At 43.9% G+C, this 60,948-nt stretch overlaps 1 protein-coding gene across 1 annotated transcript; it reads right to left on the reverse strand.

Moving 5' to 3' along the window:
- Nucleotides 1-6,994: 6,994 nt before the first annotated feature.
- On the reverse strand, nt 6,995-59,186 carry Sycp2l (synaptonemal complex protein 2 like). The gene is made up of 29 exons (XM_052156596.1): nt 59,112-59,186; nt 58,226-58,363; nt 58,025-58,144; nt 52,917-53,021; nt 52,456-52,480; nt 47,753-47,838; nt 47,562-47,650; nt 43,407-43,441; nt 42,158-42,300; nt 39,615-39,667; nt 38,826-38,871; nt 36,164-36,256; nt 36,004-36,064; nt 34,614-34,759; nt 32,278-32,371; nt 31,162-31,289; nt 28,495-28,552; nt 28,332-28,410; nt 25,073-25,118; nt 23,733-23,735; nt 22,500-22,644; nt 21,947-21,996; nt 19,884-20,010; nt 15,521-15,594; nt 15,297-15,366; nt 11,853-11,927; nt 10,590-10,693; nt 9,416-9,513; nt 6,995-7,178 (listed from the first exon to the last, which is right to left on the reverse strand). Exons 1-29 carry the CDS (start codon nt 59,184-59,186, stop codon nt 6,995-6,997), a joined length of 2,550 nt encoding a protein of 849 aa, XP_052012556.1.
- Between the last annotated feature and the right edge of the window lie 1,762 nt (nt 59,187-60,948).

Here is a 60,948-nt window from a genome sequence, read left to right on the forward strand (position 1 = left end):
GATCAAGGGGAGTATAAAATGGATGGGCTTAAAGATGGGGTGTGGGGTTGGGACATTCCAATAAGGATGGAGATTAATTGGGCAGGACTCGTAAGATGCATAATACTCTGTAATGACCACATCATGGGCATAAAAGAAAGGAAATTCCCATCCTAAGGAATAGCACATATTTTAAATGAAACCACAGCAGAAATTTAAGTTAGGAAAAAAAAAGAAGAGGGGGGAGGGGAAAAATGCCTATACAGATAGATACCAGAGGCATTTAGACCAAAAACAGACCAGGCCAGAAAAGGACTCCCCTCTTCATGTCATAATTAACTCACTAAATACTGAGAACAAAGAAAGTATAGTGACAGTGACCAGAAAGAAGCCACAACTGCAACTCATGTGACAGAAGCAGGCCTATCAGAATAATTGTGATTCCCAACAGAAAATAGAAAAGTTGCAGTGGGCTGGGAGGCACTTGAGATGATGCAGGAGTGGGGAGGCTATTGAGATGATGCTTTTCAAGCTATGACAGACAACAATTGCCAATACACACTATTATACCCAGCAAAACTATCCGTCACAATTGAAAGGAAAACATTTTACACACACACACACACACACACACACACACACACACACACACACACGACTGAAGGAATGTATGGCTACTAAGCCAGCTCTACTTAAGATACTTAAAGGAATTTTTAGTGGAAAGACAAATACATCCACAGGGTCACAGGGAAGAATGAACCACTCCTAAATAACAGGCAAAAGAGGGATAGAAAGTCACCAAGTAATACAAAGCCAAGGAAGCAATAAGAAATTGTACACACTTTCCATAACCCTAAATATTAATGGTTTCAAATTTCCAGCCCAAAACAGGAGTCTGGTCCTGGGAAGATGGCTCTGGGTAAAGCTGAACAAGCACAGAGAGCTGAGTTCAGATCCCCAGAACCCTTTTAAAGTCATACATAGTAAGTAACTATATAACCCTAGCACTGGGGATGGAGACAGACAGACCTCAGGGGCTCACTGGCCAATTCACTCCGTTGACTGTTAACTTTGCTGTTTAGAAGCATCTTAATTTCATAATGTGCTATTAGTAACAGATACTCTCTCAAACAAGGACGCATAGAAACGGCAGAGGAAAGTTGTCTCCACATCAGCTGGTGGCCTGCTTTGTGTCGGGATTCAGTCTTACTTTCCTTACACAAGGGACTAGGAAAGCTAAACCCACCATCCACCCCTGACTCGACCGGCAATTCTATGCCACTGTTCACATTGTGTCTGAACAGTGGGCATGTGCAAGGTACAGGTAAGGACCAGGTGAGTTAGAGAAGAGGAAACAAAGTACAAAGAGAGGTCCAAGGAGCTTTGCCTCCTGTTACCCCAGAAAATAAACTCAAAACATACTTCCCCGTATAATTACTCTGGTCATTTATAGTCTCTAATCTCATGCACAGAGAACCCGCAAGAGCCCTGAGCTCCAGGAAGGGCCGTCTTCATTCTCTCCTAGCCATGAAAAGTCTCCATTCCTCTTATGGGTTTAAGTCTCATATGTTCCCACAGACTCATGTTTTGAATACCTGTCTTCTGTCTGGTGGCACTATTTTAGGACAGTGTTTCTCAACCTGTGGGTCATGATCCCTTCATTCTCTCCTAGCCATGGTGCAGGATCTGGGAGCAGGAGGGTCCCCAAGAGGATAGAGTCCTCCATGCTGAACTGCTGGGCTTACATTTAGATGCTCAAAAGCCACGTGCTATATGCCAGCAGCGAGCAGAGTCGCTAGGACAGAGCTAATACTTAGAAATCGAGGGAGGGTCAGACACTGCACTTGACAAGTTGTTTTTCCTGTTTATTTGTATAAGTGTTTAATTCAATTGATCCCATCAGAAGGGCATTCCCTTATGGGCAGGGCAAATTAACATTGCACCTTCCATCAAGCTCCAAGAAGACTCGGTAGGCTTTTTCAAAGATATATCCTCAAGTGCTCAAGCTTAGTTTTTGTGTTTTTGTCATCTTTCATCTATGCAGCTTCTAAATCTGCCTTTAATTTTCTCACCTGCCATTGTCTTGTTTCCCCACCTCCATCTACTCTTGTGTTTAAGTCTCATATGTTCCCTCAGACTCATGATTTGAACACCTGTCTTCCGTCTGGTGGCACTATTTTAGGGCAGTGGTTCTCAACTGGTGGGTCATGATCCCTTGGGAGCTGAATGCTTTCACAGGGGTCGCCTAAGACCATTGGAAAACACAGGCACATTATGATTCATAAAAGTAGCAAAACTGCAATTATAAAATAGCAATGAAGTAATTTTATGGTTGAAGTCACCACAATATGAGGAACTGTATTTAAAAGGCCACAGCATCAGGGAGGTTGAGAAACGCTGCTTTAGGGGATTGTGGTACCCTTAGGAGATGGAAGTTATCTGATAGAAGCCACTAGACCCCGGCCTTTGAAAGACTATGATCTAGATGTTTATGATCTAGATGTTTATTACTCTCTTGTATGCAATAAGAAGAACAGATCTGCCACTGAACTCCGCCATGCTCTTCCCACCAGGCTGGACTGAATTCCATAAAACAATACTGAAGTCAACCTTCCTGTTTCTGTCATGCCCTTTGCTCACAGCAATGCAAACAAAGCTAACACACTCAGAAAGCTCTCCGTAGTCAAAGCCTTCATCCTGGCAATAGCCTCTCCCAATATACTGGATTCCACTGCATACATTCTCAACTTCCTAAGCCACTGAGTTAACTCAGCCATTCCCTACTGAATGTTCTCACCTACGGCATCAGTCCTCCCAATCATGTGAAGGAAGGAAGGTTAGTGTGGACCCAGACAAACTTCCCTTCCCCAGAATATTCTGTAAGCTTAAGGCCTTGAGCAAATTAATTTTTCTCCTGTCGTTCCTATACTGCATTTCTCTCTCTCCTGCAGCCTAAGAAAGCCATCTTTATCCTAAAAGATCTGTTTCAAATAGTACCTCTGACAGTGTGTGGCACATGTAGGGTCATCTTGATGGTCTTGTGTCCTCCTCAGATAAGTCCTTAGCTTCTATACTCATGTCTCACTACATATTCTGACTTCTTCCATATATGCTAAACTCAAGGCTTCTCTAGAGATCCGTGCTCAAATATGTGCTCCCTAGTTCCAGGAAGTCACATGTGCCCCTCAGTTATTCATCAGAACAGCAGTGAAAGCCACAGAATATTGTGTCATCAGAAGGGATGAGTCTTGAACTGATTGTGTCTAACTGAAGTGAGATCAATGAACCTCATTAACTGATCCATTTTGAGAGATTTTATTTTTAATCATGTGTGTGCTCTTATAAGCAAAACCTCACAGCAATGTACTAAAGCATATTTCATTAAATGTTATTTTAAAGAAAAAGCCCTCAAGAATTCAATTACGGTTATACATGTTTGTATTAGGGGGAAAAACTACAAACTAATATGCTATCTCTAACACAGCCCACTGTGTTATAACGAGAACATACTGCTCAATGCACTGTATCTACTGTTCCAACCACACATCGACTGACTTTGTAAGTGCACTTAAATTATATGGGCTTTAATTTCTCTACAATAAATTCAAATGCCCCAGTATACACACAGCCCCCTGCAGACAAAGACTGCAGTGATCTCAGGAAGAATACTTCTCAGCTGAGCATGTGCTTTGGGGTAGAGGGCTGGAGGCGTCTGAAGAGCAAAGGCGCTTCCCCGAGTATAACTTCATGCCCAATGGCTTTTCATCTATTCTGTTTTCAAATTACTTTTCCTTTAAGAGGGTTTACGAAATAATCTCTATGACGGTGCTGTTGAATTTCTGCTTTCTACAAAACTTGAAAGCATTCTTCAAATAAAATAAAGCTTACTTTAAAAACTGTGTGAAAGTAAGCCACTTGGAACTGCTGAGCATCTTGGATCTATTACTGGACCAAGTTTGGAAAGAAAGGTTAGTCTCTGTGAACAGTTGGATAGAACAGAACAAGCTGCGAACCTGCTCTATCCCGCCCTACCCACCCTAGCCCTGCAGCTGCTGAGCATAGCTCTGAAGGACAGCTCTCAGGCCAAGGCACCCCAGACTCCATCTCCATCTTCCTCCTCAGGCTGTTGTACCTGGCAGGAAAGGAAATGGAGAACAGCATGAGTCAAGCCAAAACCGCCACACATCTTGGGCCCTTGGAACTCACAGCCAACAAGAGCGTCACTCTTTTTGAGAGCTACGCCCATGACTCTGATATCCTGGGGGATCACAGTCTTAACACAGCCCTTCTGTTCTATGCTAAGCCATTAGTAAGAAAACAGAGAGACTGGAAACCCATCAGCATGCTTAGGCAAGCTAAGCTATAAATAAAATATGTTCCATATGCTGTAACTTACCAAATGTAATGTGCTTATCCAAACATGAAGTTATTTTGTAGATGGCCCCTTAATTACATAGATATTTTTATGTATGGGTGTTTTGCTTGACTGTATGTCTGCACACCAAATGTGTGCAGTGCCCAAGGAGTCCAGAAGGAGGAATTGGATCCTGAAGCTAGAGGTATGGATGGGTTGTGAGTCTCGTTGTGGGTGCTGGGAATTGAACTCGAGTCCACTAGAGGAGTTCTTAACCATTGAGCCATCTCTCTAGTCCTGCCTCATCCCGTGTTTTTATTGTCTTAAATTTCATGTGTGTATAAGTGTGTATTATGTATATGCATGTGTGTATCTGTATGTGTATGTATATCTGTATATGTATGTGTCTATGAGTGTGTATGTGTATGTGTGTGTGTGTGTGTGTGTTTAGGTGAGAGAACAATTTTTAGAATTCTCTCCCTCCACCACGTGGGTTCCAAGTATTAAACTCAGGTCCTCAGGCTCAGTAAACTTAGAACTTCTATTTTGATATGGTAGGAATATGCCCACACGCTGATCAGCCATTGTATCTCCATGTTTAATGCAAGCACTCAATTATTAAAAACTGAATAGCTGAACCCAGGGCCGGTTGCAGGATGCTCTCAGCAGAAAGGTGACACAGACATCAGGGTTTTTCAGTGCTTACCTCCTCCCGCCTCCGTTCTCAAGGACTGAACAATGTCAACTTCTGTGCCTACCTGAGGGTGCAACCACAAAGCCAAGCTTTGGCTGTCCTTGTTAAGGATGAGCTGAGTCAAACCTGGAAGAAGTAGGCTCATCACTTATTACCTTCCTATTAGGCATGTTAAAAACAAGAATGGACATTTACATATCACAGAGTTATTCTGTAGATTGTCTCATGATAATGCCCAGGGATGGTTTGTGGCAACCCAGATTATCACCATAAAAGCTTCACGTATATTTCCAATCAAGTCTGTTCTAGGAATTGTATCTATCAATACCACAAGCCCACACATATGGGATATTTCACAAGCACCTCTCAAAACCTGGAATCCTTCACTCTTTGAAGCTGTAAGCTAGAGGTGGAAATAATCTCCTTTAAGGGTATCCTAGGAAGAGAGAGATGATGCTATCGTTGAGATGAATACCTGACAGAGGGGCAGCCGCTAGATACCTGTGTGATCTTGATTGAGCTAACTCACCCCTAACAGGGAAACTGAACACTGAACACTCAGTCTAGTGCAGGGAGTCCAGTCATCACTTAGTGCGAGCTAAAAGCAGTGTCCTTCTCTGCCATTTGCAAGCTGGGAAAGGGCGGGGGTCGGGGGAGCAAGTTTTCTTGTGCCTCAGAAAGAAACGAGAATAAAAGCAAAAGCTTAATGCAGGAAAAAAAAATATCAGCATCACCTGTCAATAAAAAAGCCGATGGCCAATGAGCTGAGGCAGGAAATAGGGGGTGGGACACTGGCAGGAAGAGAGAGGATTCTGGGTAATAGTGAGCGAATAGAAGGGGGAAATGCCCAGGCACTCAAGGAAGAGGGATATAAACAAACAGGTGGCTGAACTCCGGATAGAATAAAGAAATTCGCCCCAGACTCGGAAGCATAAAACTGAAGAAGGAGGAACTGACCAACTGGAAGACATAGGATGGTTTGAATGGGTTAAATACGTAACGGGCTAGTCAGGGAGTGAGCCAGAGCTTATGGCCTCAGTATTTAATAAGTAATTAGTCTCAGAGTTGTTGCTGTTGGCAACTAAGTGGCCTGGAGGAAAAATGGATTTATATTTTTACAGCTTAAGGAAGTGCATTGGAAGGGAGACCTTCTAAATTCACCAAGTTGCTGAATCAGAGGGAGATAAAGGTAAAGAGTGCTTTGTTGCCATCTTCAGCTACTTGGTGGGTTCCTGTATACACACACACACACACACACACGCGCGCGCGCGCGCACACGCGCGTGTATGTGTATATGTGTGTGTGTGTGTATGTACAAGAAGTGGGGAGACTGCCAGGAGCCACTAACCAGGGAGGTGTCTGTGCTACTGTGAACAAACTCCTCACCTGCGTTCCTGTCAGAACGCAGAAGGGAGAAAAGTCCCTGAGAGGGAGGGGTCAGCAGGAATGAGAGGAAGATAAGAGGCGGCAACTTCCATGAAAATATCGTAACAGGGGCATGAGATGGTCCGGCACATAAGGATGCTTGCTATGTAACCCTGACAGCCTGAGTTTGGTTCCTGGAAGCCATTTCAAGGTGGGAGAACTGTCCTCACAAAATTATCCGTAACTGTGTGGTAGCACACAAACATACCCCCTTATCATACATTCACATAGAATAAATAAAAATTTTACATTTTTGAAAAGTCAAAATGAGCCAGATACAGTGGCAACACACTTGAAAACCCCAGCACACAGGAGGCAGGGGTGGCAGGTCTGTGTGACTTTGAGGCCAGCTTGGAATACATGGTGAGTTCCAGGGCAGCCAGGGCTCCAAATAGAAACCTGTCTCAGACAGCAAAACAATAACAAAGGGCCTTTCTTGAAAGAATAGTTTTATAGTACCTCCACACTTGCTGATCGCAGAATGATTTCAAGTCGGCCGACTGTCTCTCCCAAAGCTCCTAAAATGAAACAGAAGTTTTTGATTAAACACTCCGCTTATTTTTGTTGTTGTTTTTGCCTAGAAAGGTTCTCTTTTGTCCCAGAGGCAGCACAAGCAATGAACTTGCCAGAGCACCCTTCTCGAGGCATTCCAGTGTCTGAAGATCCCTCTCCAAGCTGCTCAGCTCCTGAAGGATGGAGCTGTGAAACCTCTCCAGCTTGTCCAGTCTGTCAAACAGGAAAGTGGCCAACTTCAGTGGGACCGACTGTGTGTGACAGAACGGTCCCCAAGAGAACCAGACAGCCTTGCCTTATGAACACGTTGGCGCCTTCCTTCTCTTCCCACCTTTTCGTGTTGCCTGATCTCTGATCCTAAAAACTCGGTGACCTCTCGCGGAGCCCCTGGCAGCAGCCCAGAGGCAACCACTAGGTCATCAATAGCTTCAGGACACAGTTCAGCAGGCTCCAGAAAAGGAGAGTGGGCGCCCTCCTCTGTCAGGCCTCGCACTGCTTGTACGAGCTGGGGTGTGGTAGGTTCACAATCCCTTTTCCTACCTCTGGGTTTTAGTTTCAGATTTTCCAACAGTCACCATACTGTGTCAGGCGTCATCCTGTGTCATATAAATGGCTTATCTGTTGACATACTGCTTCTCTTTTCCTTTGGGTTCAGTGTTCGTATAAACAAGAACAAGTGTGGCTTTCTGCTTCTTTGGATGTAGAATGTTAAAATCTTTGTTCCGGGGTAATAGTATTGGAACAGGAAGGGGCGGGGCCTACTGGGAGGTTTTTTTAGATCATCGATGCGCATGCGCTAAAGGGCCCTGTGCGCTCTGGGTCCCTTATTTTGATTTCCTGTCAGCTGAGCAGTTTTCTCTACTACCTGTTCTTGCCATGACACCTTCCTCTACCACAGAGCCCAGAGCAACAGGGCCAATTAATCACAGACTAAATACCCCCAAAACCATGAGTCAAACATGCGCGTGCACACATACATGAGTACCTAGTTTTATTGCAACGGAGTCTTGGTGTACAATCTCAAATCTGATGGAAAACTCATTTCGCATCCTAGACTGGCCCCAAATCATGGCAACTCTCCTGCCTCAGCCTTTGATTAGTGCTGGAATTACAGACAGGGGCCACCACACCTAGCTACCTCAGGTATCTGCTTACAATCAGAAGGCTACCTCACAGCTGGCGCCCCCCCCCCCCCCCCACACAGAGCACAGGGCAAGCACCTGGCATTATTGTTCAATGTGCTTTAGTTGAGTGGATTCGTGACTGAAGGTAAAGCCCTTCAATAACAGGAATCATCAAATCCAGAGCGCTCTGTGGCTTTGCCTGGCCATTGTGTATATACAAAAACTTTTTTAAAAAAAGTTATAACTTTTTACTCAATGCATTCTAACCCCAAGAACCTTTCTACTTTAGCTAAGCAAATATCCCCACCCCCACCTCCACTTCAAGCCATTCTCTCCAGTGTGGAGCAATCGCTACAGTCTTCCCATGGCGCTGGAATCTTTTGTTTCCAAGATCGCATTCAAAAAGCACCTCCATAGCAGTTGTTCTGAACTGACTTTAACTACGCAGAAAACCATCACTCACTTCTGCTTTCTTCTTCAGTCTCTGACATTGTACACACCTGATATTCCCTGGGACGCACTCCTAAGGGTGTTCTGTGTACTTATATCTTCTTGTCACAATATAACATACAAATTTCCCTTCTAACCATATTTAAGAGGGCAAGCAGTGGGCATGTTTATAGTACTCTGCCACCTCACCATTACATGCCTGCAAAGATTTCCCATCATGAGAAACACAAATTCTGTGCCCACTAAACAATTAGCAGTCAGCCCCCCACAGCCTCTGTGATGCTTTTTCGGTCCCTACAAATTTCTATTACTCCAGTAGGTACCTCATTTAAGTGGAATCATGCAGTATTTACCCTCTAAGAGCCTGGCTTAAGGTTTATCCATGTTTAGCGTGCATATAGTTGTGATCAAGTGCACAACAATGTGTGTGTGTGTAACAATAATCCAAGAGAAAGAGACTAGTGGTTTGAGAGAGGGCTGACATGGTAGGACTTTCAGGGACAGTATTTGAGAGGGGCTCAGAGCCAGATAGTGGGAAGAAGTGATGTAATTATATTTTAACTAAGAAACAAATGTCTTCCTGTGGCTGAATGTCGGTGGGCTGGATATATCACACTTCACCTCACCTGTTTCCACAGCCCCGTGGGCTTGCCCCATCTTTGTGAATGGGTTCAACACCTTTTAGCATCGTTCACTGGTAGCTCATGAAGAGGCTGGAGGAGAGAAGTGAGTTCCAGATCTCATCTTGTAGATGGAGAACCAGACTCCAAAGAGCTTCGGAGATACAGGAAGTCATGGCTCCACACACTATCTCCTTAATCACGGTGTTGCCCCCCCCCCACCCCCTCCCCACAGCTTTGCTTTTCAAGTAGTTACCTGCATATGTGTATCTGGTTCCAAAGTCTTATTAGGCAAGCTGGTACTTCCTTTGCCTTTTCTGAAGAGAATGGAATCTCTTTCTGCTTGAGTCTAAGCTATTGACAAGGGAGGGGGGGGGGGACAGAATGAGGGCAATTTGGGGTAAACATGATACAAAGTTGCATGTTTACTATATTCAAAAGACACCACCCACACACAGTGATGCTCACTGGAAGTGTTCTTGCTGAGAGACCAGTAAGGCATCATCCTGTGTACAATTCAGGGATTGTCTCTGGGATAGTGCTATAAAGAATAAGAAAAATCAGGAAAACATATATTCATGCTATTAATACAATGTATCAACTAGTGTGGACACAGGTCCGTTATAAATCCGCTTGTTGCTAAAAGAGTAACTCTGGAGCTCTCCTGACTTAGAGAAATGTGGGATGGGTATGATATTTTTCTTGAATGTGCTAATACAGAACAGAAACTCTTAGAGACTTTCCAGTAAGATGACAAAGTCGGAGAAATCTGAAATTGCCATGATGGGCAGCCCAGAGATCAGACCCATGACTTGCACACCCAATGTCTCAAAGATTTACTGGTATTAAACAGACACCCGCCACATCCCCTCCTGCTGTGGCTGTGGCTCTCTTGCACAGTTCCCTCTTTCCTCGTCTATTTGCCTTGGCACTGTGGTCAAACCATGGCTTTTCTGAGAATGCCACCAGTGGGTTCCAACCAAGAACATTTGATCCCACTGGAGAGAATGGACAGGGAGCAGTCTTATCCATTCAACATTGCCATCATAATGGCATTAAAGTCAGTGGCCAGAGCCAAGATGAATGCATTTGCCTCTCACAGGAGACCTTCATCCTTGACGGATACTGTACCTTTAGTGAATGAAAGGAACATGGCAAAGTCAGAATGAGCTGAGTTCTCTTTCTGGTGCTTTCTGCCCAACTCAGTTGAGCGATATAGTTGACAAATTAGAAATATGAGAACTAAAGAGATTGCTCAGTCCATTTGTGCTCTTTGACCAGTACCTGTCCATCCTCTGCCTTTCCCTGGCCTCCAGTAACCACACCCATGCTCTGCCTTGTACTGTAACTCTTGTAGATCTCACGTAAATTGGTGACATCATGTAGTCTATCTATCCTGCTCTACATTTTCTACTTTAGTGGACTGGTACCTCAAGTTTTCTTTTCAGATCCCTAGTGAAGTTTTCAAAGGCCGTTTTAAAAGCAGACCCATTTGCATTTTCTGGCACATCCTCTTGAGATGGAGTAGAAATGTCTAATAAACAAAAACAAAATATTAATAACTAAAAGAACATGCTCAAGTAGACATGGTTGATCTCTGCCTACCAGAGGATGCAACCATTTGTGAGAAGCACAAATATAAACCAGACTCTCCCAACTAGCTATCTGCATCTGATTCTGCAACATGTCTGGTCATGACCTCGCTAGCTACCTCCTACTGAATCAGTAAGATGGGCACCTTGTGCTACCTTCCACCAAACCCTGCCCTCTTTCAGGTGTTGTTTTTTTTTTTTTTTTTTTTATCCAAATCTTCTCAGCACCTTAAATCAGATCAATTGATAGTGTGTCTAAGGAGGAGGATTAGGAATTACAGGAAGTTGTAAGGAACACACAATCTGGAAGACAGTGTAATGGCTCAGTGGGTAAGGGTACTTGTAACCATGCTTGATGACCTGAGTTCAATCTGTGGGTCCTATATGAGGAGAGAACTGACACCAGAAAGTCATCTTCCAACCTTCATACTTGCATGGCATGCACATGTGTGTACATAGTAATTAATAAGGATATAACAGGGTATGCTGGTGAGAATAGTCTGACATAGAATCTCAGACTTACCTAGCTAGGCATATAAGGTCTGTGTTCTAAAGGATTTGCCTTCGTCAACTTGTTCATTCCTTACAAAATCCATTCACACGAAACATTGACACTATCTAACTTCTCTGCAAGTTCACACAAGCAACTCCAGGAATAGAACCCAGGTTATCTCAAACCATGATGATCTTGTGCCTCTAGGCTTCCCAATTTGTCTTTCTGGAGCTCTTTAAGAACTATGGTGCTGTCCATTCAGAAATCTACACAAGCTCACATAGACACGATCCATCACTTGATTCAATTATAAATTATGTGTGCACACAAATGTAGTAACTATCAGCTAAGTAGCAGCTCTAATTTCAGAACCTGCTGGTCTCGAGCTACAGAGCAGAAATCAAAGTCATACAGGAGGAGGGGGCTTGCTTTTATCCACAGTTTGTGCAACCCTTTTTGGTTCACCTCAGAAAGAACGAAGTGCTTAGCACATAGGCTGACTGCAGCCCGGGTGATCTTAGAATGTAGCTTTTGTAACTCACATTAGTCCCTTAAGAACAGACACATCCATCCCACCCCTCCCTCAGCTGCTAAGTACATGGAGTTACCTGTCACAATGGGGAATCCTGGAGCATCTTCTAATCTTGATTGCTTTACCGCAACAACACTCCCATCGGGTATCTCTAAACGAGAACAGCACTGTCATGAGCTGTTTATATACGCACTTCTTTTGTGTCCAATGTATCTTGTCCTCTTTTGTCTGTGCACTTCACATGTATGGCCACTGTATCTGCACCACCCTGTGTTGATGTAGGTCTCTCTACATCCCTCTCCCCAACCAGCTCTTCTTGCATTCCCCAGCCCACCCCTTCTTGCACTCATAACCTCCACAAACATACACAGAAAGACAGAAACACACCAAGACAGACACACACATGCACGCAAATACAGAGACAGACACACACACACACACTACTGAGTCCAGTTAATATTACATCTTCTTTCATGTCTTTGAGGCGGACTCCTTGGCTTTGGAGTTTCATCCCTGAAGGAAAGAACAAAGTGTTTCTCCCTTCCTCTGCAGCCGCTGACTGCCAGCAGTTCACCTGGGGTGGACCTTGTAAGGTTTTCCTGCACCTATGCTGGGGTGTCAGTTGATGTATCCTTTGCAGGTTTTGTGCAGACAGCCATGTTGTGAATGTTCATGGGAGCAACATCTCTATCCTGAAGAAACTGTTATGCAATGTCAGTCCCAGTGCTCAGGCTCTTAAAACCACTTCCGTCTCCACTTCTGTGATGTTGCCTTGGTCTCAGATGTAGGAGTCGTGTTGCAGTTGTCACATTAGGGGACAGGTACCCCACCCCTACAGCCATTTGCTTTATGCCCATCACTGGCCATGGGCCTCTTTCTGCCAGTTAATAACTTTGATACAACACAGGTGAACCTCATCTCCTTCTCATTACTAAATACTGTCTGTTGGCAGGTGGATGGAATACCGCCTAAGACTCAAAGCACTGCTGTCTACTGATGCCTGAAGATAATGTGGTCACAGACATCCGTTTGATATGCTCAGACACATTTAGGAATTCCCTGCTTCACAAGGTACAAACTCACTAGACACAATATTCTAAATAAAGCCAGAGCAGTGAACAGCAAAAAATATCCCCAGATGGCTGTAGCCATGGGTTTCTTTGGGATTCCTCTATTCCTTTGGCCTCCATGTTTTTGTTTGTTTGCTTGTGTGCTTGCTTGTTTTTATGTTTTATTGGTTGGTTGGTGAGGTTTTTGTATCAGTACCATGTTGTTTTTGTTACAGTGTGGAGTTATTTGAAGCCAGGCACTGTGACGCCTTCAGCCTTCCTCCTCCTCCTGCTTGGGTTTGCTTCTATGATTTAGGTCCTCTGTGCATCCTTACGACCTTTCCTCCATTTCTCTGGAGAGGGTCGCTGAAGTGTGATGGAGACTGCACTAAATCTGCACATCACCTTTTGGGACCTTCTTCAACAGTTGGTGCTGGGGGACAGGCACACAGAGAAGAGTGAAACCAGATCCTTAAATCTTACTCTCTACAAAAGTCAACATGAAATACATGCAAAGTGTCAGTCACTCTAGGATCTGAAACATTAAGACAGCTCAAGAAAAACATGGGGAAAGGAAACGCTTCAAGAAATAGATTTGGGCAAGAATTCTGTAAAGGACTCCAACTGCCTACAAAGTCATAGTGAGGACTGATAAATGAGATCCTAGAAAATGTAAAAGCTTCTGCACAGCAGAGGGAACCAGTACAAGAATGAAAAGACAGCCACATAATGAGGGAATGTCCTTTTCTGCCCTCTACCCAACAGAAGACAAGTATTTAGAAAAAAAAAATAAAGAACTCCAAAATATATGCAAATAATCCAGTATTCCAGTCAATAAATTAACAAATGAATTGGGCAAATGGTTTTCAAAAATTAAGCATAAGTGGTCAATATATGGGGAAAAACATGCGACAGCTTTAGACATAGAGGAAATGCAAATAAAAAACACACTGAAATTCTCTCATCTCAGTCACCAAGCAAACAACATATACTTCAAGGATGGGATAGTGTTGCTATACACTGTTGTTTGGAGTATAAATGAGTACAGACACTGTGGAAATCAGCATGAAGATCGTGCAAAACACTAAGACCAGAACTACCATATGACACAGCTGTAGGATTCCTGGGACTGTATCCGAAGGAACCTAAGTCTGTATACTAGAGTACACACCTGGATATCCATCTGAGGCACTGTTCAAAGCCACCAAGTCACAGAATGAGCCTGCATGTTCATTCACAAATGAATTAACTAAAGAAAACATTTTGGTCACGCATCATGGAACCCTGCCCAAGCCCATCAAGAAGAAGAAGTGTAAACCAGGTGGGTGACTTCTCCTGGCCACCTCTCCTCTCTGCTCAGGCCCACTCACAGTCTCACAGCTGTGCAAACGATCCAGGCAAGTTCCCCAGACCCCCACATAGGACTATGTGGAGTCACAGAGAGATGAGGCTACCAGATGAGTCTCTCAGATGCCTGCCCACAACCACCCGAACCCTCACAGGCTGGACAGCAGCAGCATCCACCTTTGCAACAGACAGGCGTGTCATCCAGCCTCACCAGGAAGAGCCTCTCACACCTGTCAGTGTGTGACAGTCAGCCCCGGACCTGGCACCCATACTACTTTTCTATGTTCAGACCCAGCTTAGAGCCACGTTCACTTGCTTTTTCGTTGCCAGTGAATTGAATCAACCCTGTCAAAATCAATGCCAAATATCCAAAGGATTGATTGATTTACAACCCTTCAGATCTGATCTGAAGTCAACCAGTCTTGGACAAGAACAAAAACTTGCCCTCAGCAGAGACTGGTCAGGTGCACAACCAGTAAAACAAATCCACACATGGCCAAGTCACATCCCCCATACCCCCCAAAAAACCCCACAAACCATGAAAAGCCAAGACATGACTCTGTCCCAGACCCCACAAATGATAGAAATTCTTACCAAGGAGAATTATCTAGATGAAACCAATGACATGGAACATTTTTAAAAAGAAATTATCAACATGATCAAAGAATTCAAGAAGTTTAAAGAGGATAAGAACAAACACAAATGAACTTAAAGAGGAAAAGAAGAAACTCCTACTTGAAACCCAAGAAAATACAAACACACGCTGAAAGAAATGACGAGGACAATTCAGAATTCATAGGTGACCTGGATAAAAAGATAGAAATACTGAAGAAAAAAAATCAAGCTGAAATGAAATTGTGAAAAACAAAACCAACTACCTAAAATCAGAAATCTCAGAGTAAATCCTGATTGGTAGGCAGGATGAAGCAGAAGAGAAAATGCTGGGTCCTGAAGATAAAGTAGAGGAGCTAGACCACGCCATCAAAGGATAGGATTACTTTTAAAACACACATGAAAGGAACACATGTGCATGGTGATATTTTATGTAGTATAATCTGAAAAAATGGACCAGATTGATTACATGTTCTTTTTTTTCTATTAAAGAAAAAAAATTAACCAACTACCTCTGTGTTCCAAGTTTCCTAGCTTGTGCTTGAAGCTACTGTTCCCCATGAATGGTTCTCGGTTCACAATCTAAAACACACAATACAGACCTATGTAATTGGTACATACACATAGCTATAAAACATGGCAGTGGTATTGTGCCACCTTCTTTACAGAATAAGCAATCATTTTATGCAAATATAGTTTTTAAGTCTGGAAAATTCGAACAAGCAACAGGTAGTACCTCAGGTACATCTTCCTCCACTTCTGGGTCCTCTAAGGAAGACAGTCTGCTGGGCAGAGGAGGACTTTGGAGTTCTGGATAGTAGAGAAAACAATTCCCAGTGAGCAAACAGATCGAGAGACAAATTCACATGGCACTCTGTGGTGGGTTTCTGTATCAGATCTCATGGTTAAAGGAGGGGGACAGTCCTCATCCAAAGCGTCCTCTCTCCCAGGGCGCGCGTGCTCACTGGGTTTCTATGTCCATAGACAAATGAGCAGCCAGTTGCCCAGCAGTGTCCGTAGATGTGCATCTGCTCTGTGCACCCTCGCTTCCCTCTCTGCAGACTCAAGTTGCTACCTTTATTTCATTTCTCTTTCCCGTGTGTAATGACTCGATACAGTCACGCATCATTTGGTGATTGTCACAAATTAATCTGATACCACCAATCATTCCTCACCGTACTTGTTCATCTAAAAATATAAGGTTTCCAGTCATTGGTTGACATCTTCATTTCCCCACCCACATGGTAAACATTTCATTTTCTCTCCTGTCATTTCGAAATTTGTAGTTTCCACGTGTTTAGGGTAAAGATCATACAGTGCCTCTCATCTGGTTCCTTTCACATGGTAAAATATCCTAGATGTTCCCCCTTTCCACAAAAGGCAATGGAACGGAGCCATATGCCCACCATGGTTTTTGTCAACTACCTAACTCATTAATAAACCCTTAAGTTGTTCCACCAACTCACTGTGGGTTAACAATGCACACCTTCTCATAGATTGGGCGGGCATTTGAGCATTTTGTCCATTTTTAATTCTTTTCCATGCTGAAACTGGGAGTTTCTTACAGGTTTTAAATATCAACACTTAGCCAGTTCTATGCAGCCATCTTCTCTGTCAGCTGTCAGGCATGCCCCTGCTGTACAGCAGCCTGTTGATGGGGTCTTTCTTACTTCTGCATCTTATCGAAAGGCCTTGACCAAGGTCAGTGTCAGACAGCTGTTTCCCTATGCTCCAAGATTGCCTGCCTGCCTCCTTTGTCCCCGTCTTTGCTTCTATTTTCATGTCATGTGTGTGTGTAATTTTATGTATCTATTAAGTCTAGGACCCACAAAGAAGGAAAAACACTCAGGGGCTGGAGAGATGGCCCAGTAATTAAGAGCACTGGCAGCTCTTGCAGAGATCCCCCCCACCCCACCGCCACCATGGCTGCTCACAACCATCTTTTACTTCACTTTCAGGGAGTCTGACACCCTCTTCTGGCCTCCATGGGGACCAGGCACACAGTGCACATACATGCATGCAGGTAAAACACATACTTAATCCAAAAATAAAACTGTGATATTTGTTACAGACACATTTAATCTGATTAGTTCCAATTGTACCCATTGTCCAAAAATGACAGGTCATTCTTCATCATTAAACACATTCCTTTGTGTACATATCACATTTAAAAGAAAACAACTTTACATCTCAGTTGCTGCCTCCGGGATTCCCCCTCACAGGGACCCTGTCCCCTCACTCCTCCTCTAAGAGGGTAGGGGCCTCCTGGGTATCGCCCCCACCCTGGCATTATCAAGTTTCTATAGATGTACCACATTTTTTAAAAAAAGATTCCCTTGATGTATGTGGGTGTTTGGTCGGCATACATGTCTACACACCAAAAGATGGCACCAGAGTCTATGGAACTATTGTCTTACACCTTGTGAGCCGCAATGTGAGTGCGGGGGGAATTGAACCCAGGATCTCTGGAAGAGCATTTGGTGATCTCAGCTGCTGAAATGTTTCTGTAACCCCTGCCATATTTTCTTCTGCCCTCCCTCTGTGGGACAGCTAGGTTAGCTAGCTCTGTAGCATGGCTACTGGGATTCATGCTGCAACAGTTTCTAATGCAACATTCATTCTGAGCTTTGCTCATGGTTTCAGACAAAGGTCTTACTCAATTCTGTTGCATGTGGATATCCACTTCCCCTTGCGACACTCATTAAGCACTATCCTTTCCCTATTATTTAGCATCCTCGGCAAAGATTTGTTGACTGTATGTGTGCTGTTTATATTTGAACACACCAGCCTTTATCTTTTTTATATTGGCTTTACTTCCTATGGAGTTGGAATATATTGAAATGAGGGAGGATTCACCTGCAACTCGAGCTCTGTGCTATGGTGTTTTGAGATCTTCCAGGCTTTGTACAAGTTTAAGAATTTTTATATTTTGGTGAAGAATGCATTTCGAATTTTGATTTAAAAAACTGCATGTAAATGGTTGGTTACCGTGGGTGCTGTGTTACTCTTAAAATATAGCTGTTCTTCTCATCCAGGAGGAGAGGGAGCTTCATGTTTTCTTATCTTCTTCAAATACTTTGGTGTCTTTTTTCTTCAGTATACAAAGCTTTCCCATTCTGAATTTGCTGCTATTATTTATTTCATTAAAAATTGCATTATTTTCTTACATCTTGCTTCAGATAATCCTTGGCAAGTGTAGAAGTTGCGATGGATTTTAAAATTAACATGGATTGTACACATTGGTGGAGAGTGGTATTTCTATACATCAAAATAGTGCGGGTTGATTAAAGGCAACCATCCTGTCAGCCGTCTACACTCCCACCATCCTCTGTCAGCTGTCTACACTCCCACATTCCTTCCCCAGCTTCTAATAACCAAGTTTCTACTGTCAAGAATTTAGTTTCTACAGACGAGAAAGGACACACGGCCTGTGCTTGACCTATTTCACACAAATCCCCCAGATTCCATCTAGTTTGATGCAAAGGGCAAGATGCCATTCTTGTCTGCGGCTTAGTTATAGGTTTCATACACAGGCTACATTTTCCTGTGCAGGGCTACCTGGGCTGGTTCCATATTTTAGCTCCTGTGTGACACAGGACACCTCATCATGAAGGTCTGTCTCTTGATGTCCTGATTTATTCCCTTTAGTTACATGCACAGACTTGAGGCAGTTACTCCATTTGGTAAGACTATTGTTTGGTTTGTAAGGACCTCAGAATTAGTCTCTGTAATAGCTGCATTAATTTGCATGAGCACCAATTGTGCATAAGTGTTCGGTTGTGTGTGTGTGTGTGTGTGTGTGTGTTGAAGATCAACCCAACATACATCATTCACGTGCTCTCTGGTTGGTCAATACCCCTGCCATTCACTAGAAGCATGATGCTCATTTCCTTAGTGGCAAATTCTATTGCCCATTTTCTCTCTCTGAATCACCTCCGCATCTTGCATCCTTAGGACAAAAACAACTTTATAATGGTAAAACAAAAAAAAATCTGATATATTGAATGAATTTGATTTACTACTATATTAAACATTCATGTATATTCATCAGGCATTCTGCACTGTGGTTTGTTGCATCATGCTTATATTTTGTTAATAGGGCAATGCTGTCACCAATGCAGGTAATGGGTCGAAATGGTGGCTCAGTGAGTTAAAAAGGCTTGCCATGCAAGCCTGAAGACCCATGCCTGGATTCCTATTAACACCGCACATAAAAGCAGATGGAGCAGCACAAACATCTGTAAATGTGCTACTATGCCCATTGTAGAGAAAGGAGGGAGACACAGGCAGAACTCTCCGGAAACTCACGAGCTGGCTAGCCCAGTTTTTGCAGAAGTCACGGGGAGAAGGCAAAACCCGACACCAGCTATCCTCTGACCTGCACGGATAAGTGCAAATTAAGGTAAAGAGCAATTGAGTAGTGTTATCCTCTCTGCAGTTTTTGAGTTTGGAGAATTCTGTTGTAAATTCTTTAACTACTAGGTACAGTTCGCTCAGAGACCCGTCAAGTTCTGTGCTTCTCTCGTTGGGAACTTAGATTACCACTTCTCATGTGTGGCTGACTTTGTTTTGCGACCACAAAAACTGAGCTGTTGAAACAAAAACAAGGGTCAGAAAGCAGACTTATCACCAATCAGTCCTTTTAGAAGTTTACGGTCCTTTCCGTTGGTCGCCATTCATGGTCCCCTGTCTTGGAGAGGGGTGCCAGATTCTCACAGACAAGCATCAGAGCAAAGTTAGAATTCAGGATTACCCATGCTGTGCAAGTGGAAACATTAAACAGAGAAAGCATCACGCCATCACTTGTTTGGAGATTATTTTTAAGGTTTTCCTCTGAGCCAGGATGTTAGCTTAATGAAGGTGTCAAGACTGATGGCTTAGTGCAATCCCCAAGAACCCACACGGAAGGAGAGAACCAGTTCCTGGAAGATGTCCTCTGATCTCCAAGTGGATGCTGTCACACACATACACACACAGGTACACACATACACACACATGTACACACACAACTAATTTCTAAAAGTCAAAAAGCAGTTTCTTTCATAGGCCATATCCCAAAATACAATTTTTTTTAATCCTATAAACTGAAAATCAAGTACCTATTTTCTGTGTAGATGCCTCAGGAGTTAAAAGCACAGAACTATCTTGTAGTTTTGTTTCAGAAATTTTCAAAAGAGTGGAATCATTTCTCCTGGAGATGCTTTTCCATAGTAGTGTTAGCTCAGTCTAAAACATAACAGGCATATTAAATGTTAATATTCATAACACTCAAATGTAGCAACAACACAAGAACACAAGCTACGTTTTAATAGCCTTTAAGAAGACTAAGTATTGGGTTTGCTGAATTAACAAAAAATAACAAAAAAACAAAAAACAACACTAAGATCCCAGCATCCCCGACCTCAACTGATAACTTCGGCCGTGTGGCTTCAGGTGCCTGTGAAGCCTGGTGGTGCAGATCAGAGGATCTTTGAGGAACTCAACAAATATGCAAATCCTCAACTCCCACCTACGAGCTACCCAATCAGAACTGGGCAGGGTCCAGCGCCCAGCAAGGCATCCTGGGCACTCTACTGACAGAGAGAGAGAGAGAGAGAGAGAGAGAGAGAGAGAGAGAGACAGAGAGAGAGAGAGAGTGTGTGTGTGTAGGCACGCTGCTAATGACTGCCAGGTCTTATAAATAAATATATACTAGTTCCACTAGCTTCCAGCCTAAGGCAGTTTTCTGACTGCTGCCATGGTGAGTCTGTGGTTCAAAGAATACACTACTCACCTTCCCCTTAACAGAAAATAGTCTCTAGCCCTTGCCCCAAATTACTTCCTTGCAATCCAATGCATAGAATGGAAAAGTCAGCCTGACACCCTCACTGAAAAACCAACATAGAATTCTTGCTCATTGCACAGTTTCAGTGTATCAGTTTGAGTCTGTGGCGTTTCTTGGGGCTTAATTAAAGCCAAAGTTGTATTTATTTGAATGTCTTCTTTTGGCATGTTTACTATTGCTATTTGGCATGTTACTAAAATGTGGCACTATTCAATGAATTAATTAAACATTAAATAAATTAAATAAATTAATTTAATTAATTTTAATAACTTAAATTTAATTTAATAACTTAATTTAATAACTTTAATTTAAAAATTTTAAATTTAATTTAAACTTAAATTTAATTAATTTAATAATTAATTAATTAAATTAATTAAAAACATTAAATAAATTAATTAAATATTAAATAAAAAATAGCTGCCAGTATCCACAGATTTTTTTCCATCCATGAATTCAATAAATTATGGGTCAAAAATATTCAGGAAAATAATATGACTGCACCAAATATATTCAGACCAATATTTTGGTTACTATTCTTATCAAACAGTGACTATATAGCATGACATTGCATTGGGTATTATTATAAATCATCTAATGGTGATATAGGGTCCGCATCTATATGTAGATTCTGTGCTATTTTAGGAAGCATGTGATTGTCTACAGCTTTTGGTATCCAGGCTGTATACTGGAACCAACTGCCAGAGATACAAACAGACGTGTAGATCTATCCTGACTCATAGGTTTAGTCCATGCGCTATGGAATAAAATGGGTGGAGCCGAGGCTGAAACACAACCACGTTCTATTCTGCAAGAGCAGGTAGGGTATACTCAGAATCCTAGAAGCTACTCCTCATTAAAATGAGTGTGTGTGTGTGTGTGTGTAAGACATACACACAGCTCTGTGAAGGAAGTCACTCTGCAAGTAAGATGAACCACTTGTCTTTGCATTATGATTGAGTACTGGTGTCCATATTCCTTAGTCCTGAAGGTGCAAAAGCCAAAATCACTTAGAAAAAATTGAATGTATTACCTCAAAAAAACTGAAAACTAAAGGAAGAATTATATCAGTCATCTTGGAGTGGGAATTCAAGAGCACACATTTGTGGGAAATCAGAAGAGCAACAGCATTTAAATAAAGATCTTTCAGCGGCATTCAGAATGACCAGGAAAAATACATGCCCTAAATTTACCTGGAGAGTCATAGCAAATATTTAAGATCTTTGATCTTCTACAATGCATACCAGGGGACCCCTGATTTGTTTCTCTCACTGTCCTGAAGACAGTGGTGAAATTTGACCCACCCATAATGCTCCGGGGCAACCAATAAAGTGCACTTACTTCATCTTTCTCAGGAGCACTGCCACTTCTGGCCGGGGAGAGTGGTAGGACTGAAAGTGGGCACATTTCCCTGTGAGATACAGATACACTCACCCTTCCCCCAACCACACATGCGCACACCACGAGCTCCTGTCCTGGCTCAGTGTCCACACCCTGGAGGCTTTGCTTGTCCATCATTCAGCCTCGTTCCCCGCCCCCACCCGCCCTCACCATCACCCTCATACTTTGTCACCGAACAATAAATGACTCTTCTCAGCTCTTCAAAACCTATTCTTCCCAAGAGCTGGCTCAAGATCCACCCACTTCTTAGAGAAGGTGGTTCCAGCTTATGCCAGAGCCCTCTTCGCTGATTGCTCGCCCTTTTTCTGTACCTCACATTTCAACGGTAGGCTGTCCCCTTTGTGTGCAAGCTTTCTGCCTTCGCAGGTGTTACAGGGAAGCACGTCCCCAAGACCGCATATGTCCTTGGTATCTTCCTTCCCCACAACATCCAGGAGAATATCCACCGACTTCCTGAGAAGTGACCCAACTAACATAAGCGAACCGAGCTTACTGCGTAGAGAACGGACCCCCGGCTTCCTCCTCTGTGAATAAGTTCTTAGGGATTTTCTCCTGTGGTTCTGGGTCCAGGATCGCTCACTGGTACTTGAACTTGACTCTTCGTTACTCTCCAAGAAGAAATGTCTCCTATCATCCAACTTTTCCAAAACAGACGACAATGGAGAACACGGAAAGTGGGGATTAGCGCCATCAGTGTACAAATAAACACACTGACGCACGCATGGCACATGCACGTACACACTAAACAGTCAGCTCAGAAGACAACTCCTGATACAAAACTAGGTTCTCTTCCACCAAGAAAAAAAGCGGTACAGAAGTGAGGAGGTAGAAAGGGGGGGGGGGGTCATTGCATAAATCGGTTCCCACAAGAGATGCCCTGCAAGGAATGGAAAATTCTCTCTAGCCAAGTATTGGAACTAAAAGAGGATTAGTAAGTGCCCCAAAGCAACGGCACCCCAATGTTACATCAACGCCACCACTTCAAGTACAGGTTGACATGACAAAACCAAGTTAAAACGTTCTTCCCAGTGGCTGGGACGTAGCCCTTTGTTCAAGACCTTCCTACCATGTATAGCCCTAAGTTTTACCCACAGCGAGGCAAAGAGAGGCAGAGGGGGTGTCTTTGAAAAATCGGTGTAGCGAATAGGAGCAAATTTATTTCAGATCACTCATAACTGTTGGCTGTTGGTATTCAATTAAATGTGTAAGCTATCTTTTTATACGCCTCTATGGAAAAACCTGGGTTTTGACCATGTGTGGCTTGTCCTTGTGATTGTTTACAGACTCGAACTCATGAGAACTTTACTCAGGTGACTGTTCTTAATCCTCAGTGTAAATTGTCTGAGGCACCGAATAAATTTGGCTGTTACAGGAGACTGCCAGATTTATCAGCTCCATTCTCCTACCCCAGGACAGTGGCAGTGAGCCAGGGAGACCTTCTCTTCTTGCAGCTGATTTCCTCAGTTTGCCATAGCAACAGAAACCTGACAAATACTGGTCCTAAAAAAAAGAAATGCTTGGATGTGTCTTTATCAATGGGGTCAAAACTTCCAGATTTCCTTATTGCCTGCGGACCCCGGGTGGGAAAACTCCCAGTCTCAGGGACCAAGGCTAAGAATGACCATAGAACACAGTTGTTGGCAACTCATGATCTCAGTTTTCAAAAGCCCTTTTTTAAAAAATCAGTGTTCATTTTTTGAGATTTTTTTTTAATATACTGAAACACAGGCTTCAGTAGGGGATTGTGTCTGAGAAGCCACTAGCCACAGTTTACTGGATGAGAACCATTAGTCTCACAAAAACAGAACGCCACATCTTAAAACACTCAGAAGCATTTTATTTTGCTGTTTTGTTTGTTTTGTTTTGAGACTGTTTTGCTCTGCACCCCAGACTGACCTTGAACTCATGGAAATTCTGCCTCAGCCTGCCACGTGCTGGATTACAGGCATGAGCCACCGTACCTGGTCCGTTTCGATTCTTTAACAGGTCAAACTCCACTAATGGTAAGTGGTAGGTGTACCACGTGTCTATGAGCCTTGTCTTTTTCTTTTATAAAAGCAAGAGCAAGCTTTAGGCTCTGGGACCAATTTAACTTAGCAGGGTTAGAGAGTTGAATGAGGACCCCACATCTGCCCTTCTGATAGATTTGGTTGGCTTTAATGTGTTAGTCACCATAGCAATGCCCATTTTTACCCCGTGGGCCTCTTTGGGCCCCAGAGAAAGGACCTATCACCTCCCATCTACCATGAGGCAAGGTGACTCTTTTGAGGCTAGTGAACACATGATGCTGTACAAAGGTTGACTGAAGGGGAGTGATTTTAAGTCTTCCATGATGTAGTTACCAGCAAATGGGATTTAACATGAAATTCACCCCTCCCCCTTCTACTTTTGTTGACTGATCTCAGTCTCATTCATCTAACTGGATGAGGCAAGCTGTGGCAGATTTACCTTTTCACAGTTAGGAGCTCATAAAGTTCACATCACATGAGTGAGACGGCAGGAAAATACGTAAACATGTATACCAAAAGATTAGCATTGCTATTTTCTATTGTTATTTTTCTTGGAGGGGGGGTCTATCTGCTATTAGAAATAACACTGAGTTTACATTTGAAATTGCAATAATTCCTATAATTGTCTATAACCATAGACAACAGAGAATAGAGTTAGGACAATGTCTTAGTCAGGGTTTCTATTCCTGCACAAACATCATGACCAAGCAGCAAGTTGGGGAGGAAAGGGTTTATTGAGCTTACACTTCCATGTTGCAGTTCATCACTAAAGGAAGTCAGGACTGGAACTCAAGCAAGCCAGTAAGAAACATCCCTCCATGACCTCTGCATCAGCTCCTGCTTCCTGATCTGCTTGAGTTCCAGTCCTGACTTCCTTTAGTGATGAACAGCAATGCAGAACTGTAAGTTGAATAAACCCTTTCCTCTCCAACTTGCTTCTTGGTCATGATGTTTGTGCAGGAATAGAAATCCTAAAACAGACAATTTTTAAAATAGCACACAAATGATGATCATTTAAGGAAGTGCTACCATAATCCAATAGAAATTCCCACATTACCAGCATCCCGTCCTGTTCTCTATCCTCCACAAAAGCAGAATCTCCCCTAAAATAAAATATATCAAGTTAACAGGGCAAGTATGAGCTCATTCACCCTCCCACTCCCCGAAAAGGTCTGCCTTCCTGATTATGGACTGAATCTATGGGATGTGCTCCATTCTGCACACAAATGTATCTTACAACCTGTTTCCACATAGACCTTTTGGAAAGAGATACTGCTATTCAAAAGAAAATGAGCCTTTGTGGAATGTGTCTTTCATTCCTCAGACACAGAGGAGGGGACAAGGTCGGGTGAACAAGTGGTCTGCCAGCACTGTTGATGCTCAAAAATGGGATCTCCCAATCCCTGCCCCGCCCAGGACCCATCTGGGGTGCTTTAAAAAAAGTTGTCCCCAGAGTTTGGCAATGCATTGAGATGGTCACTGTCTTCAATTGGGTTGCTTTATTAAATTCTGTAAGTTCCTCATCTATGCTTAACAGTAAGTAACCTCTCATCAAAAACATCCAGACTACTGACATAAGTTGTGGGGTAACTGACTTGTGTGGGCTGTTGGGGGGCAACTTCTATGGAAAATAATGATCCAACAGGAAAAAAATTAAAGTTAGAACTATTATATGATTTTCCAATCTCGCCTTTAGGCTTTGAATCAAGGGAACTGAGAAATCTGATATTGGTATGCAAGTTGGTGGTTCCAAAGCTAAAAACCTCAACCATGTACTGAAGTCCAAACCACCTGAGTGTGGAAGTGATGGTACAGTAGAAGCCCATGCCTGCCCTGTGTGCATAGCCAGTGGATTAGCAGGCGCACCAAAACACTGTGACATTGCCATCTGTGTGTGTGTATACACATACATACACACACATATATACATATACATATAATATATATATAATATATACATATATACACATATACATATAATATATATACACATACACACACACACATACACACAAATATTCCAAAGCTAGAGCTCCCAAGCACACCTTGTCCCAGGCCTTTGGATTGGGGACATTGTCCTATGCTCATCCATTGATGATCATTTGAATTGTTTCTATCCGATGGTTTTCCTAAACAAAGCTGCTATGAACATCTGCACACATTCTCTTTGTGGACACAGGCTGACAGACATCTTGAAAAATACAGAAGATTGGAAGAAATGGACCAGAGGGTAGGTACCCTCACTGTAAGAAGCTACCAGCAAGCTGAGCAGTGGTGGCACACGCCTTTAATCCCAGCACTTGAGAGGCAGAGGCAGGCAGATTTTTGAGTTTGAGGCCAGCCTGGTCTACAGAGTGAGTTCCAGGACAGCCAGAGCTACACAGAGAAACCCTGACTCAAAAAAAAAAAAACAAAAAAAAACAAAAAAAGAAAAAAAGAAAAAAGAAAAAAGAAGAAGAGAAGAAGAAAGGAGAAGGAAGAAGAAGAAAAGAAGAGGAAAAGAAGAAAGAAGAAAGGAAGAAGAGGAAGAGAAGAAAGAAGAAAAAAAGATCTTCACCAACCCCTCATCAAATAGAGAGGGCTAATATCCAATATATATAAAGAACTCAAGAAGTTAGACTCCAGAAAACCAAATAACCCTATTAAAAAATGAAGTACAGAGTTAAACAAAGAATTTTCACCTGAAGAACTTCGGATGGCAGAGAAGCATCTTAAAAAATGCTCAACTTCATTAGTCATTAGGAAAATGCAAATCAAAACAACTCTGAGATTTTACCTTACACCAGTCAGAATGGCTAAGATTAAAAATTCAGGAGACAGCAGGTGTTGGCGAGGATGTGGAGAAAGAGAACACTCCTCCACTGCTGGTGGGGTTGCAAATTGGTACAACCACTCTGGAAATCAGTCTGCCGGTTCCTCAGAAAACTGGGCACCTCACTTCCAGAAGATCCTGCTATACCAGTCCTGGGCATATACCCAGAAGATTCTCACATCATACTAAGTGAGGTAACCCAGACTCAAAAGATGAATCATGGTATGCACTCACTAATAAGTGGATATTAACCTAGAACACTGGAATACCCAAAACATAATCCACACATCAAATGAGGTACAAGAAGAATGGAGGAGTGGCCCCTTGTTCTAGAAAGACTCAGTGAAGCAGTATAGGGCAAAACCAGAACAGGGAAGTGGGAAGGGGTGGGTGGGAGGACAGGGGGAGGGAAGGGGGCTGATGGGACTTTTGGGGAGTGGGGGTCTAGAAAAGGGGAAATCATTTGAAATGTAAATAAAAAATATATCGAATAAAAGAAGAAGGAAGAAGAAGAAAAGAAGAAAGAAGAAGAAAAGAAGAAAAGGAGGAGAAGAAGGAAGAAGAAGAAAAGAAGAAAAGTGAGTTTCATACACCAATCTTGTGTTTAATCTAAAATGCAGCAGAAAAATTCATCACTGCAAGGGAGCTCTGAAGGTTTGCTTACAGAGCCCTGCAGGGCAGGGGAGTTTGCCAGCACAACTCAAATTGCCCTACCAAACGCTTCACAGAGTTTGATGAGAATGGCTAGGTCAGAGGAAACTCTAAACTGTCAGCGTGTAGGACTCAAATGAGAGTCATCTGTGTGGTTTCATGGTCTTACAATGGTCTAAATGTTCACACACACACAAAAAAACCCAACAACAACCAAAAACCACCTGAACAGATACAAAAATCACACACACACACACACACACACACACACGTATACTGCTCAGTCACCAAGGATGACATCCTGAAATTCTCGACATGGGTGACCCTGGAGGAAATCCCGCTAAGTGAAATGAGCCATGTGGACAAAGACGAGTCCCCATGACCTCACCGCCATGTGGGATCTGAACCGTCCAACCCATGGAGGGGAGATGAAATGGTGGTCACCAGAAGCCAGGTAAAGGATGTGCTGGGTGCAATTGGTCCACAGTTACAGCTAGATCTGAGAATGGACCCGGGGTTGGCATCACATCAGGGTGGCTGCAGTCAACAATATTGTAGTGTCCATTTTAGAATAACAAAGGAGGCTAAAAGCTCTCACTACATGGAGATGAAAGATATTTAAGATGAATGTGCCAAGAACTGTTCATTGATCATTACACAATTGCTACTTGTACCTTAAAAAAAAAATCACCCTGTCTCCCATAAACAGGGCAGTTACCTTGCTGATACATGCATAGATGTATCATAATGTCTTCATAAACGTGGAGCTTACTAAAAATGCAGGTAGGCCTTGGAACTATCAATGTGTGCAGTTACTACACCAATAAAAATGTTGAAAATGAAAATCACTTACTTTGCATTGTTTAATTCAGAAGCCTGATTTTGAATTGACAGTTCTTGCACATCCGCAGGATCCTCATATTCTGAAGTAACTAGTTAAAAATAAAGTAATAGTAAGCATCTTAGGCAAGCATTTCACCAGACCATTCAGAGATGGTAGGGGAAACTCACCGCACCTTGTTCAGGCTCATCTGGTTTTGAGTTTTCAGATGAATGATCTTCTGGTTTTGTTTGCTGGGAGGAGGAGGATAGAAGAGAAGGAGGAGGAAGGATGAGGAGGAAGGAGGATGAGGAGGAAGGAGGAGGGAGGGAGGAGGGAGGGAGGAAGGAGGGAGGAAGGAGGAGGGAGGGAGAAGGGAGGGAGGGAGGGGAAGGAGGGAGGAGGGAGGGAGGGAGGGGAAGGAGGGAGGAGGGAGGGAGGGAGGGGAAGGAGGGAGGAGGGAGGGGGAGGAGGGAGGAAGGAGAAGGAGGGAGGAAGGAGGAGGAGAAGAGAGGAGGAGAAAGGAGGAGGAGAAGAGAGGAGGAGAAAGGAGGAGGAGAAAGAAGGAGGAGAAAGGAGGAGGAGAAAGGAGGAGGAGGGAGGAGGAGGAGGGAGGAGGAGGGGGAGGAGGGAGGAAAGAGGAGGAGGAAGAGAGAGAGGGAGGAGGGAGGAAGAGAGAGAGGGAGGAGGGAGGGAGGAGGAGGGAGGAGGAAGAGGGAGGGAGGAGGAGGGAGGAGGAAGAGGGAGGGAGGAGGAGGGAGGAGGAAGGAGGAGGGAGGAGGAAGGAGGAGGGAGGAGGGAGGAGGAGGGAGGAGGAGGGAGGAAGGAGGAGGGAGGAGGAGGGAGGAAGGAGGAGGGAGGAGGAGGGAGGAAGGAGGAGGGAGGAGGAGGGAGGAAGGAGGAGGGAGGAGGAGGGAGGAAGGAGGAGGGAGGAGGAGGGAGGAAAGAGGAGGGAGGAGGAGGAAGGAGGAGGGAGGAAGGAGGAGGGAGGAGGAGGGAGGAAGGAGGAGGGAGGAGGAGGGAGGAAGGAGGAGGGAGGAGGAGGGAGGAAAGAGGAGGGAGGAGGAGGGAGGAAGGAGGAGGGAGGAGGAGGGAGGAAAGAGGAGGGAGGAGGAGGGAGGAAGGAGGAGGGAGGAGGAGGGAGGAAGGAGGAGGGAGGAGGAGGGAGGAAGGAGGAGGGAGGAGGAGGGAGGAGGAGGGAGAAAGGAAGAAAGGAAGGAAGAGAAAGAAAGAAAGAACAAAAGAAAGAAAAGAAAGAAAGAAAGAAAGAAAAGAAAGAAAGAAAGAAAGAAAGAAAGGAAGAAAGAAAGAAAGAAAGGAAGAAAGAAAGAAAGGAAGGAAGGAAGGAAGGAAGGAAGGAAGGAAGGAAGGAAGGAAGGAAAGAAAGAAAGAAAGAAAGAAGTTACTGTGGTAATAAGGAAGCCTCAGTGTCCTGTCTTTGAGAACCACACTGCCTCTGAAACATAGTTGAACACAACTTGGCTACCAATGATTCTGTTCTTGCAAAACTTTCACTTCCTAATCATAAGCAAGGACTTGTCTATCAAAGATGGCCATGGTATGTACTGGGTCCAGAGGAAGTACTACAAAGAAGTGCAACAAGGAAGTGCTACAAGAATGTGTCCAGAAACATCAGCACTAGAGGCCAGATGTCAACATCAGAAGGTTGGGATTTGTGGTGACAAATTCACTACAAGGTGACAGTTCATTGGAAAGGCTCATCCCAGGCTGTTGGGTGTAAATATTGTCAGTCCCACCTCCACACCGTGTGTGGATAAGGAAATGAGAAATAGGAGGAATGCCTATGTAGGCCACACAGGGGCTCTTGGAGTGTTTAATTTTTAAACGTGCACATCAAGGTGCACATGTGTGACATAACATGTCAAGCTTGACTTCATGTCTGCGTTGCGAAAATTTTGATAAGTCAAGCTAAACATACGTACATCCTCTCACTTATTATTGCTTTATAGTGAAAACATCCCAAACCCTTTCTCACAGCATTATCATTACGCACAGCCATCCTGCTGTGAAATAACACACCAGCCCTTCTTGCCCCAGCTAGTCAATAACAGAGTGTTCACTTTCAAGTCCTAAGAAAGCCAGACCCAAGCGCTAGGAATCGCCTCCTGAGCTGGACAGGGTTATGTCAGCTCAGCATAAGGTAGAGTCATCAGAGAGGAGGGAACCTCAGCTGAGAAAATGCCTCCCGTTAGACTAGGCTAGAGGCAAGCCTGTTGGGCATCTCTTAATTAGTGATTGATGGGGGAGGGCCCAGTTCATCCTGGATGCGGCCACCCCTGGGCCAGTGGTCCTAGGTTCTATATGAAAGCATTCGAGTGAGCCAGTAAGCAGCAGCCTTCCATGGGCTCTGCATCAGTTCTGGCTCCAGGCTCCTGCCCTGCTTTAGGTCCTGTCCTGACTTTCTTCAGTGATAAACAGTGGTATAAAAGAGTACTCATTAATAGACCTTTTCCTCCCAAAGCTGCTTTGGTCATAGGATCTCTTGACAGTAGAACCCCTAACTAGGATACCTCCATTGACCGAGTCCTGAGAGCAGTAGTATTTATTAGTCAATGTATCCACTTATCCCCAGCTAGAGGGAACCCACACCTGACCCCCAGGGTCCTTCTCTACATTAATTTGAGCATTAATTTCCTCCAGATACCAAATGAGGGGACAAGACAGAGAGCAGTCTAGCCAGGCATTTCACTGGAGAGCCATGCTCATTGAACAGAGAGAATACGTCAGCTTGGGACACGAGTTCAATCTGAAGACGACAAAATTATTGGCCGACAGCTGTGGAAGAGAAAACTGGGCTAGCATTCAGGGGAGGAGACGTGGGCTTGTCTATACCGCAGGTCACGAATCCCAACCTTCCATTTCCTTTACTCACAGCAGACACCGACTGGACATTAAAGTGGCGAGTTATTAGGCATCTATTAACTTCAGCATCCACGAACTCTGGAAGGATTGTGGATTCTTTCACATCCTCTATATTCAGTAAGAAAGGAAAAAACAAAAAACAAAAACAAAAACAAGAGCCAAACATAAGCCAAGAAGACACTGTGTCCTTACTCTCCAAAACACCGCCACCTAGTGGTAGGAGCTGGTACTAACCCTACATCCAATAGAGGGCTAATATTCAATGTAAACAAAGAACTTAAGAAGTTAGCCTCCAGAGAGTCAAATGACCCTATTAAAAAATGGGGTACAGTGCTAAACAGAGAATTCTCAACTGAGGAATCTCGAATGGCTCTAAAGCACCTAAAGAAATGTTCAGCATCCTTAGTTATTAGGGAAATGCAAATCAAAACAACACTGAGATTCCACCGTACACTGGTCAGAACGGCTAAGAGGAAAAACTTAAACTCAGGGAACAGCAGATGCTAGAGAGGATGTGGGGGGAAAGGAACACTTCTCCATTGTTGGTGGGATTGCAGGCTGGTAAAACCACTCTGGAAATCAGTTTGGCGATTCCCCAGAAAATTAGCCATAGTACTACCTGCAGACCCAGCTATACCACTCCTGGGCATATACCCAGAAGATGCTCCTACATGTAATAAGGACACATGCTCCACTATGTTCATAGCTGCCTTATTTATAATAGCCAGAAGCTGGAAAGAACCCAGATGTCCCTCAACAGAGGAATGGGTACAGAAACTGTGGTATATATACACAATGGAGTACTACTCAGCTATCAACTCTCAAAGCTACAGCACTTCAAATTGAATTTCAAGAGAAGCTGCCTTGTGCCAGGTCTGTAGGGACTGGCCCTGCAGAATTGTCTCCTGACACCCCCAGCATCTGTTCTTCTTTGCCACTTTCCCAAAGACAAACATTATCAGAATAAGAAGGAGCTTCAAGGTCTTCATGGGATGCTGTTATGTGACCAACTCGGGGTATGCAGGACTTCTTCCAAGGTACCCTCATGCTTCTACAGAGAATTTAGAGTCAGAATTCTGCCACCTCCCAGCATTACCTGTTTCTCTTTTGCAGCTATTAGGAATCTCACCATCTTCTTTTCCAAGGCCAGAGAAGACTTTTATCAAAACAGGACTCTGAAATGAAGAGGCCTTAAATTTTTTTTCTAAAGCTTATCCCACAGTAAGTTGATGAATTAGGGGAGAGGAGTGTCTGTTATGTCCTTTTGCATGTTGTTCTTTCTGGCTTACAATCCCCCATGGCCGCCCCTCCCCCAACCACCGACTTCTAGGGTCAGCTCTCTGTTCAGTCACTCTCCCACGGTCTTCTACCCTCTGTCATGGCTTGAATGCACTCTTCATTCTTTGCATGTTAGAAACCATATCCCCTGGGCAGTAGCTCTGAGAGCTGGGGTGTTTGTGGGAGTGGAGTGTAAGACTGCATCTGAGTCCAGGCCTTCCGAGATTGGACAGATGTCTGGACAAGTTCAAGGGTGACTTCAACCTCCAGAGCTAAATAAACTGTTTATCAGTGACCTAGTCTATGGATGACACATAACAAAATATGGATAACAGAGGATGGAGGAAGAGGGAAGGGGAGGATGGGGGAGGAGGGAAGGGGAGGGATGGGGAAGAGAGAAGGAGGGAAGGAGAGGGAGAGGGGGAGGAGGGAGAAGAGGGAGGAGGGAGAGGGGGAAGGGGAGGGAGAAGAGGGAGGAGGGAGAGGGAGAGGGGGAAGGGGGAGGTAAAGAGGAGGGAGGGAAAGGGGGAGGAAGGGGAAGAGGAGGGAGGAAGAGGAGGGAGGGAGGGGGAAGGAGAAGGGGAGGAAGAGAGGGGAAGGAAGGAGAGGAGAGGGGAAGGAAGGAGAGGAGAGGGGAAGGAAGGAGAGGAGAGGGGAAGGAAGGAGAGGGGAGGGGAAGAATGGCAGGAGCAGAGGGAGAGGGGGAGGAGGAGAGGGGGTAAAGTGGAAGAGGAGAAGGGAAGAAGGGGAAGGAGAGGAGAGGGAGTAAAGAGGAGAGGGAGAGGGGAAGAAAGAAAAAAGGAAAGGAAGGGAGGGGAAGGGAAGAGAAAAGAAAAGAAAAAAGAAAAGAAAAAGAAAAACAGGCATCCAGATTCTTCTTGCTGAAGTTGGTCTAAGACCTAGAGTGACTTTTAATCCACACTTCCCTGACAAGTGGCTCTCTCAATGTGAGTCTGCAGTGAGCACCTAATGACGACCCTCCAATCCCCACCTTTTCTTACGGGAGCTTCCTACTCCAGGAACTGTGGCTTCCTCTGGTGGAGACTCCAGGCCTCCACACCAAAGCCATTTCATTTAGTGGGAAACATGGAAATGTGCTGATTCAGTGGTCCTCATGAGTAAAGGCAAACTGAGCACACCAGGCCATTTTGTCATGCAACATAGCAGAGCAGGCTTCTTCCTAAGTGCTGAGTACTCCTTCCTCTCTCACCCTCATCCTCATCCTCATTGCATAGGACCTTGAGAACTATATCTGTAGAGCACTTTACCATCTACGAGATGCTTTAATATATACCTCAAAACAAAAAGAACCAGCCAAGACTCCCTCCCGCATCTTGCTCCGTCCCTTCCTCTGACCTGTCCATTCAGTCTCTGTCCTTGGATGTCCTTTACCACAAATCTCTTTGCCTTGCCTACTGTAATGGAAAAACACCACTGTGTATGTATAGGAAGAGGTGGGATCAAGTGGGGAGACAGAATCCCAAAGCAGGTGCAGGGCATTTCAACCAGGAAAGAGCAGTACAGAACTGGGTAACTCCCTGCTGATTCCACCACCACCACCACCACCACCCCACCCCCCCACCCCCCGCCCCGACCAGGAGGAACGGTCAAGAAGCCCTACTATCTGAGTATGGAAAGGAAGTAATGGTGCCTCACACAGGCTGTACTGTCCACAGTACAGGCAATAAGGCCTTCCAAGGTGGAAAGGGCTCTTGTGCCCTATGTATTGAAGATAATGACACATGAGGAAGAGCTCAAACTAGAACCTAGACCTCTCAAGGTTCTGCTTGACCAAAAGATACATCAAAACCCAAGAGATTGAAAATACATTTTCAAATAATCAAAGGAAATGAAGCCAGTCATGGTAGCACAGGGCTTTAATCCCAGCACTTGTGAGGCAGAGGCAAGTGGATCTCTGAGTTCAAGGCCAGCCTGGTCTCCAGAGTGAGTTCCAGGGCTATAGAGAGAATCCCTATTTAGAAAAAGAAAAGAAAGAAACTAGGGAGAGAGAAAGAGGGGATGAGGAGAGGAGAGATATAGATGATATATGATTGATTGGATATGAATGATGGATAGGATATGATGGATGATTGATATGGATGGAGAGAGAGAGAGAGAGAGAGAGAGAGAGAGAGAGAGAGAGAGAGATGCCACCTGTTTGTCTTCTCCCAAAGCTCGAACGGAAGCTTGTAAAATGTCAAATTGCCTATCGAAGTGGATTTCTATTTTCTTTGCTTCTCTCTTGCTGATAACAATTGGCTGCTTCAGGTAAACGATGAACATCTTTATCCTATCATTTTCTAACAAAAAAAATATGCCATGTCAGGTATATCAATGTAACAAAAGCTTTTGTCAACTGTACAGAATTTTCTGGGGAGAATATGAAACCATAGTAAATATAAATGACTTTGAAATTTGTATTTACATACACACAAATACACGACTTAAAGGCTGATTGTCTGAAAACAGGAAGGAACTTGCTGTAGCAGAGAAATGAGTGTCATCCTATATGGCACTATTCCATGTCTCTCTAAAAGAATTCTTGTTAAACAACAGGTATTTTAGTTTAAATATACTAAGCAAAATTCTCTTCTCTCTCTTTCTCTCTCTGAAATCCTACAGTTCTAAAATTCAGTTTCCAATATGCCAATATTCATTTTCAGTAGGCATCTCTTAAGAAGTAGAAGCACCTCTCGAGATGTCTGGGTCTCAGACAACAGACTCTTCCATGATACTGTTGTGGCAAATGGGCAGTCAGTTTCAAATGTGAAAATAACTTGGATCGAAATTCAAGTTCAGTCTCCAAAGAAAAAGCCACAATCAGAACAGACTAGATAGATGCGAGATCTCGTAGGAAGGCCACGAAAGAGCAGACAAAGCTAAGAGCCAAGTACCTACCAAGGAAGGAAGAAAGAGAAAAGGAAAAGAAAGGTCTTCACCTGGCAAGGTAATCCAAGATGGCAACCCACTTGAAACTATTGGCTAATACAAACTACCATGATATACCAGAATAGAACATCAGACTGGAAAGATTTAACACAGATAAGAACATATAACAGCACAGCCATTTTTACCTTAACTACAAGTTGATATCTTTCAAAGAGTGAGTTAAATATCGAGTTGAAACCTCCCTGGGTTCCTGGTGGTTAAGGACACTGCACTCTCACTACCTCAGGCTGAGTTCAATTCCCATTCAGAGAAGCCTCTCTTCTGGGCCTGGAGAGATGGCGCCAAGGGCAAAGAGCTCACTCTACTCTTCCAAAGGACCCAGGTTCGGTTCCCAGCACCCACATCAGGAGGCTCACAACCATCTCTTACACCATCTCCAGGAGATCCACCACCTTCTTTTGGCCTCTGCAGACATCCACCCACATGCAAGAATTTCTGGACACAGACATGAACGTATAAATAAAAAAATCTTTTACAATGAAAGAACAACTCCAAATAAGAACACAAGGTAAAAATCTGCTCTAGAATTAACTAAACATTATAACATCAACAGAAGCAACAGTGGAAACTCCGTGGGAAGGTGTTTACATCTTACCTGTAATGATGAACTTGACCATAGCTTCCTTCAAAAGTTGTACTGGCTCCCACAGAGTACTCTTGAGGGGGAAAAATGGGGGAAAGTCGTGAATGCATAACCATATTTACACAAAGAATTCCTAAATGCTCAGGCCTGCTGGGGAACGAACCCTAGTTACCTCAGCATTGTCTATGTAAAAAGTCACGCTCTGGCTTCCTAGGTTGAAATCAATCCAAAATTCCTCTAATTTTTCATCTGCTGGTTTTCTCATCTGTGGGAGAATTTAAGCAAAAGTTATATGGGAATCTTATGTCAAAGGGTCCAATTTAAATCACTCACCAACAATAACCCATGCTCCTAGGACAGAACTATCCTCAGCTCTTAGTACCAAACTCCCATGTAAATCCGGAGTGGGTCCCAGTCTCATACTCCAAGCCCCTGGCAGGAAGATCCCATCCTCCTCAGAATATCAGACAGATACATCAATGTGTTAGATGATTTACCCACACAATTTTTCCCCTTGGTGAAAATCATGAAGGTAGAGGGAACCCATTGTGTGTTGAATCCGTAGTAAACCACACTGAATAGCAAATAGAATTTTCTTCTAACAAGGAAGATTTTGTGAGCAAGCGAGTGTTGATTTGGTGTCCAGCTTACTGTCAATCAGGGAACAGCTAATACTTGAGCTCAGATTGCTTTTGCTTTTATCATTACACACTCATCAAAAAAAAAAAAATCAAGGATTCGAGCAATGTCGTGTTCTAGAAGGAGTAAACATCTTTTCTGTCCAACTTCCCATAGACATCTTGCCCAGAGGTTCCAGTGCCTTTTATCTGCTCTAGAGGAATTCTAGACAGATGTCAGGAGTCTGGGCTGAGCACCGTTTATCTGAAATCCTTAGAGCAGAGCGCTTTTGATTTTGGAACATCTGTATGTACATAATGGAAGGTGACTTGGGGAAGGGACTCGCTCATACCACAAACTGACACTCATCTTCTAAGAGAAATTTATCCAGTAGTTTATATATACTTGTATCCTACTTGTGCATTGCATGAAGACAGGTGTGGTACATTTTATGTTTCTTTTACATCTTATTTACTGTGTGTTTGCATTCACATTAGTGAATGGTATGGCATACATATGGAGATCAGAGGACAGCTTGTAGGAGCCAGTTCTGCTCCTACCATGCATCTCTCAGAGACTGAATTCAGGTCATTGGGCTTAGCAAAAAGCACTTTTATCTGATGAGCTATCTCCATGGGCCCTGAGGCTTCCCCTACCCCTTTGTGCCCATGTGTGTACATGGGAATTGAACCTCAAGTAGCATTTAAATTTATATTCTAAATACAGGATCCTTGCCTAGAATTCCCTAGGTTCTATTTGGCTGGCAGGTGAATACAGGGATTCTCCTGTCTCAGCCCAGACTGAAGTTCCCAGAACTGGAATTGCAAGTGGATATTACCATGCCTAGCTTAAAAAAAATTAGAAGGAGGGAAGGAAGGAAGGATGGGTATATGGATGGATGGATGGAGTATTTCTAAGGATTAAACTCCTGTCTTCATGCTTGTGAGACAGATGCTTTTCTGACTAAGATTTCAAGGCCTAATCTTTCCATTTGGTATCATGGAGCACTCAGTAGGTCGGGCACTTTGGAACATGTTAGACCTTTGCCATAGGATGTTCAACCCTATGCATGATGCCTTTATTCCCTGAACAGTGGGCCAAACACCAGACTCGATATTCTAGACCCCACTTTCTAGTGAATAGGATTTTTTTGGACAATTTCTCTCCCCATCGCTCAAGCCTACCACAGTGGCCACAGAGCAGGACAGAAAGCTTTCCCCACAGCACACGCCACTAAAAGCCAGTCGACAGGCGCCAGTGTAAGAGCCTGGATTCAAACAGAGGAAATCCTGGGAAGCCCTGGTGACAACAGCCAGAGAATAAACTCCTCGGGGAAGCAGAAAAGAGGGGGCCCGACAGGCAAGCATCCATAACTCAGCTGTGGGAAGAAGGAAGTATTGGAAGTTGAAAAAAATCGCAGCCCCACGAGCCATGAAGGGGTCCCTGAACCCATGACAAAGAAATGATCGAAATAGTCAGTGAGGGCATTCGAGAAATCTCCACTGAGCCATGGTTCTAGGTAAGTGGGTGTGCTTCACGGGGAAGCCGTGAAGTTATTGCTTGGAGTCCCTGTTAGGTGAAAAGCCCTGTTTTTCTAGAACCGGAAAAAAGATGAGGAAAAGAAACTAGTTAGCCTTGGTCTCCAAAGTATGAGGTGGAACGGGAGCTAGAAAGCATACACTGGTGCCATTGTGTTTGGGTTACAATGGCACATAGTTCAATCAGATCACTCGTACCAACTTGTGCTAGAGCACACAGAGTGTAGAAAAAGTGGACCAGTTGCTAGGAGAAGAGGGAGAGAGAGAGGATTATCAACTAGATGGGGGAAATTAGGAGAACCTTGACTCTTCACCATCCAGTTCAGTTGTGAATAATGTTCCCTACGAACAGGTGAAATGCATCCTGGTTATGACATGAACTGATCAGTTTAAAGGTAAGGTCACTAAGAGAAGTTAACATCCCTTTTTTAAAGGCCTGCCAGGGTTATATATTCATTCATTCATTCATTCTGTCTGTCTCTGTCTCTGTCTGTCTGTCTGTCTGTCTCTCTCTCTCTCACATACACACACACACACACACACACACACACACATATGTAAATGGCCCCTTAGAGTACTGACAGCAAACATCTGACCTAACTGTGTGAACCTCATAGTGTTTCACTTCACACCACCCTTGTGGAGAGGGGGGGGGTGAGAGGAGCCGAGCAGACCTACCTCCTGCTCATCAGCAAAAGCAGTCAAGCATGGGAATGAGTAGACCCTGCAAAACACCTCACAATTAAAAATCAAAATGACCTGGAGAGAGGCGTACTGTTTTCACAACTACAGCATGCTGGGAAGTCTCCTATACACAGGATTTGTGAGGGCACTTCAACTCTGCAAATAAACATCTGCTGTGGTGAGATTTCACCTATGACAGACAGTTTGTATGTCTGAATTGTTAGCATTCACTTCAGAAAAAAAAAAAATCACTTGGTCCTAATTCCGGAGTCGATCAAGGAGTTACTTGTCAGTGATACGCTTATCCTCAGGCACATTTAGTCTTTTCAAAATTACTCTTCAAGAAATCCAGCAAGTCTAGAGATAGGAAAGATGGTGGAGAGTGCTTGCACCTCTTGCAGATGGCCTGGGTTCAGTTCCCAACACCCACATGGTGGTAACTCACAACTGTCCACAACTCCAGTTCCAGGAGATTCCATCCCCTTCAGGCACACATCTGGTATATATATACACAGAGGTCAAACACTCATACACACATAGAACAAATACATTTGCAACAAAACAAATGTAAACAAAAAACCCACTTTAGCCTCCAAAGGACTAGGGTTACAGGTGCAAGTCACCACACCAGGCTCTTCCTAGATTTCCAACCAATTAACCACTTGGTCCTAGCAGTAAAATATTGATCCTATACACTCTTAAAACTAAAAAATATCTTATATAGTCTTAAAATATCACACAATATCATAACTGTCTGATAAAATAATCCCAAAGACACATTACCTTCTCTGGTCGCCAAGTCTGTTATTCAGGAAAGTGAGGAACTGCCGACAGTCCTAAGATAAGCAGTAGAATCTTGCAGTTAGAAGCACACGATCTTGACTGCCATCCTGGCCAACTCTAGGATTCACAAGGATTCTCTGCTTTGTGGCACCAAGGTTTTACGCCCAGAGAGAAGGTTGTAGGCAAGCTGCCTCCTCATACCCTCGGTGTTACCTACTCAGCTGAGGAATACTTAGGGCTGAGAAGCCAATGCATGATGGACTCATTTGGGCCAAAGAGTGAGCAAGAAAAATAGACCTCCCTTAGAGGCCAGTATCTGACTAACTCACCTACCACACTTCCCTGACACCTGCCCAACACAAGCCGTACAACCGATCAGCTTTGGGGTGGATTCATGTGGACATATCCCCCTGCCTCTCCTCTGTAGATCTATGCCATATACACCAAGAACAAGGAACTGCCTCTAGAATTCTCCTAAACAGTATCAAGGCAGGGACTATATTGCCCTGACGTCCTAAGGACAAAGAGACACACAGGTCCAGATTTGTCTTCATTTTTTTTTCCCAGCTATTGATGACTGGCTATTGTCATTAAACATTTCTCACACTTCAAACCTTGTATTTGGCCCTCAATAGATATGACCAACATAAGGCTTTAATATAAAATCAGTTCAAAAGAGAATCAGGTGAGCTGGAAGGTAGTGGTAGCAATGATATTGGAAACAAGGAGATTTCTCTATTCTCATCATCTGCAGAGAGAGATGAGGTTGCCCATGACATCCCAGGTGCTCTGGTGTCTGTCTCTCTCTCCCCCTCCTGTCCGTCCATCTGTCTCCCTCCCGTCTGTCTGTTCGTCCGTCCCTGTCTCTGTGTCTGTTTCTGTGTCTGTCTCTGTGTCTGTCTCTGTGTCTGTCTCTGTGTCTGTCTCTGGATTCTCCTTGTGTAGGTAGTTTTATGTGAAGTTGACATAAGGTGGAATCATCTTAGATGAGGGAACCTCAAACAGGAAAACTGCCTTCGTAAAAGCCATCAAATTCACGGTTTGTCCCCTGGCTCAGCTCCCTCTTAAGCAGCCCCATGTTTATCTTCCCACATGGCCCTATATGTTTTGTATATTTTGTATATTTTGAAGGCAAGCCTATAGGGCGTTTATTAGTTATTGGTGTGGGGGGACCCAGCCCATTCTGAGTGGTGCTAGGTGCTGTAAGATCAGCCGAGTAAGTCAGAAGGGGGAGGGCAGTAAGCAGCAGCCCTGGCACCTGCGTCCGCTTCTGCCTCCAGACTCCTGCCTTGGCCCCCATCACTGGATTGTAATTCAGGATATAAACGCCAAATAAACCCTCCCTTTCTTGCCCAAGCTGCTTCTGTTCATGGTGTTCTGCCATAGCCATAGTAACCCTACCTAAGAAACTCCTCATTTTAAGGTAGGATTTATTTCCACCTTACAGATGAAATAGAAGACTTCACCAGTTCATGACTTAAAGTTTCTGCAAACATCCCTTGAGTCAGGCAGGTTGGATTCTAACTTGAGGGAAAGCTCAAAACCAAAAGGTCCCTGGAATCATGACTTTTTCTACGTAGAACATCCGGCAGCCCTGGAGTCTAAGACTCACAGTATAAAGGTTCAAATTTAGTTCACTGCAAATCACATGATAATCATGATTACCCAATGGTATTGATTAGGAGGCTTCATGAAAATGAGCATTCAATATGAATTTCTGCCTTTTCCTGAGACTCTTAATGCTGATTTAAAGGTATTCAGAAAAGAATAAAGGAAATGCATTAGCAACTGTAGGAGGGATCAGATACACAACAAAGCCAAGAGCTATTTTTGTGTGCTTTGAGAAAAATCACAGTAAGCTTACTGCAAAACAAAACAAAAAACAAAAAACACCAACCTACCAACCTCTGCACCTTCACACTGCAGGGCCTGGAGAGCACACAGCATGGTTTCTCTATGGTCTCACCATATGCTCTAGTGTGATTGCCGATGCCAGCTGTCTGCCATAGCCGGAGTCCCTCTTGACCGCTCTAATTCTTTTCTCTTTATTCTTCAATTGTATCCCTACTCTTTGGGGACCATTCAAAATCTGTACCTGCTCCCAAGTGTTTTCCTTGCCTGAACCCATCAATTCAGTTTGCCTCCTGCATTGATTCCCTCCGGAGAGTCCTGTATGTATCTCCTCACTTGTCCCAAGTATTTCACTTATGCACCTTCACTGACAAGGGTAAGTTAAGGATTGCCATCTGGCCAGATTTTAAGCATTGAGGGGTTAGAGAGATGGCTCAGCAGTTAGGGCCATACTCTGCTTTCACAGATAACCCTAGTGTGGCTCCCCGAACCTGTGTGAGGCAGTGCATCACTCCACATCCCTGGAATGCAGCACACCCAACAGACCTGCACTCACACACATATTCCTTCTTTTACATACACACATGATGAAAAAAATTCTTTTCATCTTTAAGAAAATTAAACCTTCTCTTGAGCCTAAAACCCAGGAGAGTCTGAAAAGGTCCCTCGGTAAATGGTGACTGAATTCTCACCGTCTCAAATTCCCGATTCTTAATCTTTTTGAAAGCTCCAGCCAGGGCGGCATCATCAAACCACTGAACAGCAAGTTCATTCCTCAGCGTTCCAACAGACATTCGACACAGCACCTCAGAGAGGGCAACCTGCTGGTTATAGTCTAGAGATTCGAAACACAGGAGACATAGGTGAATTCTGGATGCAGAGCAACAGAAAACAAGTTAGTTTTAAAGTCAGAATTTGGTCTAGAGCTAAGCCCCTTGGTAAAATGCAACAAGACAGATTCAGAGCCATTATGGCCATCCAAAGTCTACTTAAGGATGGCCAGGGGGAAAATCTGAATAGGTTTCACAGATAACATCTTTAAAATTCTATTCTGAGGGTTGGGAATATTGTTCAGTTAGTAGAATGTTTGCCTACTACGTATAAGGTGCTGAGCTCAATCCCTAGTTTGGAAAAAAATGTATAATATAGATGCAGCATATTTTTTAGATTTTATATTTAAGGCACATTAAAATATCAAATCATATAGCCTTAAAGTATTTTGACAACAAAAATAAAATCTCGCTAAAGTTATGATATTTCACTGCAATCACTTTATATGCTCAAATGTCAAATAATTCTACTTAAAAAGCAGGGTCTTATTGTAGCTCAGGATGGACTCAGATTCAAGGATAACCATGAATACTTGATTCTCCTCCCTCTGTCTCCCAAGTGCCGGGAATATGATCACACATCCCCACACCAGGTTTAGGGGAGCTAGGGCTCAAACCCACATTTACAAGCACTCTAGAGCTATAGCCCAAACCTCAAATAACTGTAAAGGCAAAAAAAAGAGGTGTAATCAGATGGACCGACAAGGTCATAATCACAGACTACTGTTTTTAAAATCTATAACATAATCCATCATGTAATTATTTATTATGCAGATTAAAAGCTTAAAGATTATGTTTGCGAATAAAAAGGTATCTGAGTCAAAGACAGAAAGTCGGGACATAGACAGAGGGCTTTATTCACGACTCTGATGTCTTTTGTACTTAAAAGAATTTTAGATGGCACATGTGTGCCAATATCTTAAAATGTGACAAAACTGGCCAGTAGGTGTCTGTTAGCTATTGTGATTTTCGGCAGGCCAGAATCTCTTGGAAAAAAATTGTAATTTCCTAACATCAAACAGAACATAATTTATTCCTCACACTCCCAATATCAACATACATCTCCCAGTGCCCAAGAGTCTATGCATTTAAAATTCTAAATACTTCTTACCGCCCACGGTCAAGATTGTCCTTGCCAATTCTTTCCTGAAACATTTACATAAATTAAGTTTCACCAAGATGAACAGCAAGAGGTAAGCCCTTGTCAAATAAGTTGAAAACCAAGAGATGTATTTTTGAAATCAGTATCAGAATTTCCACAATGCGTAATGCCTTCCAATGGAAATGTTCTTTAAGTTGACACATTGATAACAGATAAGCATTTTTTTTAAAGGTTTTCTTTAAAAATAATTTTATATGCACTGGTGGTTTTCCTATATGTCTATGTGAGGGTGTCAGATACCTTGAACTAGAGTTACAGATACTGTGAACCACCATGTAGGTGTTGGAAATTGAACCCAAGTCCTCTAAAAGAACAGCTAGTGTTCTTAACCACAGAGCCTCATATGCATTTTTGTTTGTTTTTCAAGACAAGCTTCTCTGTATAGCCCTGGCTGTCCTAGAATTCATTTTGTAGACCAGGTTGGCCTCAAACTCAGATCTGCCTGCCTCTGCCTCTAGTGCAGGGATTAAAGACACCACTGACTGCCCTGATGTACATTTAAAAAGCTAGAAATTACTATATTTTTGAGGTTCTACCTTGTCTTTCATGAAGTGAATTTAGCTTCCTAAAATATGAGGGTCCATTGAATGATCTATTTCTGAAGTTTGTGGTTTCTTAGAGTTTCTTGGAGTTTTGGTAGAGAAACTCTTTTTTTTTTTTTTCAAATCAAGGTCTTACTGTAGATCAGCCTAACCTTAAACTCGTAGCAATTCTCCTGCCTCCACGCTACAGGCATGAGTCACTTCTAACTGTTCTCTTTTCACCAATCACCAGCCCATGATATAAACATTTTACACGTGATCTGACACCTAAGGAAGCTGAGGCCTTTGGTCCTGTGCCTGTCCAGGACCAAAAAAGCTTGAAGCAATTTTCAACAGATAGGCTTAATTTAGAGACATAACAAAAGCAAACTCTTACAGTTTACATCACTGTCACACTGTAATCTTCTCTGGTATATCCATCCATTCTGGTGTGTCCACCAAATACTAAAACACACACTGTTCGTTTTTTCCTTAATGTCTGAGAATCATTTGATCATTTGGCTGGCGGGGGCTGGGGACTTGGGGGAGGGGTTCTGAGGCACAGGGGCTTCATTCAGCTATATCCATGTTCCTATTTTGAGGCCCTTTCACTATTTAAGCTCAAACTGGCCTTAACTTGTCTCTGCCTGAGTGACCGGGGCAGCAGGATGGCAGGGGATACATCACCACACTTGGCAAAAGTCTCTCCTTTTAAAGAATAAAGAAGTCTTGTGGATTGGGGAGATAGCTTAAGCAGTAAAGAACATAGCTCACAAACATGAGTTTCCTGAGTTCTAGCTACAGAAGCCGCACTGAAAAGACCAGATGTCTGCATCTTCCTCCAAGGTCTACACTGTTAAGTTTCCCCATCACCCCATACTTTTCGTGAAACTTACCATATCTAGTTAGGGTCCCACGGCAGCCGACCACTAGGCTTCCATGGGGCCCCACGTTCCCAGCCTCCACTGATGCCTCCTGCTCTGCACCCAACCCTGTGCTCCCACTGGGACCTGCCCTACCCATATCTACCCAACACAGGACCCTTTGACCTGCTTCCGTCAACCACCTCCATACCCAAACTCCCAGAGTCAATCTTGGTAAGTAGCCCTGACCTCCTTATCCGTGCCTTTCCCACAACCTACCCAGGTTAGCCTAGGTCCCACAACCCACCAGCCTAGTCTGGCCTCACCTGCCTGCCTTACAGAAGAGCTCTAGGCTTGGCCTAGCAGCTTCACTACCAATCCATCAAACCACAGGGCTTTTCCATGCCATAGCTAACTTTGCTACTCAGAAGTCTACCTCCTGCCTCACCCTGGGCTTGGCCAGGTCGCTTCCAATCTGACCCAACCCTACCCCTGCCCCATCCATAATCAACTCAGACCTGCCAAAGGAATCCCACGTGCCCAGATCTCATCACAGGAATACCAACAATATCAAAGACCAAGCCAGCCATCTTCTCTCCAAAACCTAGAAATGCTTGCCCATGAAAACTACCTAGAGGAAATCCAGGACACAGAAATTAAAACAAAAAAACAAACAAACAAAAAAGCCATAAACCTCCTCAAAGAAGACAAAAGAGTTTGAAAAAGACACAAAGAAACAGCTCAATGAAATCAAGAGAGAAAACATTTAAGGAGAGTAAACACCTAAGCAATGCCCAAGGGAAAAAACCAACAGGAGGCTGGCGGAGATGGAGAAGACAATCCGAGACTTCAGAACAGAATTCAGTCAGGAGATAGAAACATTGAAGACAACTCAGGCTGAAGTGAAGATGGAATTGGGGCGAAAAAAAGACAGAAAGACAGTCAGACAAACAGACAAATGCCTAAGTAGAAAACTCAGAGGGAAGCCTCCCAAGTAGAGCAAGTCGAGCAGATGACTAAACATGGGCTCTAGACAAAAATAACAGAGCCTCTAGACCAAATAAGCAAGGAACATGAGCTTGTAAACACCAGAAGGGAACGCACAGGGAATGTGGTGCTGCAGGACAGTTGAGCGCACGATGAACCCCAAGATTGTGAACTGGAAAAACTTTGTTGTGCTGTGACTCAGCCCTGGAGTCTGCTCACCTGTAGAGCCTTCTGTGAACAAGAGCGAAATAAAGCCGGTGACAGGTCAGGAAGCTGAGCAGGCAGCCAGCTGACAGGGACCAGGAAGAGGAAGGAGGGACGTTTGAGCGGAAGGGCATTTAAGACAGTGTGGAGGAGAAGTGTGGTGGAGCTTTTTCCTTCTGGGATAGCAGCTGAGCAGAAAGGTCCCAGCATCTGGCTCCTGAGTCTTCGCTGGTAAAATTGACCGTTCAGGATTTTGTTTTTTAAAACAACCATGTGGAACACCATGGAAAAAAAAAAACAAGCTTTCAAATTATAGATATCGATGAAGAAGAATCCCAAATCAATGACATACTTCAGATCTTCACCAAGAATACAGAAAAAAAACTTCCCCAAACTAAGAGAAGACACACCCATGCAGATACCAACAGCAGCACATGGCACACCAAGTAGACTGGAAAATAAAATCCCTACAGCACATCATAATAAAAACACCAAGTAGGCATTACAAAGAACGAGTATTTAAAATGACAAGAGAAAAAAACCTGCAAGTCACAGGTCAAAGGAAACCTATCAGATTAACAGCTGGTTTCTCATTGTAAAGTAAGATTCAGAAGAGCAGTGCATCGCAAGTCCTAAAAGATAATAATAGCCGGTGTATGACCATATACAGCCAGCAAAACAGTCTGTCAGGACTGAAAGAAAAATGTCCAACAAAGCACTCGCAATGAGAATACAGGCCTCCATGAGCAGGATTACACTGCCGGACCAGGTTGGCTCTATCACTGAAGCACAGGATGGCTGAACAACTGAAGGGCCACAGACTCTTAGGAGTAGAGATCTTTACCAGTGTCGACAAGATTTCTTTTTCGATGAATGACTCAGTCAAAGTCACCCTGTTCACAGACCAGCACAGCGAACCACGACAAGCCCAGGCTCAGCGAGCAGTCTTCTGCAGAGAACACTCTCCTCGCGCCATGTCACAGGAATGGCCACTGTCACCAAGATGCCCTCCTCACTGGCTAGCCATCCTCACAGACATTTTTTTTAAAGTCCAAATTCGAAACAAGAACATGTTTGCAATTTATCTTCTATTAAAACCTTATCTTCAAATGTGACATTCGAAGCTCTGTGTAAAAACCTTCTCTCCAAATGTTTAAGTGTAACTTTTGAAGGTCTATGTAGCCACAACTGAGTCACTAAAATTGTGTGTGTGTGTGTGTGTCTGTACACACATGTGCATGTGCAACGTATTTCCATAAATTAATATTGTGGTTCATATTTATATAATCAGTCAGCTGAGAGAGCATTTTGACTCAAACTTCAATGCAAAAGACAACAAACAAACAAACACACTCCCTGCCCCACACTAAGAGTAGATCCAGGCAAAGTCTGTTCTTAAGTCGTCAGTCCTTTCCAGCCAGATACTCGGTGAACTTGAAAGACCCACACTGAAGGAAGGAATGAAGTAGACAGGGGTGCAGAGCACAGAGCTGGGGCTTACACCATCACCTAAGTGTGAGTTCACTTACATAAGATGGCACGTGCCTTCTGCTGAAGAGAGCTTTCTTCTCTCTCCCTGGGGTGCAGCGTTCAAAATGCAGTTCAAAGTCCACAGAGCCTGCTCAGGATTGGACCGAGGATTCATGGCAAAGAAACAAAATGAAACCTCATGCATGGCTTCGGAGTTTTCCAGAGCAACGTTAACTTAGTTACAGCTCACCTCCTGCTGAATGGAGGGCCTCAAGGAGTCTTCTGCCACCAGGAATCCCAAGCAAAGTATGAAGGAATCCAACATCTGGATTGTCCCTGAAAGCACAATCGGAAAAGCATCAAATGGATGCTGGAAAGAGGCTTGCTCTTATGTAGCAGGAAGAAGAGCAAGCAGTGTAGACAAAGGACGGGTTACAGCCAGCTTCAAGTCACAGCCGCCCCAACTACAAGGCATTTGCTTTCATAAACGTCTATGGAAGACTGCAGCAGCAGCCTAAGCAAAGTGTGGGTGACTTCACCGTCACTGCTGGCCCCTGAGCAGAGCCACTCTTCGTCCCCAATGTTCTGAGTGCAGGCACGTGGGCTGTGCTGTTAACGCGGTTTATATGAATCTGTATTATATAACTATACAAATATTATGCATAATATACAAATAAAATGCTATGCAGAGAAGCAGAAACTTTCAAAAAAGTTAGTCTTCAATCACATAACATAGAAATTTCCACAGCTATCTATACATGAGGAAAAGACCATGACTGTGAGATACTATTTTATACATAACCAAACGCAGTTATGCTTGTGAACTTATATATAAAGATAGCACGTGGAAACAGTGGCAAACACCATGGGAAAAAAGTGATGCCAGGGTCAGAGTATAATTTTGATAGGTTCAGATCATCGCAATGGACAAGTAATTTATCACAAAGTATACACTTTTTACCTGAGTATGACTCATGTAATTGTAGGGAGCCAAACAGAAGTATAAAAGTCCTGTCTTCAGTTCAAACAAGCCACAAGCTAGCAATGGCTTCAAGATAGTCTGAGAGAAACAGAAACTCAGCTGGACCTGGTGTCCACCAGCGTAGATGCTAACGTTCTAACAAAGCCCCGCTAACCAGCAAGACTCTCGAGGGTGTCTGAACATGCCCCGATAGCTAGCAAACACTGTGCGCAGTTTCATTTTGAGAGGAGCTAGAGGAAGTGACAGAGTGAGGCACTGTGACACAGAAGAAGGGAGCTTAGGTGACAGGGGTGACAGAAAAGTAACTTCTGAATCGTGTGTAGCCGGTTGTGGTGGCACAAGCCAGTATGATTTGCTGAAGGAGGCAAAGGCAGGAAGAAGCATATCAAAACACTGTCAAAAAGCAAAAAAGCAGGTGGTTTATTGACCTGGGACTAACAATACAAAATGTGCAATAAATTTGGAGAGAAACCAAGAAAAGACTTGAACGAGAATGCACCAGGCAGAAATGAAAATAGACATAAGCAAAGACAAAAAAAAAAAACAAAAACAAAAACAAAAGAGAAAATGAAACTTAAGGCCAGTGTGGATATTTGAATCTGACGGGGTTGGTACATGAAAATCCCTGGAAAGATAGAGAGGTGGAAAGACAAGGTGGGGCCAGCAAGGCTGCCCCCAAGAGTTTATCAGCAGGAAGCCACTGCTAGTACTTCCTAGCACTGAGGTTCTGAAAAGAAGGGAAGTAAGGCCAGCACCATGGCTTGGACATAGAATATTCCCAAAGGTTGGTAGCAGTAGTATGTTAGTGATCATACGGGTGTGACCCCATGGCTACACCAACCTAAGAGTAGTGGGGTGGGCTAGAGAGATGGCTCGATGGTTAAGAGCTCTGACTGCTCTTCCAGAGGTCCAGAGTTCAATTTCCAGCAACCACATGGTGGCTCACAACGGATCTGATGCCCTCTTCTGGTGTGTCTGAAGACAGAGATTGTACACACACACAAGTGTGCGCACACAACAACACAAGGAGACCGGGTTGGAGAAAACATGCTACCCATGGGTGCCCCTTCGAGGGTTCCTCAGGAATAATAAAGATACTTCAAGAGGTGGCACCCTAAAACAGAAAGAGGAAGGAAAACTCCTATCTGTTCCTTCTTCCTTTAGTTTTCCTAGATGAAATCAAACAGTTAGAGAGCATGCCCATGGGGGAAAAAAACCCTGCTCTTTGTAATACCAAGGAAAGAGTGAAGGACAGACCTGAGAGCAGAGACAGCCCTCTGTCACCCACGGGGCCCGGAGGGAAAAGGTTATATTTGCAGAATTGTGGTCAAGGGGACAACTATGAGAGAAATAAAACAATGCCTTCTAAGAAAAGCTTGAAAACTCTCTAAATACAGCAAGTGTTGGGGAAGATATGAGTGGGTAGTGCCAGAATTGAGAAACTTGAGAAACAGGCCTGACGCTGATGGGGAGATGGAGGGGGGAAGGGTTGGGGGGGGGTTGGGAAGGGGTGAAACACATATTTGAACATACTCATAGAGGAGAGATGGGGTAGCATCATGTTAGTGTTGATTAGAACTCCAAAAATAACTCTAGACCTAGGGTACTCTAATCACTAGAGAAGGTGCAAAAGGAATCCCCAAAATGGAACACAAAGGAAAAGATTATCTAAATCTTGACTAAATGACAGAGATTAGTCCTACAGTGGCAGAAGATGCTGGAAAAGTGTCCAGAAGAAACATCTTTCATCCTAACAGGGCACTCCTGCAAGTCAAATGCCAACGGCAACATGCAAGAACTTACTTCTTGCAGAGACGCTCCTTCCACAGCCACCCCAGGGGCGCCAGAGTGAGCCCTGAGCCACAAACTGATGTTGCTAAGGATGCATGTCACTGTCCCCTCCTGAAGCATTCACCCCAATGTGCTATCTGAGAGGGGGCCTTTGGGAAACTAAGTTAGATGAGGTCACAGGGGAGAGATGACCTGCTGGGTAGGTTGTCACTCTTCTGGGAGGGGAGACCAGATTGCTGGTTCTGTCTCTCTACCACGAGGACACACTGAGAAGTGGCAGAGAGCCCTCCCCAGGACCCAACCACGCTGGCAGCCTAATCTTTGGGTTTACACCCTCCCCCGCCCTTAAGTAACACAAACAAATGTCTGTTGTTCATGCCACACCATCTTCAGAGTTGGTTACTGCAGTGAGAGCGGATGGCAGTGGTCATCTACAGGAGTTCACCTCCACGCAGAGCTGTGGAGTTGTTGCAGGGAATGTGAGAGTCCACAAACTCATCAAGTTATACCTATTGACTCAACAGACAACTCAAAGGCTTCTCTGGTCTATGCTCTTAGGATAAGCTACATGTTACAATGTTACAAAAGTTATAGAACAGTTACAGGTCATCAACAATCTTTAAATACACTCCTTATCACTATTGAAAGTCGTTAAGAAAAGTGAATGCTTAGATCCACCGACTAAAACAGCGAGGTCTATGATGGTCATTCATGAGAGTTTATCTGGAGTCAGTAAAGTCTCCAAGTGTGTCTGCAGACATAGATCATGAGGGCTTAGGCCTAATGACTGCTATAATATATTGATGAGCTCTAAATGTAAGAGGCTAGGAAGTAGAGGAAGGCAGGACACCATTAAAGGAAGCAGCTCACTGACTCGAGGGAGGGGCTGGGTTTGAACCTGGATCCTTGTCTACTACCCCCCAGTGATTCTCACCCACCTCATACTCCTAGCTGCCAATGTGTCCTACCCAAGTTCATAGACCAAGCAACTCTGAAAGTATGAGCCTGGATAAATACTTTTTTAAAAGTCATTTAATTCAGGCATTTTGTCATATCAACAGGAAAGCTAACTGATAGAAAGGATTTTCCCCCAAGTATGCAGCAGATAACTGTGCACAACAAAGCTCCTGGTGCCATTTCATCAATTGCCATCCATTGCGAAACGTGACATCAGCTCATTAACAGTTTCTTAAAGCAGAGCACAGCACGCCAGGAAAAGGACATTTTCCTATTGCGATGGCCACATGTTCTGGGATGCTCACACATCCCAAGTACATATTTGCTTCAAGGATGGATATAATAATTCAAAATATCAAACTACCCATTTTTTACTGGAACTGCAAGGAACAAAAGTTGTTTTCAGAATTTCACATTGTACACTCTGGAGAGGCAAAGCTATCTTCATTGACTCCAAAGTAAATCAATAGTTAAACCGATTTACTTCAAGGTAATCAATTTAAGTTAAACCAATGGTAGCTAAACTTTGGCTGGTGTGTGTCATTGGTAATTCTCTGTTGCTATAACCAGATATTTGAAACTGCGTCCACTTAATAAGGAAAAAAGAATGACTTAGCTCACAGTTCTGGGTGCTTGAAAGCACAGCAGCATAATCTGTGACTTCTGGAGAGGAACTCATGGTGGATAGAGTCACAACTGTGAAGGGCACAGTGTGGAAGAGGAGGTCACTTGGGAAGCAGAGAACATGAAAGCCAAAGGCAACAGTCAAACTCTCTTGTAGTAAGCAATTACAACTAAGTAGTTCCCATTCTCTTGGGAACTCGTCCAGTCCCTCACAGGATTGACCTCTTCATAGCAATGTCTACAATGATCTAACTACCTCACATGATGCTGACAGCAGGGCTAGGCCTCTAACACATGAACATAGGCAGAATCCAATCCAGAGAGCTAAATTCCTGCTGCTTTGGAGACAAAGTGGTTTTCCCTTATGTGAACAGAGGAAAGGCAGCTACAGCAGTAACCAGAGCCACTAAGCAAAATATATTGCAGAAAACTAAGGCAGTCCTTACAACAAAAAGCCTTCCAACACCCCAGTAAGACATTTAAAGTGGTGGATAAATTCAGATGGCTTAAAACTTCACCCTTGTCTGTCACTTAAACCATCTGTGCCAAACTATTCTCTTGATGAAGAATGCACTATTGTTAGCTATTCATACACTTACCTTTCCTGCTATGCCTGGAAATGACCTAATAAAAGGAAGAAAAGAAGTTGAGCTTGTTATTTTAAGGTGTCACACATTCTGATGCTAAGGCATGAACACTGACTGACACAAACTGAACTCAAGAGATGAAAGAAAAAAATTCATCAGAAAACAAAAAGCCTGTTAGAATCAGTCACTTCATTTAAATGAGCACATTTCCTACAGTCAAACAAATTGTGTATTTGAATATATAAATGACTTCTCAGTTTCCCTGTGTCATTGGTTGCATACATTAATGTCAATCTTTCAGATCATGACTTAAGCATAAAATGTGACAGCCTTTTAAAATTCACATCTTATAAAAAGCCAACTTCTGAAAAGACATTTTAAAAAATCCAAACATAAAACATAAGGCTCTACGAATCACTTAGATCCCTGCCCATTGGTGGCGATATTGTCCCTTGAAGTATGGCTATCCTTACCAGGGCAGTGTCTAGGAAGTCTTCCACAGCATTGGTCAGCAGTGCCTCCGAGGCCAGCACATTGGAGATCAGAAGTCTTGTTATTGTTTCAAACCAGGAAACCATGTGCACAGAAGAAATGCTGATGAAACCACATGGGTCTGAGTGGGAACCACCTCCTTCTCCACAAGACTGACAAGATCATTGCCCACTAAAGGAAAAGCAGCCTGAAGACCTTCTCCCATGCACAATATAGGCTTCCCATCCATCAAGAGCAAATCAGAAAGGACACAAATGGTCCAGAATTGCAAAGGGGAAGGTCACAATCACACATCAGTAAGATAGGACACTTGATGAAGGATCGGTGCCCAAACGCCCACAGCGGAGGCGGCAGAAGAGGTCACGGTTAGGTGAACCTGTGCAGCACAGGGCAATTAGTGTGACTTTGAGAAGCAAGCTATGGAAAGCAAACAAACAACACAAATGTGCTGGATGTGCTGGAACATGCCTATGAACGCAGAACTTGGGAGGATGAAGTGGGAGGACCACTGAGAGTTCAAGGCCAATCTAAACTATGCAGCGAGATCCTCTCACAAAACCAAATTAAACATACAAGATGACAACAGTTTGGACATTGCTACAGAAGCCTTTGAAGCTATAGGAAATATGCCTCAGGCTTTGCTATCTTCTTCCAAGAGCTATTGGCCCATTGCATTGATTTCCCTCACACCCCTCCTAGGAAAGTATGTCCAACTGAATGCTATGCTGCTGTGCTTGGGATGGTTAGAACTTCTGTGGCATCTTAAAATAGATGTACTCAAAGTACGGGTCGTCTTCAGGGCCATTTTGCAGAGAAGAGGAAGAGGAAGAGGGAGGAGGAGGGGGAAGCCAAGGGGAAGGGGAAGGGGAAGGAGGAGAAAGAGAAGGGAAGGAGGAGGAGGGAGAAGAGGAGGAGGAAGAAGAGGAGAAGGAAGAAGAAGAGGAGGAAGAAGAAGAGGAGGAAGAAGAGGAGGAGGAGGAAGGGGAGGAAGGGGAGGAAGAGGAAGAGGAAGGGGAGGAGGAGGAAGGGGAGGAAGAGGAGGAGGAAGGGGAGGAGGAGGAAGGGGAGGAGGAGGAAGGGGAGGAGGAGGAAGGGGAGGAGGAGGAAGGGGAGGAGGAGGAAGGGGAGGGGGAAGGGGAGGAGGAAGGGAAGGAGGAAGGGGAGGAGGAAGGGGAGGAGGAAGGGGAGGAGGAAGGGGAGGGAGAAGGGGAGGGAGAAGGGGAGGAGGAAGGAAAGAGGAAGGAAAGAGGAAGGAAAGAGGAAGGAAAGAGGAAGGAAAGAAGAAAACGACAACGACAATGACAACAACAACAATGACAAGTCTGGAGATACAGCTTAGTGGTAGAGCACCTGCCTAGCATGCAGTCTCTAGTGAGACACAAATACACACAGACACACACAGAGTGGGATAAGAAAACACATGTATACTTATAAATTCAATCAGCTGAACATAGCATTGGTGACATGAACTATTGAGAGACAGCTCTTGAGTAGAGTTGGAAACTGGGGTGCGGCTTAGTTGATCCGTGCTTAGTAATGGAAGTATTCCCTAAGCCCTTTCATGTGCCCCAGTGGTACAACCTCTAGCAGATGCTCAGACTCCTCACAGGGCAAGAGCAACGACTTAAGGGATGGCGCTGAGTCCTCTTGGATCTTAGGGACAGGGTTAGATATGGGCTTCCTGCAGAGAACTCTTACTCTCCGAGGTAGAATTAATTCCTAAGCACACTGTGTGCTAAGCCTATGGTTGGTCTGCCAATACAGAACCAAGTATCCCTTTCTTCTCCACAATGTCCATCTGCTCTTCTTGGTCAAAACATACAAGAAGTAATATACCCTCAGAAGGGGCCTGAGATAGTTGTGACAACTTCATCACCAAGTAGAATTTCCACAGAAACATGGAAGTTTCCATTTCAAATTCCAGTAGAGATTGGATGAGACCCTTTGTTATATAGTGGGAGAGCATCTGTGATATTATCCTTGTCAACCTTACTAGATTTAGAATTACACACACACAGAAGGCAGATGCGCTCGCGCGCACACACACAGACACAGATGCTCACATAAACACACCCCTGGGTGTGTCTGTGAGGGTAGCTTCAGGAGGATGACCCAGGTATCCCCCATGAATGTGGATGGCACTGTCTTACCAGCTGGGATCCTAGACTCAATATAACCAAAGAACTGAGCTCCAACAGTCAATTCTATTGGTTTCCTTACTGTAGGTGCAAGGAGACCAGCAGTTTCATGCTCCTCCCAGGGGGAATTCCCATCATGATGGACTATACCCTCAAACTGTGAGCCAAGATGTGCCTGGGGCATTTCTTCATACACATGAGTGGAGTATCTAATATAGCCTTTAAGACCTGAAAGGAGAAATCAGGCTGGGGCATATTCCAACTCATAATCCCCAAGCAACCAGCTTAGGTTCCAAAGTGCCTGTAGAACATCCCTGCTCCGTTTCCTCTGAGAGTCATCTCTTCCCTGCCCCATGTAATCTGCACAAGTTAAGGCATCTGAAGCTAAGGGACATCATATACAAAATCAGCTCATGCCTTTTGTGTTTCCGTGGTCCTGGGTATTGAGGCCTCAGCCATGTGCTCTACAGTTGAACTATATCTCTAGTTCTCTCTTTTACCCATTATTTTTAGTGTTGGAAAAAGAAAAATATAGATTGGGGGAAATGATAAAGAACTCCCAAGAGTAGGAGAAGCCCCACAGGAGGAATATTCTTCACTCTTTATTTTGAGACAATGTCTACCCTGCCCACACCACTCTTGAACTCAGGCTGCAGCCCAGAGTCACTTTGCACTTATAATTTTCCTGCATTAGAATCCCAAAGAGCTGGAATTCCAGACCTGAGTCAGCAGACCCAGCTAAAAGCATAGTCTTTAATGTCCTCTGCAGAGTCCCAGAGAGGAGCTGCCAAGATGGCTGAACAGGTAAAAGTACTTGCTACCAAGTCTGAAGACCTGAATCCATGGAGGAAGAGAGAACTGACACCCAAAAGTTGTCTTCGACCTAAACACACACACACACACACACACACACAGAGAGAGAGAGAGAGAGAGAGAGAGAGAGAGAGAGAGACAGGCAGAGACAGAGAGACAAAGACAGAGACACAGACACACACACCATGGACACATAAACAGATGTCACACACATGTGCACACACACAGATGCACATGCACACACAGACACACACAACACTATGGCACACATGCATTCACACACACTTCACAATGATATTAAATAAAACCCCTAGAAAAGGGTTTGGGAAAACCTACAGCTCACTGTTCTCTCTGGAAAGGGAAGCCCCAGGAGGGGTGGCAGTTTATTTTAAAATGATGATACCTTCTTGGCCCAATCAGGTCTTAGAAAACTCCAAGAGTGAGATGCCCCCAGGTGGTAGAGCAGAGACTCATTACTCTCCTGATTACCTTCAGCAACCGAGTGCTTTCCCCCCACCTTCTCTCCAACAAACAAGAGAAGCCTCACTGTAGAGGAGAAAGTTGCAGTAAGATGTTTGTGAACAGCTTTTCTGCCATTAATACAGATGTTCACCATTATTACCTGGCTAATTTTTAAAAGCATTAAAATGATGTCACTCATGTGATTATTGAGTAAGCAAACAATATCTTGCTTATTCTTTCTTTTTTAGATCGGGGGCTTACAAAGAATGAAGCGTGAGGTGTATTAAGAGCAAAGGGAGGTTTTTGATGGGCTAAATGGAGAAAGTCTAAGTCTGATCATGTTCAGGAAGTCTACTCAGACAGAAAGCCAGCTCCCTGCTCCTCACATCTTCCCCAAAGTCTCTTGAAACCATCACTAGCACGTCATTCCTCACTGGGCTCCGAAGCACACGACACGTGCCTGCAAGCCCAGCACCCGGGAAGCAGAAGCCAGAGGACTGCTATGAGTCTGAGACCAGCCTGACACCCTAAAGCAAGTCCCCTGGGGCACAGAGAGAGAAAGATAAAAGAGGCTTGTAGAGATGGCTCAGAAGAGAAGAATTGCTCTTTCAGAGTTTGGTTCCAATCAACCATAACTCGCATCTCACAACTGCCTACAAACTCTAGTTCCAGGGAATCTGGTACCTCTGGATGCCACAGGTACCTACACACACACACACACACACACAGTTTAAAAAACACAAACAAGGGCTGGTGAGATGGCTTGGTGTTTAAGAACACTGACTGCTCTTCCAAAGGTCCTGAGTTCAAATCCCAGCACCACATGGTGGCTCACAGCCATCCATAATGAGATCTGATGCCCTCTTCTGGTGTGTCTGAAGACAGCCACAGTGTATTTACATATAACAATAAATAAATCTTTAAAAAAACAAAAACAAATAAACAATAATAGGGGCTTAGAAGGCAACTTAGTTACATCATACAGAAAGCCCTAAGTTTTATGCCCAGAATTCAGGAGCTATAGGCTGGGAGAACAGAAGTTCAAGCAAGTTTGAGATCAGCCCAGCCTACAGCAGCTCCTCCTGTTCCCTCCCCCCAATAAAATGCCATCAGCACGGAGGCCTGGGAAGAAGAGAGGTTGGTTATTACACACTCGTGTAATTCCATATATCTCCCAAATGCTCTACCCGAGGGCTGAGGATGTGGCTCAGTATCAGGGCATTCACCTAGCATACAGAAGGTCTGGGTTCAGAACTTTAGAAATAATGGCTGAGCTCTGCCCAACAGGAATTTATGAAACAAAAGTAACAAGTATGGACTCCTGGTTTTTCCTAACTTGATTTCAAAGGAAGAAAAAAATAAACTCTCCAACTAGATTAGTACTAAACTTTTTGTTTTGTTTCTTGGAAACAGGGTTTCTCTGTGTAGCACTGTCTGTCCTGGAACTCACTCTGTAGACCAGGCTGGCCTCAAACTCAGAGATCTGCCTCCCTCTGCCTCCAAGTTTTAAGTAAAAAGCATGCACCACCACGGGCCCCACATACTAGTTTTTATTTTTTTTCTCTCCCCCCCCAGAGGCTCATGCACCTTAGGTAGGTGTTCTACCACTGAGCAGCACCTCAAGTGCTCTTCCACTGAGCTGCCCCAAACGCCCCCCAGCTGTAAAGCACACTTATCTTTGGGATCAGTCCCTGCTGAATAAGCAAAGGTTCCTCTTGGTCTGGGTCATCCCTGAAGAATCTCTGGATACATTTCAGCAGCAGGGAACAATTCTGGAACTTGTTTTTATCCAGCTCCTGGGCACCAGAACACACTAACTTCAGAGCTCTGTCCAGTGTACACACATTGGCATTTCAATCCCCCAAAAGTCCACTTGCCTCTTTTATCAATCTGTCAAGATGGCGTAGGAGAAGATGGTTATATTTCTGAGGCACTTGGCTCTCTTTCTGCTGAAGATACTCTTCTATCACATGAAATCCTTTGCCATGAAATGTATCAGTAATAAGAGACTGAAGCTGGGAAGGCAATCAGTTGTGGATTACTAATTTTCCAAAGCACATTTGTTTTATATCAACACTTCAAACTAATGGTGTGCTCAACAACATCATCATCTGTGACAGCTGGGGAGATAGCTCAGTGGTAGTACTCAGCACAGGCAAGGACCTGGGTTCAAGGCCCAGCACCGCCAAAGAAATGAGCAAATGTAATTTGGTGGCTGGGGATGCATTCCAGTGTCAGAACACTCATCTAGCACGGGAAAGACCCTCTGCGCCAACATCATCACTGCAAATAATAATTCAGAATGAAATAATACAGAAAAAACTATAATAAACATGTCGGTCTCGAACTGCAGAATATGTCCATTGACAATCACTTTTTAAAAAAAAAGTTTTTGTTAGCTTTGGACAAAAGGACTACACGTGCGGACTACACAAATAGTGAAGGAATGGCAATCACTTATCAAGGTGTGGGACCTTGCTTTAGTGCCAGACAAAAGTTCTAGAGGAGGGGTTGGTGGGTCTCTAGCAGCTGCTGCATCTCCTCAGGATTTCATACCAGCGCAGACTCCTCACTGACCGTGTGTGAGTTTGACAACCACAGACTTGCAGAAAGCAGTTATGGGTAAGCTGTAAAAGCACCCAGGAGCACTGCACAGTTTAAACTACAACTATTCAACCCCTGGCTCACCCACTGAGGGTCAAAAGAGCAGCAGAGGAAAGAAAACAAAAGGTGGTGTCTAAACTAAGGCAAAGTCTGTCTCACCTCTAGTCTTGGCACACGGTCATGTCTAGACTCCCGATCCTCACCATTTGTCCCTTCAATTAAACTGACTCCCATGGGGCTGGTGAGATGGCTCAGTGGTTAAGAACACTGACTGCTCTTCCGGAGGTCATGAATTCAAATCCCAGCAACCACAGAGTGGCTCACAACCATCCATAATGAGAAACAAATAATAGTAGTATTGATGATGATGATGATAGACATTTAAACTGACTTCCCTCCCAAAAGTGGGTTGAATACAAACTTACAGGCGGGGCTTCTAGGATCCCCTTCAGCAATGCAGACCAGGTGCTTCATGGTACCTGCATTGATTCTGCTCCACAACCCTGCTCTATTAGGTCTGGGCACCTGTTGTTTGCCTCCCTGCTGGTCCTAAGTTCCCTGAAGATAGGCATTGAATAGGTTTTATTCAGTGCTGGCTACTTCTACCTGGAAGAAAAATGCTAGTCATCGGATAGCTTACAGTAGGCTTCTGAAGAGCTAATCAGAGTGAAGTCGAACAGACATGGTTGTAATGGGGTATCATAATGGAGAAAGCCAAGATTTCTCTGCTCCAGGCTTAAGGAAGAATGGCTCAGAGAAGCCATCTTTTAAAAATAAGGGGGGGGGGGGGTGGCCTGGAGAGATGGCTCAGTGGTTAAGAGCACTGAATGCTCTTCCAGAGGTCCTGAGTTCAATTCCCAGCAATCACATGGTAGCTCACAACCATCTGTAATAGGGTCCAATGCACTCTTCAGGTTTGTCTGAAGACAGCTAGTGTACTCATATGAATAAAAGTAAATAAATAAGTCTTTAAAAAATAAAATAAAAATATTAAAAAATGGGATACAAAGTTAAAGAATTTTCACCTGAAGAACTTTGAATGGCTGAGAAGCACCTTAAGAAATGTTCAGCATTTCTTTTATTCAGTCATTAGGGAAATGCAAATCAAAACAACCCTGAGATTTCACCTCACACCAGTCAGAATGGCTAAGATTAAAAACTCAGGAGACAGCAGGTATTGGCGAGAATGTGGAGAAAGAGGAACACTCCTCCACCACTGGTGGGAATGCAAGATGGTACAACCACTCTGGAAATCAGTCTGGCTGTTCCTCAGAAAACTGGGCGTAACACTTCTGGAGGACCCTACAATACTACTCCTGGGCATATACCCAGAGGATTCCCCGGCATGTAATAAGGACACATGCTCCACTATGTTCATAGCAGCCTTATTTATAATAGCCAGAAGCTGGAAAGAACCCAGATGTCCCTCAATGGAGGAATGGCTACAGAAACTGTGGTATATTTACACAATAGAATACTACTCAGCAATTAAAAACAATGAATTCGTGAAATTCTTAGGTAAATGGTTGGATCTGGAAAATATCATCCTAAGTGAGGTAACCCAATCACTAAAGAACACACATGGAATGTAGTCACTGATAAGTGGATATTAGCCCAGAAGCTCTGAATACTCAAGACACAATTCACATATCAAATCATTCTCAAGAAGAAGGAAGGAGGGGGCCCTGGTCCTGGAAAGGCTTGATGCAGCAATGTAGGGAAATATCAGGACAGAGAAATGGGAGGGGGGTGACTGGAGAAAGGGCAGAGGGAAGAGGGCTTATGAGACTTATGGGGAGGGTGGAACTGGGAAAGGTAAAATCATTTGGAATATAAACAAAGAATATACAAAATAAAAAATATAGGTTAAAAACACATTTCAAGTTCTAAAAATAGAAGAAAAGTTTATGCTGCTCTTTTGGACAGGTTTTTCTTTTTGTTTGTGTATATCCTCAATCCTGGGTTTAAATAAGATAGTAGTTTTTCCCACCACAAT

The sequence above is a fragment of the Apodemus sylvaticus genome, chromosome 14, assembly GCF_947179515.1.
Source record: "Apodemus sylvaticus chromosome 14, mApoSyl1.1, whole genome shotgun sequence".
Classification (NCBI taxonomy): domain Eukaryota; kingdom Metazoa; phylum Chordata; class Mammalia; order Rodentia; family Muridae; genus Apodemus; species Apodemus sylvaticus.

Bases quoted from the DNA above. Each gene is read 5' to 3' on its own strand.
- Sycp2l (XM_052156596.1), bottom strand. From the start codon at position 59,186: ATGGGAGTCAGTTTAATTGAAGGGACAAATGGTGAGGATCGGGAGTCT. The intron at 25,119-28,331 runs GTAAGTGATTTT...ATTTTATTTTAG, and splicing joins TCTGAATTAAACAATGCAAA to GGGAGATTCTGCTTTTGTGG. The intron at 7,179-9,415 runs GTAACTACTTGA...CCTGTTTGACAG, and splicing joins AACCAGATACACATATGCAG to ACTGGACAAGCTGGAGAGGT.